At 42.3% G+C, this 63,981-nt stretch overlaps 17 protein-coding genes across 17 annotated transcripts; 11 read left to right on the top strand and 6 right to left on the bottom strand.

Annotated features, from left to right (window-relative positions):
• Nucleotides 1–2,414: 2,414 nt before the first annotated feature.
• LOC138412266 (histone H3) lies at nt 2,415–3,218 on the bottom strand. Its single transcript, XM_069535759.1, has one exon. It carries the CDS (start codon nt 3,057–3,059, stop codon nt 2,649–2,651), a length of 411 nt encoding a protein of 136 aa, XP_069391860.1. The 5' UTR covers nt 3,060–3,218; the 3' UTR covers nt 2,415–2,648.
• Nucleotides 3,219–3,308: 90 nt separating this feature from the next.
• LOC138412268 (histone H2A) lies at nt 3,309–3,841 on the top strand. Its single transcript, XM_069535761.1, has one exon. The coding sequence runs from the start codon at nt 3,407–3,409 to the stop codon at nt 3,791–3,793; it is 387 nt and encodes a 128-aa protein (XP_069391862.1). The 5' UTR covers nt 3,309–3,406; the 3' UTR covers nt 3,794–3,841.
• Nucleotides 3,842–5,129: 1,288 nt separating this feature from the next.
• LOC138412423 (histone H1-like) lies at nt 5,130–7,926 on the bottom strand. Its single transcript, XM_069536271.1, has one exon. The coding sequence runs from the start codon at nt 7,630–7,632 to the stop codon at nt 7,009–7,011; it is 624 nt and encodes a 207-aa protein (XP_069392372.1). The 5' UTR covers nt 7,633–7,926; the 3' UTR covers nt 5,130–7,008.
• Nucleotides 7,927–12,518: 4,592 nt separating this feature from the next.
• LOC138412460 (histone H2B) lies at nt 12,519–12,931 on the top strand. Its single transcript, XM_069536371.1, has one exon. It carries the CDS (start codon nt 12,541–12,543, stop codon nt 12,913–12,915), a length of 375 nt encoding a protein of 124 aa, XP_069392472.1. The 5' UTR covers nt 12,519–12,540; the 3' UTR covers nt 12,916–12,931.
• A 5,422-nt stretch (nt 12,932–18,353) lies between these two features.
• LOC138412304 (histone H3) lies at nt 18,354–19,081 on the bottom strand. Its single transcript, XM_069535944.1, has one exon. The coding sequence runs from the start codon at nt 19,062–19,064 to the stop codon at nt 18,654–18,656; it is 411 nt and encodes a 136-aa protein (XP_069392045.1). The 5' UTR covers nt 19,065–19,081; the 3' UTR covers nt 18,354–18,653.
• A 313-nt stretch (nt 19,082–19,394) lies between these two features.
• Nucleotides 19,395–19,827, top strand: LOC138412267 (histone H2A). Its single transcript, XM_069535760.1, has one exon. The coding sequence runs from the start codon at nt 19,413–19,415 to the stop codon at nt 19,797–19,799; it is 387 nt and encodes a 128-aa protein (XP_069391861.1). The 5' UTR covers nt 19,395–19,412; the 3' UTR covers nt 19,800–19,827.
• Nucleotides 19,828–21,990: 2,163 nt separating this feature from the next.
• On the bottom strand, nt 21,991–24,407 carry LOC138412428 (histone H1-like). The gene has a single exon (XM_069536276.1). The coding sequence runs from the start codon at nt 22,668–22,670 to the stop codon at nt 22,047–22,049; it is 624 nt and encodes a 207-aa protein (XP_069392377.1). The 5' UTR covers nt 22,671–24,407; the 3' UTR covers nt 21,991–22,046.
• A 4,880-nt stretch (nt 24,408–29,287) lies between these two features.
• Nucleotides 29,288–30,872, top strand: LOC138412262 (histone H2B). The gene has a single exon (XM_069535742.1). It carries the CDS (start codon nt 29,294–29,296, stop codon nt 29,666–29,668), a length of 375 nt encoding a protein of 124 aa, XP_069391843.1. The 5' UTR covers nt 29,288–29,293; the 3' UTR covers nt 29,669–30,872.
• A 2,501-nt stretch (nt 30,873–33,373) lies between these two features.
• LOC138412232 (histone H1-like) lies at nt 33,374–34,392 on the top strand. The gene has a single exon (XM_069535659.1). It carries the CDS (start codon nt 33,644–33,646, stop codon nt 34,265–34,267), a length of 624 nt encoding a protein of 207 aa, XP_069391760.1. The 5' UTR covers nt 33,374–33,643; the 3' UTR covers nt 34,268–34,392.
• Nucleotides 34,393–37,601: 3,209 nt separating this feature from the next.
• LOC138412440 (histone H2A) lies at nt 37,602–38,143 on the bottom strand. Its single transcript, XM_069536288.1, has one exon. It carries the CDS (start codon nt 38,006–38,008, stop codon nt 37,622–37,624), a length of 387 nt encoding a protein of 128 aa, XP_069392389.1. The 5' UTR covers nt 38,009–38,143; the 3' UTR covers nt 37,602–37,621.
• An 81-nt stretch (nt 38,144–38,224) lies between these two features.
• LOC138412442 (histone H3) lies at nt 38,225–39,206 on the top strand. The gene has a single exon (XM_069536290.1). The coding sequence runs from the start codon at nt 38,354–38,356 to the stop codon at nt 38,762–38,764; it is 411 nt and encodes a 136-aa protein (XP_069392391.1). The 5' UTR covers nt 38,225–38,353; the 3' UTR covers nt 38,765–39,206.
• A 4,132-nt stretch (nt 39,207–43,338) lies between these two features.
• On the top strand, nt 43,339–43,786 carry LOC138412452 (histone H2B). Its single transcript, XM_069536324.1, has one exon. The coding sequence runs from the start codon at nt 43,361–43,363 to the stop codon at nt 43,733–43,735; it is 375 nt and encodes a 124-aa protein (XP_069392425.1). The 5' UTR covers nt 43,339–43,360; the 3' UTR covers nt 43,736–43,786.
• Nucleotides 43,787–47,691: 3,905 nt separating this feature from the next.
• On the top strand, nt 47,692–48,744 carry LOC138412436 (histone H1-like). Its single transcript, XM_069536283.1, has one exon. The coding sequence runs from the start codon at nt 47,962–47,964 to the stop codon at nt 48,583–48,585; it is 624 nt and encodes a 207-aa protein (XP_069392384.1). The 5' UTR covers nt 47,692–47,961; the 3' UTR covers nt 48,586–48,744.
• Nucleotides 48,745–51,918: 3,174 nt separating this feature from the next.
• Nucleotides 51,919–52,461, bottom strand: LOC138412439 (histone H2A). Its single transcript, XM_069536287.1, has one exon. It carries the CDS (start codon nt 52,324–52,326, stop codon nt 51,940–51,942), a length of 387 nt encoding a protein of 128 aa, XP_069392388.1. The 5' UTR covers nt 52,327–52,461; the 3' UTR covers nt 51,919–51,939.
• An 81-nt stretch (nt 52,462–52,542) lies between these two features.
• LOC138412441 (histone H3) lies at nt 52,543–53,524 on the top strand. The gene has a single exon (XM_069536289.1). The coding sequence runs from the start codon at nt 52,672–52,674 to the stop codon at nt 53,080–53,082; it is 411 nt and encodes a 136-aa protein (XP_069392390.1). The 5' UTR covers nt 52,543–52,671; the 3' UTR covers nt 53,083–53,524.
• Nucleotides 53,525–57,656: 4,132 nt separating this feature from the next.
• On the top strand, nt 57,657–58,104 carry LOC138412453 (histone H2B). The gene has a single exon (XM_069536325.1). The coding sequence runs from the start codon at nt 57,679–57,681 to the stop codon at nt 58,051–58,053; it is 375 nt and encodes a 124-aa protein (XP_069392426.1). The 5' UTR covers nt 57,657–57,678; the 3' UTR covers nt 58,054–58,104.
• Nucleotides 58,105–62,009: 3,905 nt separating this feature from the next.
• On the top strand, nt 62,010–63,062 carry LOC138412435 (histone H1-like). The gene has a single exon (XM_069536280.1). The coding sequence runs from the start codon at nt 62,280–62,282 to the stop codon at nt 62,901–62,903; it is 624 nt and encodes a 207-aa protein (XP_069392381.1). The 5' UTR covers nt 62,010–62,279; the 3' UTR covers nt 62,904–63,062.
• Nucleotides 63,063–63,981: the final 919 nt, after the last annotated feature.

The raw sequence follows: 63,981 nt of genomic DNA, 5'->3' as shown, positions 1-63,981 counted from the left end.
GTATGAGTTTTTAAAGAAAGCCATGGTGTTCCAAACGTTAATGTTTGCAGGTACACAATGTTGACTGGTCACCTGTTCCTGAACAATGCAAGATACATGCAACTCCCCCAGAGCCTCAGATCAACACATTCAAGAGCGGCCACATCTGCCCCTGGACACAAGCAACAACCAGCTCCCAGAACAATCACAACCAGTCTGTGTCGAATGCAACAAGCATTATACTGCTACAGAATGATTACAGAGAGAACTAATAAAAGAGGATATGTGAATAACTAGACATTTACCCCCCCCCCTCGAGGTGCCCTTGAGCAAGGCACTGCACCCCGGGCGCTGGCAACAGCAGCCCACCGCTCCAGTATATGTCTGTACATGGCATCTGTCAATGTGTGTGTTTCTGTCAATGTGTGTGTTTCGACAGGAGCCAACTGGATGGGTTAAATGCGGAGAACAATTTCATGTATGCATGTAAAGTGTTAACGTGACTATAAAAGTAAATCTTCTTCTTCTTCTTCTTAAAAGTTCCAGGAAACATTTATAATACATTTTTTACTCAAGTATGTCATGTTTCAAGTATGTCATGTTGTTTGCTGACTAAAATAGCCCTTTATGTAAATCTCTGTCCAGGATCAGAGTTGCTAATAATTTTAAATTAAAAATGCTCAGACAGAAAAGGTTTTGGGGGAAATATTATTAGATGTTTAATGTCTAAGTCATATGTCAGAACAAGAGCAAGAGTGTGATTGAAACAGTGAGTTGGTTTAATTACATTTACAGTGAAATTGAATCTATTAATGAATTAAATGATGAAGACTGTTATTGAGATAAACATGAACATTGAACTCATTTATTATTAGGACTTGATGATTACTGTTGTCTGCAGACTTTGGAGAGACACAACGGCTCCAGTTAACTTTTACTGTCACCAAGTGTTTTCTTATTTCTGCTTGATACTTATACTTTATTTTCTTGTTTTGTGTGTGATTAAAACAAAACAGATAAGAGATATAAACTTGAAGGTGACACATTTTCCTACATTCATGTGATACACAAGTAAAGTCCAGTGATCTGAACACTGCTGGAAGTTTGTATCAAGCAAGAAAATGAGTGAGGCTTTGTGTGATGACTCTGTCAATGACCATGGATTTATTGGTTCAGTTGATCATTGATCATTTGTTAACAATAAGCTTAATCAGATGATTGATGATTAAATGAGCAACTAAACATTATTGATAATTTCTTAACAAACTGATACAATTGCACAATTTGACCACAATGGAGCAGTGCATGCAAATGATGAAGCATTATGACAGGCTATATCGAAAGTTAACACTTGACTAAACAAACAGGCACTAACATAAATGACAAGGTGTAGCATATGAGCTGGGGTACACACCTGCACATTCACTCAGCTCAGGACCTCCTGGGTGAAGCTAATAGCATGCTAATTATCACATGAGCTTCTAAACAAAGTAGAATATTGACAACCAGTGTCATAATGAAACACAACATCAGGTATAAGTGATGATAACTCACATTGTCACTGACACACACTGTTCAAACAAAGATGTTTTAAAACTTTGCTGAACAGACCTGCCAGAGGAGGAAGTGAACTACTCTCTAGGTAAGTTTGGTACGAAACACGAGCTGTGTGCACCGTGCTCCAGCAGGGAATCACTGCTACGCTGTTTACTTATTTACTGTTTTGAGACCCCCCCGGACAGAAGAGGACTAGTAGGAAATATTGTTTCATTTTTAATGTCATATGTCAGAAGATATAAATGTCGTCATCAGAACGGCTGTAATCATAGTTTTCATTCATGTTGTCCTCCTGCTCTGACACATCCTCCTTCAAATCACTATCTGCTTCCTCATCTTGGAAGATCAGATCAAGGGCGTCTTGCACAGTTTGTCTTGCTGTCGTAACCTCAGTCACTGAAATGGCAGCTCACTTACATTAATAATCTCATTATTAAGACCCCCAACCCCTCTTTTTAACTCAGTTAGTTCAGAAACATTTATTTCAGTCTATATATTTATTGGATTATTTTGTTCCATAGCTCATGCTTTCAGGTGCTGATCTCTTATCTGTGTCAATTCACCTTCTGAAATCTGTTCCTTACGTAAACAATATATATAATCACTCTTATGCTGTTTTACTCTTTTGCTGTTTCGAGACCCCCCCACCCTTCATTACAGTAATCATGTAATCATTGAATCAACAGTGTGAGTGAGCTTTTGATAACGTTCCTCTGTTGTACTGACACATGGCCGTGAATGAAATGTCAGAGGAGCTGATTGTTGACAGATGTTGACAGTGTCATCTGATCAACACATACAAAAATAGAATATATGTCCAGAATCAGTGTGGTCTGTAATTGTTAATTTAAAAAAAAAATGGTCTGACAGATCTAGAGTGTGATTGAAAGTGAAATTGTTTATTCACATTATTTGTCTTTTAATTGAATGAATTAAAAGCTTTGACTGTCATGAGCAACATCCCTTATATAGGTTGATTATTTGGTGATGAAAGCTTCTAGAGCTATGATCAGTCAGTAACTAGTGAGAGCAGCGGAGGAGTTTTGTCTTGAGTGCAGTGAAGTGGCTCTTAAAAGAGCCGTTGTTATCGTGAGTGGAGCAGCAGTAGCAGTTTAAGCTCTCTCTCCGCGGATGCGGCGGGCCAGCTGGATGTCCTTGGGCATGATGGTCACCCTCTTGGCGTGGATGGCGCACAGGTTGGTGTCCTCGAACAGGCCGACCAGGTAAGCCTCGCTGGCCTCCTGCAGAGCCATGACAGCGGAGCTCTGGAAGCGCAGGTCGGTCTTGAAATCCTGAGCGATTTCTCGGACCAGGCGCTGGAAGGGCAGCTTGCGGATCAGCAGCTCCGTAGATTTCTGGTAGCGACGGATCTCTCTCAGAGCCACGGTACCGGGCCTGTAACGGTGAGGCTTCTTCACGCCGCCGGTGGCCGGGGCGCTTTTGCGCGCAGCCTTGGTGGCCAGCTGCTTCCTGGGGGCTTTGCCTCCGGTGGATTTACGAGCGGTCTGCTTGGTTCTTGCCATTTTATGTTTTCTTTCTCTGATCGGGAGAAAAAGTGAAGTAGAGCAGCGACACTCTGCTTTTAAACGACGGAGCCAGTCGTGAAATGGTGACGCGGTTTCAGATCCCCGGGTCCTGATTGGTGAGAGGCTCCTCCTGAAGCTCAGCGCCGCCGAAAGGAGCGACCCACCGCCCGAGTCCCCGCTGCTTATTGGAGAAAAAAGTGGAGAACGACCCCCCCTGCTCCGCTGGAGTCTTCTTCTCTGGTTGGTCTGGCATGATCCGTCCCGCGCGATCCGCTGAGATATAAGCGAGGGTTCGAGCTGGTTACCGCAGTTTCTCTTGACGTGTTTCAGGAAACGAATTGAAAATGTCCGGAAGAGGCAAAACAGGCGGAAAGGCCAGAGCGAAGGCAAAGACCCGCTCGTCCCGCGCTGGGCTCCAGTTCCCCGTCGGTCGTGTCCACAGGCTGCTGCGTAAAGGCAACTATGCTCAGCGCGTCGGTGCCGGCGCCCCCGTCTACCTGGCGGCTGTGCTGGAGTACCTGACCGCTGAGATCCTGGAGCTGGCTGGAAACGCCGCCCGCGACAACAAGAAGACCCGTATCATCCCCCGCCACCTGCAGCTGGCCGTCCGCAACGACGAGGAGCTCAACAAACTCCTGGGCGGAGTGACCATCGCTCAGGGCGGCGTGCTGCCCAACATCCAGGCTGTGCTGTTGCCCAAGAAGACCGAGAAGGCCGCCAAGTCCAAGTAAAGCGAAGCTGCTGGAAACTTCCAACACAAAGGCTCTTTTAAGAGCCACACACTCACCTCTGATAAAGAGCAAGTCTCCTCATGTTCCCCACCAACTTGTACAATACACAATTACTCAACAAACACGGTACAGATGTTATACCTCAGGTTGTTGGGTACCCATAGCAAATAAAGACTGGTGATTATTATTGTTTCAGGACAGTGATCCATTATTTAAAAAAAAAAAAAAAAAAAAAAGTAATTTGACCAATTATTTCAAGTGATGGGTAAATTGAGTCCTCTATGGGTAAATGGTGCCACATTAATGACTGATACAAAATGTATTCCATCAATTTAACAAAGGCAAAAACGTTTTAAGTAAAACCATATGTTTGTTTACAGTCTTCAACATGTTACTCAAACATTTTAGTAAGGGTTAAATTCTGACCTTTTTTGTGTTAGATACAGAAATAATGTATGTATACATGTACTTTTGTGTAGTTACAACATGTTTGTGTGACTCGAACATGACATTAGCCAACAAGGTATCCATTAAATACACATTTTAACACATACATACACTTTTACAGTTTGTATATGTGTTAGAATTCAGTGAGCAATGACACACTTGCTCAATTTATCCCACATCCACCATTTTCACAAAACTGGTTCACACAGTAACTCAGATCAACAGTTATTTTGAGGTTATGAACATGATGAATTCACTTTGCATGACTGACTGATTCATCTTACTCTGTTCTCCCCTACGTGTGTATTTAAATGTGTAGCCTGTTTCCACAGAGACTTGAAGTGTAAAGCGGCTGCGCTCTGCTCCACAACATCCATTCAGAGAAACAAACTGTTGAAGTACAGCACCTAAACACAACTTACTGCTCTGTCCATGGTCCTGAAACAATGTGTCTAATTTAGTAGTTTAAAATTATATTCTGAAAGTTAGTAGCCTTCGTCAGACGTGGTTTTAACGTTAGCTCCAACTGTGTGAACACACCTACTGACTGTGTGTTTAGTGAATGAGCTCCACCAAGATAGATATTTAACGTTATGTAAAGTCGTTCAGCTCGCCAACCTATTTGGCTTGACTACGTTACTGTGAGTAACTTCAGTAATAATGTTTTATTATATTATTGGTTCAATAACGTTAGTGCAGCTGCTGCAGTGTGAAACTTGTTGAGCTGGACTTTATTTATGAATGAACACTTTACCTACCAGGTATAGATAGACCTGTTTTCATAACTTGCTAACAATTAAAGCAAATTATTGCACATGATGCATTACATTATATATCCAATACTTTTAATGTGAAAGAACTCCATACTGCACATTCATTGTCTTTGTAGTACACTGTTTAATCCCAAACCATATTCAAATACATTGTTGAATATCCACAGAATATAAGGACATAGACTTTGCTTGAAAGTTACACTTATCTCTGCAATAATGCCATACCTTTATGTTTCCTGTCATTTTATTAGGGACGGACGAACCTGAGGAACACAGCTGTGCTGACCGTGTTCTGTCTCTTATGGCAAAAAGGAAAAGACAACACTTTGTATCTAAAGTTTATCAAATCATATAGAAATTGACTCAATATTATTATCATGTTGACCAGAACTGTTTACAACAGTGGTGTGCGGAGATTATAATCACATCTGCACTGAGTCTAATTCACTGTGAATTCTATAACAGGCTAAAAAAAAGAGGTTGTAATAGTAATGGCGGTTATACAAGTCTGTATCACATGCAACTTACACATGCAGCTTATTAATATGAACTCATTAAAATTACAATTAAATGACAAAACACAAGCCTTTAATAAAAGTAGTTAACTTGCTTCAAACTGTTCATTAGACGTGTTAAATAAACGGTAAGTTACCACAATAACATCAAAAACCACTTGAGGCTTGTAAGTATATGTAGTGTGATAATGATAATAGATACATCAATAGGTTTTCTTGTTGTAAAGTTTCAGGGTAACTTACCTCTGCTCGGTTCGATGTTACGACTTCGACCATCCCAGCAACAACACCGCAGCGCCAGCCGGTTAGCAGTCGCGGGTAGCATTTAGCCTAGCTCCTTAGCCTGAGCTAACCAGGTAACGATAAGCTCTGTGGGAGTGGCTCAGTTGTGAGTCTTCACTCGGCCCACCCATCGTCCACTCGCGCGCCTCCTCTTTGCCCATTTATGGGTTAACCAGGAACTAGGAGGAGTCAGGCCCCGGCAAGATGGCGCTGGGTGAAACGCCCACTGCGAGCCTCATTTTCACTCTTCAGAAACCAACGGGTGACGTCACAGACACTACGTCCATCTTTATATACAGTCTATGGTTTTAACGTGAGCTCCAAGTGTGTGAACACACCTACACAGGGCTGTTGTCAAGGTGGAGAGAACAAGTCAGGATAGGGTTCGAGAGGTTTAGATACAAAGGTAAAGAGATTATGATTTGAAAGAAACTCTTTTAAATCTGAAAAACTAAATTGCTATTGAGCAATTACATGTGAGCACTGGGTGTAAATGACTATATGTGGACACACCCAAGCAGAGTCATAGTCAAGATTTGAAAAACAATCTTCAGGTGGGAGTTACTTAGATTTACTTCCACACAAGATCTGTTGATATTTACATGAAACAAATTAACTTAGTGTTTGAATCATGAGATGAGAATAAAACAGGAGCAGCTGACCTACTGGAAAACAAAGCTTCTGACAGGACATGTAGGAGACTTCATCATGGTAGTGGACGGTGTTCTGGTTCACATATTGTAGTGCAGCGCCATCTCTTGGATACCTGATGTTACTACATATTCTCATGTGGATATCGTCAATTCTAAGCAGCTCAAAGTCAATAACTGACTCATTCTTATGCGTTTACTAAGATAAATACACAGTAAGACAATTAATATGTTTCTACACAACCAAATATGACTAATGAATACTTGTTAAGAAGAAAATCTAAATTGTAGTAGCATGCTTCTCCTTCAGTGTCTAAAGATCTTTTAAATGTGTTTGTATTAGATGTATTTGACATTGTAACAAATAAATATTGAACATGTTTCTATCTAACTCGACTCTCTTTAGTTAAGAAGTCAGTCTCTACATCTGTGTTGCCAGTGAGTGACAGTGGTGATGTTTGATGAGGAAGCAGCTCTTTGTGGATCGACGTGTGTGGCTCTTAAAAGAGCCTTTTAGCAGGATGAACATGTTTCACAGTGAGGACAGCTCACTTCTTCTTGGCTGCTGTCTTCTTCACTTTGGGTTTGGCAGCCTTCTTCGCGGGGGCTTTCTTGGCTGCAGGAGCCTTTTTCGCCACCTTCTTGGGGCTCTTGACTGCCACCTTCTTAGGACTCTTCGCCACCTTCTTGGGGCTCTTGGCTGCTTTCTTGGCCGCTGCGGGTTTCGTCACCTTCTTCGGGGACTTTTTAGCGGCTGCTGGCTTCTTGGCTGCCGCTGCTTTGGCCTTTTTAGCCGCTAGGGGTTTCTTGGCGGCGGGCTTCTTCACTTTGAGAGCAGCCGTCTTAACCGGCTTCTTCACCTTGGGCTCCACCTTCTTGTTGATCTTGAATGAGCCGGAGGCCCCGGTTCCCTTGGTCTGGACCAGAGTCCCCTTGATGACCAGGCCCTTGATGGCGGTGTTGACGCGGGACTTGTTCTTCTCCACATCGTAGCCTCCGGCAGCCAGAGCCTTCTTGAGGGCGGCCGCTGACACGCCGCTCCGCTCCTTGGACGCGGACACGGCTTCGATGATGATCTCCCTGACGCTGGGGCCGACCTTCTTCGGTTTCACAACCTTCTTCTTGGCCGCTTTGGCCGGGGCGGGGGCTGGAGCTGGAGCGACTTCTGCCATCTTTGTCTCTGAGTTTAAATCAACGAGGAACTATCGGAGTGACTGACCGGACTGATGAAGAGTCCCGATCGGGAAGCGGTACTTGAACACACCATGAGAACCGTGGAGACTCAATCCAGCCGTGGCTCGTGTGTGCAGTATGAACGCCGAGACACTTGTGTTTTCTCTTCACTGATAAACGAGTGAAACATCAGTGGGTGAGCGGTGCTGGAGGCTGACAGTGAGGAAGCAGGTAGCGGACTTGTGTGTCTTCATATTGAAGTCATGAAGAGCTCTGATGCTCTCTGCATTTTGTCGGTGGAGCCTCCAAACCTCACCCGTTCACCGCGGTGAGCAGCGCTGCTCGGCGGCTTTTCCCACTCGTTTCTCTCCTAAAATGACTTGAAAAGCACCACAGCTCCACCAACATCCGTCTCCCAGCTGCTCCACATGTTTGTTCAGAGAGACCGAGTCAAAACAAGCACCTGCTGATGATCCTTTGGAAGAAAGTCAGGTTATTGTGCAGGCAGCAAACACACCGCTGATGGCCGAGGCTCATGGTGAAGTGGAGCCAGACTTTCTATCAGAGCCGTGAACGTTTCATGCTGAGGATGCTGGAGAGTCATTCTATCATTAGAGCTACATTTCATGTCCATGGGTTGGATCTGTCAATTTGACTAAATATTAATTTCAAACAATGATCTCATTAATATTGAGCCACATTTATCTTTCATTTAATACAAAAACTCAACAGGTTCCATCATTTATTAGAAAATGTGTATGATATACTGGAATTTGCATTTTTTTTTTCTGCTGTCCATTTAAATACTATGCTGCAAGTGTTTGTATAGTATGTTCATCATTATTTATGCAAAATAATCATTCAACAATGACAAAGGTTTATCAAAAACAATTTGTCTCATGCATTAAATTATTCCCTTTGTGTGTTTCAAGTAGTGTCATAATTGTATAGCCAGTAACATATTCATATTACAAATGAAGACCTCAGTCTCAACAGACACTCAAGTGTATCCAGAATATACACCCTCAGGGACAATCATGTTGGATGCTCTCACCATTCTTTTTTATTTTTTTTGTGAATTGATAGTCATCAACACTATCAGGAATTAGTTGAGGTCTTGTTTAGACATTTAGCTGCACCAGATTCATGGTCCTGATGTTGTGCATGCTGGATCACTGTCATGTTTACTGGAGCACTTTAATACAATGCAGGACTTTGTCAATGTTTTTATTAAAATCTGTGTGACTCTTTTGAAACATGTCTATAATCACACATGTGAACAGACACACACAGCACTGCACTTTTAAAACCTGATTTTAAAATCATAATGAAAAGTACCTTCAGAGCTATTGTATATGATTACAGTACTTCTACTTTTCTATTAATTAAGTGTATTTCTAACTTGTCATTACTCCTTCCACTGTATTTGTTTCATGACACTATTATCTTATAAATGTGACTCTTGTACTTTACTCTTCCATTAGCAGGAGCTGCAGATGTTAACATTTAAATCACGTGTAGTGTGCAGTCTGGGTTAAAGTCAAGTTTCGACCAAGGTGTTTACATCATAGTGAGCAACATCTCAAACCTATGACTAACTGGAAGACACAGGAATAGACTTATGTATCATTTTTGTTGTATATTATTTCCAACCTTGGCAATGGCCCTGCATCGATGTGTTCACACACTTGGAGATACAATCAAAACCACATTTCACAAAGGCTACACATGTTCAGAGTATGATTTTCAACTACTAAATTGAACACATTGTTTCAGGGACATAGACAAAGACAAACAGTTACATTGTCAATCGATCTTATTCATCATGAGATTTTTATATATTTGTTCTCATTTTAACCCTCCTATTGTCCTTGGGGTCATTTTGACAGTATTAAATGTTTAACATCTCTAATTTATAAAAAAAAAAAAAAAAAACTTCATTTTTTGGCTTCACATTTGATTCATGATTTATGTTCAATGACCTGGATGCATAGTGTACGCCCAGGACCCAGGCTGTTTTAGATGTGTAGAAAAAAACATATTTGAAGTATCAATGTTTTACACATATTTATATTGGTTGTTTAGATGATATCGAGGTCACCATAACATCTACTTTTCTAATCATTAAAACTCTTCCCTCTGCTTTGGAGCCTAATCTACCGACCATAACTGTAGTGTGAGAACCACTGATGGTTCATCAGACATGGGGAGACATGCACAGCAGCTTTCTGAACCATTTCCCTCGGTGCTCTATGTGCTTTGTGTTATACTTCTCTAATCAGTCCTAATGTAACTCTGATCTTTAACCAAGCTTGTTACAGACTCTATTCCTACTTGACGGGAACGTGCTAAAGTTCTACTGTTCCACAAAATTGGTCAAGTGTCAGACCTTAATATCTACAGTCCTACATCCAACCTCTGCTCCTGTGGGGGCGCTAGTGCACCATAGAGTTTATTATCAGCGGATCCACAGAGGGGGAATACGTCCACCTCTGTCTTCTAGCACGTCCTCATGCTAGCTATGAATAGCTGTGATTCCCGCGGATCACACTATTGACTAGATCTCATCTGACTGAAGAGAAATGTCTGGACGAGGAAAGGGAGGAAAAGGTCTCGGTAAAGGAGGCGCAAAGCGTCACCGCAAAGTTCTCCGTGATAACATCCAGGGAATCACCAAGCCCGCCATCCGCCGCCTGGCTCGCCGTGGCGGAGTGAAGCGTATCTCCGGTCTGATCTACGAGGAGACCCGCGGCGTGTTGAAGGTTTTCCTGGAGAATGTCATCCGCGATGCTGTCACCTACACCGAGCACGCCAAGAGGAAGACCGTGACCGCCATGGACGTGGTGTATGCTCTGAAGAGACAGGGCCGCACTCTGTACGGCTTCGGTGGATAAACTCACTTTCAACAGCTCAACAACACAACGGCTCTTTTAAGAGCCACACACTGAGTCAATGAGAGCTCACATCCTCTGCTCAACACTCATCACTAGTTCTTCCAGAGAACAACAATCAATCAGTGTCTGATCATTGATGGAAACAAAGGGAGAGTGTGTTTAATGTGGAGATTGGAATAATCAACAGTGTGTAAACAATGAATGTGTAATAACTAACTGTGTAAGCAAACCATTGCTCTCAACAAACAGACACATAAACAACAAAGCAGGACAAGGATCTCTTCTGTCAACATTTATCAAACAGGATAGACAGGATGTTGGATATATTGCAAAAGAAAACATATTTAGGTCGACTACATTCTTCTTTTATTTACATGTGCCAGAGCCAGATGTTTGGCATCTGTTCTAGACTGCCAGTTCATTAATGTTTGGAGTTAGATTCTTTGCTGTGGAAACCCTCAAGATGGGGTGAAGGTGTGCATCACGGAGACGACTCCTGTGTGGGTTTTATTTATCTTCATCACAGAGAAAAGTGTGTGGGGGAACTTGATGGGGCCCAGAGAGCAGCACACAGGCTCTGGCTGTGCACTCCGCCTGGCTCTCTGGCCAGAGTGAGATGGAGAGAGAAAGGCAGAAGGAAAAAGAGAGAGAGAGAGAGAGTTTCCTGAGAGACAACCTGAACTTGATTGGGCAGGCACTGGGATCTCTGCAACGCTGGAAAAACTAATATCATATCACCCAATACTCTGCGAGTGAGTGGAGAGGAGCACTCGCTCTGTGTGTGTCTAGCCTGACATTGTGCACCGACGGGCCAAAATAAGATAGACATATAATATGCTTGAGTTTGACATCTCTGGTGTAGAGGGGGAATAAAAGTGGGAAGAGCACACTGATGCTGATGGTCCAGGTGCTGGATGTGATGTTCACCAGCCTCACCTGCTGCCACCTGCGGCGCCATCTTAACAACATCTGAAGATGTACAGAAATATGATCTCAGTGTAACGTGAGTGTTCAATGTAGGATAGTTGAATCTCTTGATGTGAACGAACAACAGGATGTGTAAACATACACATGTAAACAACTAAACTAGAAATATTGATGTTAATTACCACAGACACATGAATGAGCCTGACTTACATTAGTTATCATTGGTATAAAAACCCAGCAACTGCATGCAACATATTTTTCCCTATTAATTTGGTTTGATTAGATTTTTTTCACCAATATGCACAAACATAACTTAATTTGTAAAGCATGCATCTAAACAAGGTTACAAAATTAAATTATAAAAAAAAAAACGTCAGGGCAAAAAAGAAACTAAAATAACATGTATTCTAATTTGTTCAAACTATTGAATAAAAAGATCAAGACTTTAACATTTAGATAGAAACTCAACAGATCCCACAATGAGTAGCACTTAGGTGAATGTAGAAAAACGACTCCCTCATTAACCTCTTGCAGGAAAATGGGGGAGAGAGGAGAGGTGGGGGGGAAAGAGAGAGCGATAGAGACAGTAGGGAGACCAGGAAGACTTGTGTAACCATCACATTTAAGCTCCGTCAGACTGGTTGTTATAATGAAGACAATAATTATATTCAGTTCAATCTAAATGAACAGATTAATAAACCTGAAGTTTAACTGACTTGGTGTTTTACTGTGACGATCAAGTGTTCCCTTAATATTTAGAGCAGTGTGTTTATCAGGTCGCTTTAGTTCAGATAGTTTGAAATGATACTAATGTGATACTAACATCAATAATAAGAACATATATAGTTTCAGACATCATGCATTTCTTAACCCCCCAAATGTTCCAGTTCATCTCTACAGTTCAACCTCTGTCAGCAGCAGAATAATGGACTCTGGACATGGAGACACGCCCACTGCTGTTACACTGACGATCGACATTCAGCCAATCACAGAGAGGGAACAGCACAGTAAGTTTTACATGTGTTGTGTTCAAATACAGCCTGTTCACTGACGACTTCATTCATTTGATCGAGTAATATCGTGACGATGCCTGAACCAGCGAAGTCCGCGCCCAAGAAGGGCTCCAAGAAAGCGGTGACGAAGGCCCCCGGTAAGGGCGGAAAGAAGAGGAGAAAGAGCAGGAAGGAGAGCTACGCCATCTACGTGTACAAGGTGCTGAAGCAGGTCCACCCCGACACTGGGATCTCCTCCAAGGCCATGGGCATCATGAACTCCTTCGTGAGCGACATCTTCGAGCGCATCGCCGGTGAGGCCTCTCGTCTGGCTCATTACAACAAGCGCTCCACCATCACCTCCAGGGAGATTCAGACCGCCGTCCGCCTGCTGCTGCCCGGTGAGCTGGCTAAACACGCCGTGTCTGAGGGCACCAAGGCCGTGACCAAGTACACCAGCTCCAAGTAAACCACTCTGGACACATGACATCAAACCAACGGCTCTTTTAAGAGCCACACACTTTCTCTATGGAGACAAACTGTCCTGACTCGAACAACATGTGCACCAACACTCAAATAGACACTTTACACTAAGACTGGAACTGTGGTGAATTCAATCATGGTGGAATTTAATACTTATGGTTCATATTAGTTTTATTGTCCAGTGTCCCAACGCTCTGAATCATTCACACAATGGATTCATTGGTTCCGTTGATCATGTATCATTTCTTAACAATCAGTGTGTCCACATGACTTGCAAACACATTGATGATTAAATTAACAATATGTCAAATGTTGTTGCTACAGATCATCTAAAGGACAAACCGGTCTGAGGCACGTCTCTATATTTACTGATTCTTCTTCTGGCTTTTTGGCTCTTAGCTATGAACAGTTACGTGCATTACCGCCACCAACTGGTCTGGAGTGTGGACACAAAGACTGAGTTTGTGTTTGTTTACTGAAGGACTGTGCCTGTAAAAACAGTAGAAGAAGAAGTGGGACCTGGGGGTTGTTATGAAAGGTCGGCAGAAAGTTTACCAACAGAAAATATGTTGAATGGAGGAAAATACTTATAAATTGACCTCTGACAAACCAAAGGAACGGCACAGACTTCAACTGAGAAGTGAAAGTTAATGTGAGATGTGAAACGGGACCTGAGACAGAACCGGGGACAAACACCATGTTGTCTCCAGGATGGAAAACTAATGAGAGACAAAGACTTTCTGACACTGAAGTCTCAGGTTATCTGTTGAACAGGTAATTTACAACATCAATACAAAGTCAATCTGTTGTTCAATAGATTATTATTTTTTGTATATTCAAACTGATGCTGTTATAGTAACATTTACATTGTTACAGATTCATATTGTGAATTACTCCAGACTAAGATCACTGTAGTACTTGTTGACTTATCCTAGATCTATTTATTTGGTTTAGTGAACTTCCCACCATCTCAGGATGTAAAATCATTTATTACAGGAGAAGACCACTGTGTCATGTATCACTTATTTTCTTACTGTTCTTTTACAGCTTTCTCACCCTGATACATCAAGTTCAATGACAAACCTGTTTCAGATCCAACTGTATTCAGCAACTGAGTTTGCACTGGAACACAGGCAAGTCAATGCATTGAACAGTTGTTAATTATCTAATGTTGTATTAACAACAAGTTTATTTCTTCCATTCTGTTATTTCATCTGCTTTCTTGCTGCCATTTTAGCATTGTAATATTAATTATTGTTTTTCACAGCTTGCATCTGCAATTGATCACTCACATGCACAGTCAATGTTTAAAGTTCTTTAAATGTATATCAGATATTGAATGATTTCAGCTAAAGAAGACTACAAATATTTGATTAAATTCAAAAAATGCATTTTTTATAAATATGCAAAAAGGATGCACTCTTTGTGTTTTGACATCATTCTTGTGGAATACAAACCCTGTAAGTCTTACTCATATCACCTTTGCTTTTGTAAAACTAGATACATTTGACAGGTGTGTGAATACGTGGTACTGTACAAAACCTTCAGAGGGACAAATACAGCAGCTGGGGATGACAAGATGGGTTCCCTGGCCTAAAGAGCCATGTTGATAATAAATAAAATGTTGATATGCTGCGGTAAAAGTGTTGTCATCCCCACGCTCTCTAATATGGTCTAACACCGTAACATCTTCCTGGTACTGCCTGTGAACATGTTAAACACTTCTGGGCAGTACTGGGAGAAGTGCGGTGGTAGACTCACAGTTTTCAGGATCTTGACCACAGCATTTCTTCTGACTGTCTGAAAGGTTAGTCTCTACAGTTCATAAGAACACCATGACACTCCAGCAGGAGGTGAGTCACCATGTCTGTAGCTGTCAGCTCCTGTGCTGCTCCACACTCATCTCCTCAATAAGTGTCTGAAAACATAAACAAAGGAGAAGCTCAGATAAGGCTTTATTATTAGCTCTATATTATGTTGGTTATATGATAAGGCCAGTTATTAGGGGTTATAGGCTGCAATGTTTCTTGTATCCCACATATGCAAAACAATAACAACATATTCCTGTAACATACAGTATTTCTATAATAATTGTTCAGTGGTGTCTCTGAGGTTTTACAGTCAGTGGCTGACGTGCACTGCACAGCTAATGTTACAGTAACATTATTCAGTAAGATGTGCACACAGAGCTGTGGTATGAAAACACTTGTGTTGTATTGTTCTTGTTGATATCAAGCAGACCATGTAGTCATATAATGAAAACACAAACCTGTAGCTTCAATCTGCTCCCAGTGGTCCAGTCTCTCCTCCTCCTCACGGCTGCAGCTCCAGGATCTCCTCCTCTTCTCTTGCTCACCTCAGTACAGAACTCAAGTGTTTCAGCACGTAAACAGAGAAGACAAGTGTCTCCTGCTAACGCCATCTCCCTGTTATACGAGCCTGTGTGCTAACATTAGCCAGCATCAATAGTGTTAGCCTGCATTAGCATTCAGCTAATTCAGCTACCTAATGTCAGTAATAAAGCACTACCACAGCATGTTAACACATTGTCTTCATGTAAACTATTAACTACAGTTTGCATATTAACTAACATAAACAACAAGGTGTAGCATATATATATTTGTAACCATTGTATTGCAAATTAATGATTGAACCCTTCTCTGTGGACCTGCTGTTTTAGATGCAGTGGGAAGAGAGTGAGTGTCATAGATTTGATATAATGATTCAATTGAAAGTGATAACTGTGCAGATTAAATTATATTATCAGTCCCATCTACAATTGAAAATATTTTTAAGCCCATTAGCAGGTTGAAATGTTGGACGTGTTTTGTCCCATGTCTCAAGAATCAGTGATGTGTGTTATTCATGGGGAGGAGGTGGTGGATGTTTTCCCTGGTGGTTATAATTGTATTTGTAAAGAAGCTCATGAAATTGTAGCTTCTCAGTGTTGTCAATAGTTGTACATTAATAATGGTCGCACAGAAGAGGACTAGTAGGAAATATTGTTTCATTTGTATTGTCATATGTCAGAAGATATAAATGTCGTCATCAGAACGGCTGTAATCGTAGTTTTCCTCCATGTTGTCCTCCTGCTCTGACACATCCTCCTTCAAATCGCTTCCTCATCTTGGAAGATCAGATCAAGGGCGTCTTGCACAGTTTGTCTTGCTGTCCTAACCTCAGTCACTGAAATGGCAGCTCACTTACATTAATAATCTCATTATAAAGACCAGTAATTTCAAATACATGGATTGCAATGTATATATTTATTGGATTATTTTGTTACATATTTCATGCTTTCAGGTGCAGGTCTGTTATCTGTGTCAAGTCACCTTCTGACCTCTGTTCCTTATGTGAACCATATATAATCACTCTTATGCTGTTTTACTCTTTTACTGTTTTGAGATCTGCGAGATCTGCCCCCACCCTTCATTACATTGATCATTGAATCAACAGTGTGAGTAAACTTTTGATAACGTTCCTCTATTGTACTGACACATGGCTGTGGATGAAATGTCAGGAGTTGATTGTTGAAAGATGTTTACAGTGTTATCTGATCTAGAGTTGTGACGTTCACGAACGAACCAAATCTTTTGTCTGGCTCATTAACATGAACGATGGGAACTGAGTCGCGTTTGGTTGGGAGCCGTTCTTTTTTTTCTCTCTCCTTGAGTTCACACCTATGGTTCACAGTTGCTCACACAACCAACCAACACACATCCCACTCATCATCAATGGCAGTGCAGTAGAGTCTGTGAAAAGCACAAAGTTCCTGGGAGTGCACATCACGAATGACCTCTCATGGACTACCAACACCACCGCACTGGTCAAGAAAGCGCAGACACGACTCCACTTCCTGAGAAGGATGAGAAGAGCTGATCTCCCCACTTCTGCCTCACCATCTTCTTCACAGGTGCTATTGAGAGCATCCTGACCAGCAACGTCTCTGTCTGGTACGGCAGCTGTCTAGCTGCAGACAAGAAGGCACTGCAGAGGGTGGTGAGGACAGCAGAAAAGATCATCAGGTCATCCCTACCAGCCATTCAGGAACTGTACACTTCACACTGTTCCAAGCGGGCAATGAACATCATCAAAGACACAACTCATCCAGCACACAGTCTGTTCTCCCTTCTACCATCAGGGAAGCGGTACCGCAACCTGCGGGCCCGCACAAGCAGACTGAGTAACAGCTTCTTTCCACAAGCCATCAGACTCAACACACTGAAGAAAACCACATGAACATTCCATAGTCACTTCACCATGCCACTGGCACTTTACTTTACTGTTGCACCTTGTGACCACTGTACTTCTGCTGCTATGTGTGTGTGTGTGTGTGTGTGTGTGTGTGTGTGTGTGTGTGTGTGTGTGTGTGTGTGTGTGTGAGTGTGTGAGTGTGTGAGAGAGTGAGAGTGTGTTTGAGAGAGAGATTATTGTCAATGTCTATTTAAATGTTTCAAACTTGCACATTGGAGACTGGTCAAACGCAATTTCAAACTTCTGTGCTAACCCTGTTACATTGATTTTTGACAATAAAGTACACTTGACTTGACTTGACTTGACAAGCTCCTCCACTGAGTGAGACGGAGAGAGCATGGGGAGGAGCACCTAAGCAACACGTTGTGCATGCTCCCTTCATGTGAGGGCCTCAGTGAAAAACAAAGGGAAAAAAAAGCGAGTGCATCTGAGTCGGCAGTGCAGTGAACAGCAGCCTGAAAGAGGGGGAGGACCGTCCGTCGTCGTTCTGCAAAATGAGCCCAAGGAAAAGGAGCAGCATTTAGATGCACTTTTCGCTTGAGGCAGACAGAAAGGCTAAGTGCTATATTTGCCAGAAGTTAATTTCATTGAAATCTGGCTCCACAAATAATTTGCACAGGCATTATAAAACTCAACACCCCATTGTTAAAATCTCAGTGAGGAGAGAGCATGACTCTGACGATGAAGTGGAGAGTGCCAGTACTTCTGCCTCCACATCAGGCAGACGTAGGTGTTGCATGAATAACACAAGTCAAAGTAGTTTTACACACATACACACACTTTATACAAAGGGTAAATAGTGATATTACTGTCAACTCAGAGGGATATAGCAGTGGAATATTTACAATTAATCCATATCAGACTTTAAAATCTTGTCCACACGCGTCAAATGAAGCCATAATCAATATTTCAGAATAATTCAAACTGAAATATTGGTGGGAAATCTGAGTTCAAAATTGGTCTGATCCAAATCTCAGCCCATCATTCCTCCCTGTGATGATTTCCAGAATAAAATGAATTAACCCAGGCTGGCTTCTTAAAAGTGAATTAATATAAAAATGAGCCAGTCTTTTAAATGGCTCTTTGAAATGACCAGATCCCAAATATTCAGCTCCCTCCAAAGATCCATAAATCCCATCTCTAATCTGATCAGCACAGACAATAATAGAATGTCTGTCCAGAATCAGTGTGGTCTGTTATTGTAAATTTAAAAAATGGTCTGACAGATCTAGAGTGTGATTGAAAGTGAATGGTTTATTCACATTATTTGTCTATTAATGAATTAAATGCTGAACTATGAACGTCATTAGCAACATCACTTATATTGGTTGATTATTTGGTGATGAAAGCTTCTAGATCTATGATCAGTCAGTAACTAGTGAGAGCAGCGGAGGAGTTTTGTCTTGAGTGCAGTGAAGTGGCTCTTAAAAGAGCCGTTGTTATCGTGAGTGGAGCAGCAGCAGTAGCAGTTTAAGCTCTCTCTCCGCGGATGCGGCGGGCCAGCTGGATGTCCTTGGGCATGATGGTCACCCTCTTGGCGTGGATGGCGCACAGGTTGGTGTCCTCGAACAGGCCGACCAGGTAAGCCTCGCTGGCCTCCTGCAGAGCCATGACAGCGGAGCTCTGGAAGCGCAGGTCGGTCTTGAAATCCTGAGCGATTTCTCTGACCAGGCGCTGGAAGGGCAGCTTGCGGATCAGCAGCTCCGTAGATTTCTGGTAGCGACGGATCTCTCTCAGAGCCACGGTACCGGGCCTGTAACGGTGAGGCTTCTTCACGCCGCCGGTGGCCGGGGCGCTCTTACGCGCAGCCTTGGTGGCCAGCTGCTTCCTGGGGGCTTTGCCTCCGGTGGATTTACGAGCGGTCTGCTTGGTTCTTGCCATTTTGTCTCTTCTTTCTCTGATCGGGAGAAAAAGTGAAGTCGAGCAGCGACACTCTGCTTTTAAACGACGGAGCCAGTCGTGAAATGGTGACGTGATTTCAGATCCCCGGGTCCTGATTGGTGAGAGGCTCCTCCTGAAGCTCAACGCCGCCGAAAGGAGCGACCCACCGCCCGAGTCCCCGCTGCTTATTGGAGAAAAAAAGTGTAGAGCGACCCCCCCTGCTCCGCTGGAGTCTTCTTCTCTGGTTGGTCTGGCATGATCCGTCCCGCGCGATCCGCTGATATATAAGCGAGGGTTCGAGCTGTTTGCCGCAGTTTCTCTTGACGTGTTTCAGGAAACGATTTGAAAATGTCTGGAAGAGGCAAAACCGGCGGAAAGGCCAGAGCGAAGGCAAAGACCCGCTCGTCCCGCGCTGGGCTCCAGTTCCCCGTCGGTCGTGTCCACAGGCTGCTGCGTAAAGGCAACTATGCTCAGCGCGTCGGTGCCGGCGCCCCCGTCTACCTGGCGGCTGTGCTGGAGTACCTGACCGCTGAGATCCTGGAGCTGGCTGGAAACGCTGCCCGCGACAACAAGAAGACCCGTATCATCCCCCGCCACCTGCAGCTGGCCGTCCGCAACGACGAGGAGCTCAACAAACTCCTGGGCGGAGTGACCATCGCTCAGGGCGGCGTGCTGCCCAACATCCAGGCTGTTCTGTTGCCCAAGAAGACCGAGAAGGCCGCCAAGTCCAAGTAAAGCGAAGCTGCTGGAAACCACCAACACAAAGGCTCTTTTAAGAGCCACACACTCACCTCTGGTAAAGAGCAAGTCTCCACATGTCCTAATCTAACTTGGAAAATACACAAGTACTGAACAAACAAGGAACAGAAGTTATACCTCAGGTTGTTGGGTACCCATAGCAGATAAAGCATGTGATTAGTATTGTTTCAGATTTACACTCTATGGGTAAATGGTGCCACATTAATAACTGGTACAACATATTCCATCAATTTAACAAAGGCAAAAACGTTTTAAGTAAAACCATATGGTTGTTTACTGTTGTTCAACATGTTACTCAAACATTTTAGTAAGGGTTAAATTCTGACCTTTTTGTGTTAGATACAGAAAGAATGTATGTATACATGGACTTTTGTGTAGTTAACATGTTTGTGTGACTCGAACATGACATTAGCCAACAAGGTATCCATTAAATACACATTTTAACACATACATAAACTTTTACAGTTTGTATATGTGTTATAATTCAGTGAGCAATGACTCAATTTATTCCACATGCACCATTTTCACAAAACTGGTTCACACAGTAACTCAGATCAACAGTTATTTTGAGGTTATGAACATGATTAATTCACTTTGCATGACTGACTGGTTCATCTTACTCTGTTCTCCCCACGTGTGTATTTAAATGTGTAGCCTGTTTCCACAGAGACTTGAAGTGTAAAGCGGCTGCGCTCTGCTCCACAACATCCATTCAGAGAAACAAACTGTTGAAGTACAGCACCTAAACACAACTAACTGCTCTGTCCATGGTCCTGAAACAATGTGTCTAATTTAGTAGTTTAAAATTTTATTCTGAAAGTTGTGAACACACCTACACAGGGCTGTTGTCAAGGTGGAGAGAACAAGTCAGGATAGGGTTCGAGAGGTTTAGATAAAAAGGTAAAGAGATTATGATTTGAAAGAAACTCTTTTAAATCTGAAAAACTAAATTGCTATTGAGCAATTACATGTGAGCACTGGGTGTAAATGACTATATGTGGACACACCCAAGCAGAGTCATAGTCAAGATTTGAAAAACAATCTTCAGGTGGGAGTTACTTAGATTTACTTCCACACAAGATCTGTTGATATTTACATGAAACAAATTAACTTAGTGTTTGAATCATTAGATGAGAATAAAACAGGAGCAGCTGACCTACTGGAAAACAAAGCTTCTGACAGGACATGTAGGAGACTTCATCATGGTAGTGGACGATGTTCTGGTTCACAGATTTGGAGGGCAGCGCCATCTCTTGGTTCCCTCGTGTAACTACATCTCATCACAGTGGCACCACTCGGAGAGCATGAGTGCTCAGTGTGAGTAAGATGCTGTGATCTCATTATCTCTCCCACATTTCTCTCGTGTCACCCCAACCAGTCGAGGCAGATGGCCACAGACACTGAGTCTGGTTCTAGAAGTGTATTTCTGTTAAAGGGGAGTTTGTTCTATTCTCTCCACAGTCGTCAGTGTTTCTCATTGTGAGAACCGTTGGGTTTCTCTATAATGTTGTACGGCCTCTGTAAAGTGCCCTGAGATGTTATTATTCTGTGCTATACAAATACAATAAAATATCAATAATGTATGTGAAGAGTCTGTCAGGATCACATATCACAATCAGAAAATCTAATTGTAGAAATATATGATGTAAAGAAGATATTGTCTAATTTCTAAACAGCTCACCCGCATCTAAGTAAGTCTTTCTCATGCTATATATATATATACACTCTTTAAGAAGAAGACAATCTCAAGTATAATTATATGATGTAAAGCTGAACATCATGTTGCACAGTGTGTGTGTGTGTGCGTGTGTGTGTCAGTAGTAGTCTGCTTCTCCTTCACAGTGTCTTTTAAGATGTTTAAAACGACTTGATAGTACTTTGATGTATTTGACATTAAATTACTTCTTAATCTTGACATTGTAACAAATAAATATTGAACATATTTTGTGTGTGTGTGAGAATAGTAGCCTGCTTCTACTTCAGTGTCTAAATATCGTTTAAATTAATTTGTATTTAATGTATTTAACATTAAATAACAAATAAATATTGAACATGTTTCTATCTAACTCGACTCTCTTTAGTTAAGAAGTCAGTCTCTACATATGTGTTGCCAGTGAGTGACAGTGGTGATGTTTGATGAGGAAGCAGCTCTTTGTGGATCGACGTGTGTGGCTCTTAAAAGAGCCTTTTAGCAGGATGAACATGTTTCACAGTGAGGACAGCTCACTTCTTCTTGGCTGCTGTCTTCTTCACTTTGGGTTTGGCAGCCTTCTTCGCGGGGGCTTTCTTGGCTGCAGGAGCCTTTTTCGCCACCTTCTTGGGGCTCTTGACTGCCACCTTCTTAGGGCTCTTCGCCACCTTCTTGGGGCTCTTGGCTGCTTTCTTGGCCGCTGCTGGTTTCGTCGCCTTCTTCGGGGACTTTTTAGCGGCTGCTGGCTTCTTGGCTGCCGCTGCTTTGGCCTTTTTGGCCGCTAGGGGTTTCTTGGCGGCGGGCTTCTTCACTTTGGGAGCAGCCGTCTTGACCGGCTTCTTCACCTTGGGCTCCACCTTCTTGTTGATCTTGAACGAGCCGGAGGCCCCGGTTCCCTTTGTCTGGACCAGAGTCCCCTTGATCACCAGGCCCTTGATGGCGGTGTTGACGCGGGACTTGTTCTTCTCCACATCGTAGCCTCCGGCAGCCAGAGCCTTCTTGAGGGCGGCCGCTGACACGCCGCTCCGCTCCTTGGACGCGGACACGGCTTCGATGATGATCTCCCTGACGCTGGGGCCGACCTTCTTCGGTTTCACAACCTTCTTCTTGGCCGCTTTGGCCGGGGCGGCGGCTGGAGCTGGAGGGACTTCTGCCATCTTTGTCTCTGAGTTTAAATCAACGAGGAACTATCGGAGTGAGTGACCGGACTGATGAAGAGTCCCGATCGGGAGGCGGTACTTGAACACACCATGAGAACCGTGGAGACTCAATCCAGCCGTGGCTCCTGTGTGCAGTGTGAACGCCGAGACACTTGTGTTTTCTCTTCACTGATAAACGAGTGAAACATCAGTGGGTGAGCGGTGCTGGAGGCTGACAGTGAGGAAGCAGGTAGCGGACTTGTGTGTCTTCATATTGAAGTCATGAAGAGCTCTGATGCTCTCTGCATTTTGTCGGTGGAGCCTCCAAACCTCACCCGTTCACCGCGGTGAGCAGCGCTGCTCGGTGGCTTTTCCCACTCGTTTCTCTCCTAAAATGACTTGAAAAGCACCACAGCTCCACCAACATCCGTCTCCCAGCTGCTCCACATGTTTGTTCAGAGAGACCGAGTCAAAACAAGCACCTGCTGATGATCCTTTGGAAGAAAGTCAGGTTATTGTGCAGGCAGCAAACACACCGCTGATGGCCGAGGCTCATGGTGAAGTGGAGCCAGACTTTCTATCAGAGCCGTGAACGTTTCATGCTGAGGATGCTGGAGAGTCATTCTATCATTAGAGCTACATTTCATGTCCATGGGTTGGATTAGTCAATTTGACTAAATATTCACTTCAAACTATGATCACATTAATATTGGGCCACATTTATCTTTCATTTAATACAAAAAGTCAACAGGTTCCATAATTTATTAGAAAATGTGTATGAAATACTGGAATATGCATTTTTTCTGCTGTCCATTTTAGTAAAAACCTAATCTTCATTTAAATACTATGCTGCAAGTGTTTGTATATTACGTTCATCATTATATATGCAAAATAATCATTAAACAATGACAAAGGTTTATCAAAAACTATTTGTCTCATGCATTAAATTATTCCCTTTGTGTGTTTCAAATAGTCTCAGAATTTTATAGCCAGTAACATATTCATATTACAAATGAAGACCTCAGTCTCAACAGACACTCAAGTGTATCCAGAATATACACCCTCAGGGACAATCATGTTGGATGCTCTCACCATTCTTTTTTATTTATTTTGTGAATTGATAGTCATCAACTATATCAGGAATTAGTTGAGGTCTTGTTTAGACATTTAGCTGCTCCAGATTCATGGTCCTGATGTTGTGCATGCTGGATCACTGTCATGTTTACTGGAGCACTTTAATACAATGCAGGACTTTGTCAATGTTTGTATGAAAATCTGTGTGACTCTTTTGAATCATGTCTATAATCACACATGTGACCGGACACACACAGCACTACACTTTTAAAACCTGATTATAAAAACATAATGAAAAGTACCTTCAGAGTTATTGTATATGACTACAGTACTTCTACTTTTCTATTCATTGTGTGTATTTCTAACTTGTCATTACTCCTTCCACTGTATTTGTTTCATGACACTATTATCTTATAAATGTGACTCTTGTACTTTACTCTTCCATTAGCAGGAGCTGCAGATGTTAGCATTTAAATCAAGTGTAGTGTGCAGTCTGGGTTAAAGTCAAGTTTTGACCAAGGTGTTTACATCATAGTGAGCAACATCTCAAACCTATGACTAACTGGAAGACACAGGAATAGACTTATGTATCATTTTTGTTGTATATTATTTCCAACCTTGGCAATGGCCCTGCATCGATGTGTTCACACACTTGGAGATACAATCAAAAGCACATTTCACAAAGGCTACACATTTTCACAGTATGATTTTCAACTACTAAATTGGACACATTGTTTCAGGGACATGGACAAAGACAAACAGTTACATTGTCAATCGGTCCTATTCATCATGAGATTTTTATATATTTGTTCTCATTTTAACCCTCCTATTGTCCTTGGGGTCATTTTGACAGTATTACATGTTTAACATCTCTAATTTATATAAATAAAAAAAAAGTTAACTTCATTTTTTGGCTTCACATATGATTCATGATTTATCTTCAATGACCTGGATGCATAGTGTACACCCAGGACCCAGGCTGTTTTAGATGTGTAGAAAAAACATATTTGAAGTATCAATGATTTACACATATTTATATTGGTTGTTTAGATGATATCGAGGTCACCATAACATCTACTTGTCTAATCATTAAAACTCTTCCCTCTGCTTTGGAGCCTAATCTACCGACCATAACTGTAGTGTGAGAACCACTGATGGTTCATCAGACATGGGGAGACATGCACAGCTGCTTTCTGAACCATTTCCCTCGGTGCTCTATGTGCTTTGTGTTATACTTCTCTAATCAGTCCTAATGTAACTCTTATCTTTAACCAAGCTTGTTACAGACTCTATTCCTACTTGACGGGAACATGAAGGTTTTCCTGGAGAATGTGATCCGAATGTGATGAGCAGGCACAGGATGAACATCCTCTACTGGGCCTTCTTGTGAAGGTGTCGATGTTGGAGGCCCACTTTAGCTTTTTGTCCTGGTAGATTGTGGATCACTGAAACCTGAAGGTCTCCACAGCAGACACAGTGCTGTTGAGGATGGTGAGGGGGCAGTGTTGGGGGGTTCCTCTTGAAGTCCAGAATCATCTCCTTGTTCTGACCACACCAGAGGACCAGCTGTTCAACCTTCCATCTGTACACAGACTCATCACTGTCCCTGATGAGGCTGATGACTCTTGTGTCATCAGGGTCAACATTTATTAAACAGTATAGACAGGATATTGGATAAATTGCAAAATAAAACATATTTAGGTCGACTACATTCTTCTTTTATTTACATGTGCCAGGGCCAGATGTTTGGCATCTGTTCTAGGCTGCCAGTTCATTAATGTTTGGAGTTAGATTATTTGCTGTGGAAACCCTCAAGATGTAGTGAGGGTGTGCATCACTGAAGCAACTTCTACAGCTGCATCATCGGGAGCATATTGACCAGCTGCATCACTGTGTGGTACGGCAGCACATCTACTATGGACCGCAAACGCCTGCAGAGAGTGGTGAGGACAGCAGAACAAAATCATCAAGACCTCACTGCCCTCTCTGCACCTCATTCACCTTGTTTCTGCCTTACTCTTAAACATGTTCATATCCTTTTTATATTTTATGTAAATATTGTATTCTCATGTAAATTTTGGTCGGCTGGTATTCCAGAAAGGAAAGCACAAGAATTTAAATTCACATCTTCATCACAGAGAAAAGCGTGTGGGGGAACTTGATGGGGCCCAGAGAGCAGCACACAGGCTCTGGCTGTGCACTCCACCTGGCTCTCTGGCCAGAGTGAGATGGAGAGAGAAAGACAGAAGGAAAGAGAGAGAGAGAGAGAGAGAGAGTTTCCTGAAAGACACGCTGAAATTGATTGGGCAGGCACTGGGATCTCTGCAACGCTGGAAAAATAATATCATATCACCCAATACTCTGCGAGTGAGTGGAGAGGAGCACTCGCTCTGTGTGCGTCTAGCCTGACATTGTGCACCGACGGGCCAAGATAAGATAGACATATAAAATGCTTGAGTTTGACATCTCTGGTGTAGAGGGGGACTAAAAGTGGGAAGAGCACACTGATGCTGATGGTCCAGGTGCTGGATGTGATGTTCACCAGCCTCACCTGCTGCCACCTGCGGCGCCATCTTAACAACATCTGAAAATGTACAGAAATATGATCTCAGTGTAACGTGAGTGTTCAATGTAGGATAGTTGAATCTCTTGATGTGAAGGAACAACAGGATGTGTAAACATACACATGTAAACAACTAAACTAGAAATATTGATGTTAATTACCACAAACACATGAATGAGCCTGACTTACATTAGTAATCAACTGCTTAGTAACCTGCTAGCTGGACCCCATCCCTACTCAGCTCTTTAAAGAGGTTTTCTTAGAAGTCGACAGCACTGTATTGAATCTTATCAATAGCTCTTTATTAACTGGCTATGTACCACTGGCTTTTAAACTAGCAGTAATGAAGCCTCTGCTAAAGAAGCCTAGTTTAGATGCAGGTATCTTAGCATATTACAGACCTACATCAAACCTCCCCTTTACTTCTAAACTTTTAGAAAGAGCCGTTGTAAATCAGCTGCTCGATCACCTTAAGGGAAATGACCTGCAGGAGGCCTATCAGTCTGGATTTAGAATGCGCCATAGTACAGAGTCAGCACTTTTAAAAGTCTCAAATGATATTCTCCTAGCCTCTGACCAGGGACTTGTCTCCATGCTGGTCATGTTAGATCTCAGTGCTGCATTTGACACCATTGACCATAACATTCTCCTTCAAAGATTAGAGCAAGAGGTTGGGATTGGAGGGACAGCATTAAGCTGGTTTAGATCTTATTTATCAAATATATTCCACTTTGTTAGTGTTAATAATGAATACTCATCATACACTAAAGTTAATCATGGAGTTACACAAGGTTCGGTTCTTGGTCCAATACTCTTTAATTTATACATGTTACCATTAGGCAATATTATTAGAAAACATAACATTATTTTTCACTGCTTTGCAAATGACACCCAATTATATTTATCTATGAAGCCAGACGAACTGAACCATTTCATTTGATTTCAAAACTGTCTTAAGGACATCAAGGATCAGAATTTCTTATTGTTACTACAAAACTGAGGTCATAATCCTGGGTCCTGGGCATCTCAGAGAAACTCTGTCTAACCAGTCGGTGAACCTAGATGACATCCACCTGATTCCAGAATCCACTGTGAACAACCTAGGATTTCTGTTTGATGAAGATCTGTCATTTAACAAACAAATTAGTCAAACTTCCAGAACAGCTTTCTTTCATCTGCGTAATATATAGAGAATCACACACATCCTGTCAAAACAGGATTCTGAAAAATGCCTTTATTATGTCTAGGCTAGACTACTGCAACTCACTTTTATCAGGATGTCCCAGAAGATCCTTTACAACCCTTCAGCTCGTACATAACGCAGCTGCACGAGTACTGACAGGAACCAGAAGACGGGTTCACATTACTCCTGTCTTAGCTTCCCTTCACTGGCTCCCTGTTCAACAGAGGATTTATTTCAAAATCCTCCTACTTACCTGCAAGGCCCTCAACAACCAGGCCCCATCCTACATTAAAGAGCTCATAACCCCTTACTCCCCCCACACAGACCACTTTGCTCCCTAAACTCTGGTCTCCTTGTAGTGCCTCGAGTTACTAACAGTGGAATGGGTGGGTGAACTTTTAGTCACCAAGCTCATCTCCTGTGGAATTAGCTCCCACTCTCAGTGAGGGAGGCAGACACAGTCTCTACATTGAAGGCTAGACTTAAAACCTTCTTATTTGATAAAGCTTTTAGCTCAACCCTGAGCCATAGTCATCAAAAGTTATACTGCTATAGGCCTAGACTGCTGGGGATCACCCATCAGGCACCAGAAACCAGCATCTACTCTCTTCTTCTCTCTCTGCCTTGGGTCTTCTCCTCCCCTCCATAGTTCATGCTGTTTGGCTCTCTGGAGCCCGTCCTGGCTCGGGTCCTGATGAGGGATGGACCTAGTGGAGGTCGCCGGTCAGTAGCAGGGCTGACATGAGGGTCACGCAACCACCAGCATTCTCACCTGAGGACCTTTAACCTTTGGATCCATGGGTCCACCTGCTGCGCATGTTGGATCATGAGGGAGGCAGGAGCGCCCAGGGGGACCGACACGCCCTTGGAAGACCATGCCAACATCCACGTGGAGATTCCCGGGCTGGATTCAAGCCCATGACCTGAGACTGTGACTCCGACCCCCCCTCTTTCCTTTTTTTACCCTATTTCTTTTTTCTACACTCACCCCAACCGGTCCTGACAGAGGCCGTCCAGACCGAGCCCGGTTCTGCTCGCAAAAATGAATTGTTATACTATCCAACCGCAACTTCCTCTTTTTGCAGTATTTTGTATAGTTTTAACATGTTTTTCCTGTAAACATGTTCATTTTTATTGTTATATTTATTCATTTTTTTACTAAATGCTCCTTTCAGTGGTAGCTGCTGTAATTTTGCAATGCTTCATTGTGTGATGGCATTAAAGGCATTCTATTCAATTCTGTTCTATCAACAGAACCAATAAATCCATCGTCATTAGCAGACTCATCACACAAAGCCTCTTGATACAAACTTCCAGCAGTGTTCAGATCACTGGACTTTACTTGTGTATCACAGGAATGTGGGAAAATGTGTCGCCTTCAAGTTTATGTCCATTCACACAGAGTGTATTATGCAGAAATACTAAATGATCAGTCATTTGTTAGGAATGACTGCAACAAGAACACATTTCTATTAGTCTTCTTTGAGATAATAGACATGATGTCTTTATCAGGTCGCTTTAGTTCAGATAGTTTGAAATGATACTAATGTGATACTAACATCAATAATAAGAACATATATAGTTTCAGACATCATGCATTTCTTAACCCCCCAAATGTTCCAGTTCATCTCTACAGTTCAACCTCTGTCAGCAGCAGAATAATGGACTCTGGACATGGAGACACGCCCACTGCTGTTACACTGACGATCAACATTCAGCCAATCACAGAGAGGGAACAGCACAGCAGCTTTACATGTGTTGTGTTCAAATACAGCCTGTTCACTGAGGACTTCATTCATTTGATCGACTAATATCGTGACGATGCCTGAACCAGCGAAGTCCGCGCCCAAGAAGGGCTCCAAGAAAGCGGTGACGAAGGCCCCCGGTAAGGGCGGAAAGAAGAGGAGAAAGAGCAGGAAGGAGAGCTACGCCATCTACGTGTACAAGGTTCTGAAGCAGGTCCACCCCGACACTGGGATCTCCTCCAAGGCCATGGGCATCATGAACTCCTTCGTGAGCGACATCTTCGAGCGCATCGCCGGTGAGGCCTCTCGTCTGGCTCATTACAACAAGCGCTCCACCATCACCTCCAGGGAGATTCAGACCGCCGTCCGCCTGCTGCTGCCCGGTGAGCTGGCTAAACACGCCGTGTCTGAGGGCACCAAGGCCGTGACCAAGTACACCAGCTCCAAGTAAACCACTCTGGAGACATGACATCAAACCAACGGCTCTTTTAAGAGCCACACACTTTCTCTATGGAGACAAACTGTCCTGACTCGAACAACATGTGCACCAACACTCAAATAGCCACTTTACAGGAATGTTTTCTTGTTGCAGTATTTTTTCACAAATCACATCACAAGGAGTGAATTCAGTTATTAACTCAGTGTTAATGGACATGACAATAAATATATGATTAGAGACATGAACTTGAAATTGATATATTTTTCCACTGCTGGAAGTTTGTGTCAAGACATATTTTGTGATGAGTCTGCTAATGATAATGGATTTATTGGTTCTGTTGATCAGATCATTTGTTAACTTATTTAGATGGTTCAATCATTTAAAACTTAAAATGAGAAAAGAAAAACATTAGATATTTCAAACATTGAAAGTCAGGGCATCGATATCTCCAGTATTGTGAGCACAGAGTGTTCTTATAGAAAAGTTAATGCTGGGGAGAAGCCATGAAAAGTCAAGGAGGATTACAGGTGTAAAATAAAACATATTTTCTATTCAGAAAAACAAACATATTTTCTTTCACGTAGTACAGCAGGATCTGTGGGTTTTAACAAATGAACCAAGTTCCACTCCACCACCCATCGTATGACTGTAGTCCAGTCTGCATCCTCTTTCTGGACAGTCACATATGAACATGATACTTTACCAATCTGAGATAGTGAAGGTTCAATATCCATATTAGAGTTAAGATGTAAATGTGGATATGAATGTTGTGTTTTTATACATGTTGGGTGAAGACTCACTACAGAGAGAAACTGAATCTAATTGCTTTCATTCTTGTGCTAACCTGGTTTATATATGGTTGATTATTCATGGTTGATCATGTTTTCATCAATGATCAGACCCTGATTGATTGTTGTTCTCTGGAAGAACTAGTGATGAGTGTTGAGCAGAGGATGTGAGCTCTCATTGACTCAGTGTGTGGCTCTTAAAAGAGCCGTTGTGTTGTTGAGCTGTTGAAAGTGAGTTTATCCACCGAAGCCGTACAGAGTGCGGCCCTGTCTCTTCAGAGCATACACCACGTCCATGGCGGTCACGGTCTTCCTCTTGGCGTGCTCGGTGTAGGTGACAGCATCGCGGATGACATTCTCCAGGAAAACCTTCAACACGCCGCGGGTCTCCTCGTAGATCAGACCGGAGATACGCTTCACTCCGCCACGGCGAGCCAGGCGGCGGATGGCGGGCTTGGTGATTCCCTGGATGTTATCACGGAGAACTTTGCGGTGACGCTTTGCGCCTCCTTTACCGAGACCTTTTCCTCCCTTTCCTCGTCCAGACATTTCTCTTCAGTCAGATGAGATCTAGTCAATAGTGTGATCCACGGGTATCACAGCTATTCATAGGCTGCATGAGGACGTGGTAGAAGACAGAGGTGGACGTATTCCTCCTCTGTGGATCCGCTGATAATAAAGTCTATGGTGCGGAAGCGCCCCCACAGGAGCAGAGGTTGGATGTAGGACGGTAGATATTAAGGTCTGACACTTGACCAGTTTTGTGGAACAGTAGAACTGTAGCACGTTCCCGTCAAGTAGGAATAGAGTCTGTAACAAGCTTGGTTAAAGATAAGAGTTACATTAGGACTGATTAGAGAAGTATAACACAAAGCACATAGAGCACCGAGGGAAATGGTTCAGAAAGCTGCTGTGCATGTCTCCCCATGTCTGATGAACCATCAGTGGTTCTCACACGACAGTTATGGTCGGTAGATTAGGCTCCAAAGCAGAGGGAAGAGTTTTAATGATTAGAAAAGTAGATGTTATGGTGACCTCGATATCATCTAAACAACCAATATAAATATGTGTAAAACATTGATACTTCAAATATGTTTTTTTCTACACCTCTAAAACAGCCTGGGTCCTGGGTGTACACTATGCATCCAGGTCATTGAAAATAAATCATGAATCAAATGTGAAGCCAAAAAGTGAAGTTAACTATTTTGTTTTTATAATTTAGAGACATTAAACATTTAATGGTGTCAAAATGACCCCAAGGACAATAGGAGGGATAAAATGATAACAAATACATAACAATCTCACAATGAATAGGACCAATTGACAATGTAACTGTTTGTCTTTGTCCATGTCCCTGAAACAATGTGTTCAATTTAGTAGTTTAAAATCAGACTCTGGAAATGTGTAGAATTTGTGAGATGTGGTTTTGATTGTATCTCCAAGTGTGTGAACACATCGATGCAGGGCCATTGCCAAGGTTGGAAATAATATTCAACAAAATTTATACATTAGTCTATTCCTGTGTCTTCCAGTTAGTCATAGGTTTGAGTTGTTGCTCACTATGATGTAAACACCTTGGTCAAAACTTGACTTTAACCCAGACTGCACACTACACTTGATTTAAATGTTAACATCTGCAGCTCCTGCTAATGGCAGAGTAAAGTACAAGAGTCACATTTATAAGATAATAGTGTCATGAACCAAATACAGTGGAAGGAGTAGTGACAAGTTAGAAATACACACAATGAGTAGAAAAGTAGAAGTCATCTACTAATAAAGCTTGGAAATAATGTTTGGTCTTGACCACACAGCAGGCAGATTTATTGTTATCTTTTCAACTGTGTCTTTGCTTTCCTACTTTTGTGTCATGAGTTTAAAACTGAGATGAATAAAACACTGTTGTTGTTGTTTTGCTATGAGCTTGGATGGGGTGAGAGGAGGGATGAGGGATATTGATCTTGTTTTATTGTAGATATCATGGAAAACACTTTGTTTTATATTGTTTGTTTATAAAGTACTAGGTAAATGAAGTATGTTTAAATGGATAAAAATCCATGTTTACAGGCTAATTTACCCACAGCAATCTACACAAACTCAGACTGCACACGTGTGTATATTCTGGATACACAGAGTGTTTGTTGAGACTGAGGTCTTCATTTGTAATATGAATATGTTACTGGCTATAAAAGTCTGAGACTATTTGTTCTATAGATCAATAGCTATCAAACTGACAGCTTGACAGAAATGTATTTGAAACACACAAAGGGAATAATTTAATATATGAGACAAATAGTTTTTGATAAACCTTTGTCATTGTTTAATGATTATTTTGCATAAATAATGATGAACATACTATACAAACACTTGTATCTTTAAAATGAAGAACAAAAGTTTTTACGAAATCGAACAATAGCAAAAAAATGCAAATTCCAGTATATCATACACATTTTCTAATAAATGATGGAACCTGTTGAGTTTTTGTATTAAATGAAAGAGAAATGTGGCCCAATATTAATGTGATCATAGTTTGAAATTAATATTTAGTAAACTTGACTAATCCAACCCATGGACATGAAATGTAGCTCTAATGATAGAATGACTCTCCAGCATCCTCAGCATGAAACGTTCACGGCTCTGATAGAAAGTCTGGCTCCACTTCACCATGAGCCTCGGCCATCAGCGGTGTGTTTGCTGCCTGCACAATAACCTGACTTTCTTCCAAAGGATCATCAGCAGGTGCTTGTTTTGACTCGGTCTCTCTGAACAAACATGTGGAGCAGCTGGGAGACGGATGTTGGTGGAGCTGTGGTGCTTTTCAAGTCATTTTAGGAGAGAAACGAGTGGGAAAAGCCGCCGAGCAGCGCTGCTCACCGCGGTGAACGGGTGAGGTTTGGAGGCTCCACCGACAAAATGCAGAGAGCATCAGAGCTCTTCATGACTTCAATATGAAGACACACAAGTCCGCTACCTGCTTCCTCACTGTCAGCCTCCAGCACCGCTCACCCACTGATGTTTCACTCGTTTATCAGTGAAGAGAAAACACAAGTGTCTCGGCGTTCACACTGCACACAGGAGCCACGGCTGGATTGAGTCTACACGGTTCTCATGGTGTGTTCAAGTACCGCCTCCCGATCGGCACTCTTCATTAGTCCGTCAGTCACTCCGATAGTTCCTCGTTGATCTAAACTCAGAGACAAAGATGGCAGAAGTCCCTCCAGCTCCAGCCCCCGCCCCGGCCAAAGCGGCCAAGAAGAAGGTTGTGAAACCGAAGAAGGTCGGCCCCAGCGTCAGGGAGATCATCATCGAAGCCGTGTCCGCGTCCAAGGAGCGGAGCGGCGTGTCAGCGGCCGCCCTCAAGAAGGCTCTGGCTGCCGGAGGCTACGATGTGGAGAAGAACAAGTCCCGCGTCAACACCGCCATCAAGGGCCTGGTGATCAAGGGGACTCTGGTCCAGACCAAGGGAACCGGGGCCTCCGGCTCGTTCAAGATCAACAAGAAGGTGGAGCCCAAGGTGAAGAAGCCGGTCAAGACGGCTGCCCTCAAAGTGAAGAAGCCCGCCGCCAAGAAACCCCTAGCGGCTAAAAAGGCCAAAGCAGCGGCAGCCAAGAAGCCAGCAGCCGCTAAAAAGTCCCCGAAGAAGGTGACGAAACCCGCAGCGGCCAAGAAAGCAGCCAAGAGCCCCAAGAAGGTGGCCAAGAGCCCTAAGAAGGTGGCAGTCAAGAGCCCCAAGAAGGTGGCGAAAAAGGCTCCTGCAGCCAAGAAAGCCCCCGCGAAGAAGGCTGCCAAACCCAAAGTGAAGAAGACAGCAGCCAAGAAGAAGTGAGCTGTCCTCACTGTGAAACATGTTCATCCTGCTAAAAGGCTCTTTTAAGAGCCACACACGTCGATCCACAAAGAGCTGCTTCCTCATCAAACATCACCACTGTCACTCACTGGCAACACATATGTAGAGACTGACTTCTTAACTGAAGAGAGTCGAGTTAGATAGAAACATGTTCAATATTTATTTGTTACAATGACAAGTTATTTAATGTCAAATGCATCAAATACATTTAAAATATCTTTAGACACTGAAGGAGAAGCAGACTACTACTGACACACACACACACACCCACACACACACTGTGCAACATCATGTACATTGATTTCAGCTTTAGATCATATATTTATACTTTAGATTTTCTTCTTAAGAAGTATTCATTTGTCATATTTGGTTGTGTAGAAACATATTTATTGTCTTACTGTATATTTATATTTGTAAACGCATAAGAATGAGTCAGTTATTGACTTTGAGCTGCTTAGAATTGTCGATGTCCACTTTGCATGAGAATATGTAGTAACATCCGGATTCCAAGAGATGGCGCTGCACTACAATATGTGAACCAGAACACCGTCCACTACCATGATGAAGTCTCCTACATGTCCTGTCAGAAGCTTTGTTTTCCACTAGGTCAGCTGCTCCTGTTTTATTCTCATCTCATGATTCAAACACTACGTTAATTTGTTTCATGTAAATATCAACAGATCTTGTGTGGAAGTAAATCTAAGTAACTCCCACCTGAAGATTGTTTTTCACATCTTGACTATGACTCTGCTCGGGTGTGTCCACATATAGTCATTTACACCCAGTGCTCACATGTAATTGCTCAATAGCAATTTAGTTTTTCAGATTTAAAAGAGTTTCTTTCAAATCATAATCTCTTTACCTTTGTATCTAAACCTCTCGAACCCTATCCTGACTTGTTCTCTCCACCTTGACAACAGCCCTGTGTAGGTGTGTTCACACACTTGGAGCTCACGTTAAAACCTGAGACTGTATATAAAGATGGACGTAGTGTCCGTGACGTCACCCGTTGGTTTCTGAAGAGCGAAAATGAGGCTCGCAGTGGGCGTTTCACCCAGCGCCATCTTGCCGGTGTCTGACTCCTCCTAGTTCCTGGCTAACCCATAAATGGGCAAAGAGGAGGCGCGCGAGTGGACGCTAGGTGGGCCGAGTGAAGACTCACAACTGAGCCACTCCCACAGAGCTTATCGTTACCTGGTTAGCTCAGGCTAAGGAGCTAGGCTAAATGCTACCCGCGACTGCTAACCGGCTAGCGCTGCGGTGTTGTTGCTGGGATGGTCGAAGTCGTAACATCGAACCGAGCAGAGGTAAGTTACCCTGAAACTTTACAACCACAAAACCTATTGATGTATCTATTATCATTATCACACTACATATACTTACAAGCCTCAAGTGGTTTTTGATGTTATTGTGGTAACTTCCCGTTTATTTAACACGTCTAATGAACAGTTTGAAGCAAGTTAACTACTTTTATTAAAGGCTTGTGTTTTGTCATTTAATTGTAATTTTAATGAGTTCATATTAATAAGCTGCATGTGTAAGTTGCATGTGATACAGACTTGTATAACCGCCATTACTATTACAACCTCTTTTTTTTAGCCTGTTATAGAATTCACAGTGAATTAGACTCAGTGCAGATGTGATTATAATCTCCGCACACCACTGTTGTAAACAGTTCTGGTCCACATGATAATAATATTGAGTCCATTTCTATATGATTTGATAAACTTTAGATACAAAGTGTTGTCTTTTCTTTTTTGCCATAAGAGACAGAACACGGTCAGCACAGCTGTGTTCCTCAGGTTCGTCCGTCCCTAATAAAATGACAGGAAACATAAAGTGATGGCATTATTGCAGAGATAAGTGTTACTTTCAAACAAAGTCTGTGTCCTTATATTCTGTGGATATTCAACAATGTATTTGAATATGGTTTGGGATTAAACAGTGTACTACAAAGACAATGAGTGTGCAGTATGGAGTTCTTTCACATTAAAAGTATTGGATATATAATGTAATGCATCATGTGCAATAATTTGCTTTAATTGTTAGCAAGTTATGAAAACAGGTCTATACCTGGTAGGTAAAGTGTTCATTCATAAATAAAGTCCAGCTCAACAAGTTTCACACTGCAGCATCTGCACTAACGTTATTTCTGAACCAATAATATAATAAAACATTATTACTGAAGTTACTCACAGTAACGTAGTCAAGCCAAATAGTTCGCGAGCTGAACAACTTTACATGACGTTAGATATCTAACTTGGTGGAGCTCATTCACAAACCTCTCGAACCCTATCCTGACTTGTTTTCTCCACCTTGACAACAGCCCTGTGTAGGCTTGTTTACACAGTTGGAGCTAACGTTAAAACCACGTCTGACGAAGGCTACTAACTTTCAGAATATAAGTTTAAACTACTAAATTAGACACATTGTTTCAGGACCATGGACAGAGCAGTAAGTTGTGTTTAGGTGCTGTACTTCAACAGTTTGTTTCTCTGAATGGATGTTGTGGAGCAGAGCGCAGCCGCTTTACACTTCAAGTCTATGTGGAAACAGGCTACACATTTAAATACACACGTAGGGGAGAACAGAGTAAGATGAATCAGTCAGTCACGCAAAGTGAATTCATCATGTTCATAAACTCAAAATAACTGTTGATCTGAGTTACTGTGTGAACCAGTTTTGTGAAAATGGTGGATGTGGGATAAATTGAGCAATTGAGTCATTGCTCACAGATTTCTTACACACATACAAACTGTAAAAGTATATGTATGTGTTAAAATGTGTATTTAATGGATACCTTGTTGGCTGATGTCATGTTCGAGTCACACAAACATTTTTTAACTACACAAAAGTACATGTATACATACATTCTTTCTGTTTCTAACACAAAGAGGTCATAATTTAACCCTTACTAAAATGTTTGAGAAACATGTTGAACAACAGTAAACAAACATGGTTTTACTTAAAACGTTTTTGCCTTTGTTAAATTGATGGAATATATGTTGTATCAGTTATTAATGTGGCACCATTTACCCATAGAGGACTCAATTTACCCATCACTATGATCATTTAACCCACAACTTGAAATAATTTGTCAAATGACTTTTTTGTTTTGTTTTGAATGGATCATTGTCCTGAAACAATAATAATCACGAGTCTTTATTTTCTATGGGTACCCAACAACCTGAGGTATAACATCTGTACCGTGTTTGTTCGGTAATTGTGTATTTTCCAAGTTGGTGGGGGACATGAGGAGACTTGCTCTTTACCAGAGGTGAGTGTGTGGCTCTTAAAAGAGCCTTTGTGTTGGTGGTTTCCAGCAGCTTCGCTTTACTTGGACTTGGCGGCCTTCTCGGTCTTCTTGGGCAACAGAACAGCCTGGATGTTGGGCAGCACGCCGCCCTGAGCGATGGTCACTCCGCCCAGGAGTTTGTTGAGCTCCTCGTCGTTGCGGACGGCCAGCTGCAGGTGGCGGGGGATGATACGGGTCTTCTTGTTGTCGCGGGCGGCGTTTCCAGCCAGCTCCAGGATCTCAGCGGTCAGGTACTCCAGCACAGCCGCCAGGTAGACGGGGGCGCCGGCACCGACGCGCTGAGCATAGTTGCCTTTACGCAGCAGCCTGTGAACACGACCGACGGGGAACTGGAGCCCAGCGCGGGACGAGCGGGTCTTTGCCTTCGCTCTGGCCTTTCCGCCTGTTTTGCCTCTGCCAGACATTTTCAATTTGTTTCCGGAAACACGTCAAGAGAAACTGCGATAAACAGCTCGAACCCTCGCTTATATATCAGCGGATCACGCGGGACGGTTCATGCCGGACCAACCAGAGAAGAAGACTCCAGCGGATCACGGGAGGTCGTTCTGCACTTTTCTCCAATAAGCAGAGGGGACTCGGGCGGTGGGTCGCTCCTTTCGGCGGCGCTGAGCTTCAGGAGGAGCCTCTCACCAATCAGGACCCGGGGATCTGATACCGCGTCACCATTTCGCAACAAGCTCCGTCGTTTAAAGTCAGAGTGTCGCTGCTCTACTTCACTTTTTCTCCCGATCAGAGAGAGAACACATACAATGGCAAGAACCAAGCAGACCGCTCGTAAATCCACCGGAGGCAAAGCCCCCAGGAAGCAGCTGGCCACCAAGGCTGCGCGTAAAAGCGCCCCGGCCACCGGCGGCGTGAAGAAGCCTCACCGTTACAGGCCCGGTACCGTGGCTCTGAGAGAGATCCGTCGCTACCAGAAATCTACGGAGCTGCTGATCCGCAAGCTGCCCTTCCAGCGCCTGGTCAGAGAAATCGCTCAGGATTTCAAGACCGACCTGCGCTTCCAGAGCTCCGCTGTCATGGCTCTGCAGGAGGCCAGCGAGGCTTACCTGGTCGGCCTGTTCGAGGACACCAACCTGTGCGCCATCCACGCCAAGAGGGTGACCATCATGCCCAAGGACATCCAGCTGGCCCGCCGCATCCGCGGAGAGAGAGCTTAAACTGCTGCTACTGCTGCTGCTCCACTGACGATAACAACGGCTCTTTTAAGAGCCACTTCACTGCACTCAAGACAAAACTCCTCCGCTGCTCTCACTAGTTACTGACTGATCATAGATCTAGAAGCTTTCATCACCAAATAATCAACCAATATAAGTGATGTTGCTTATGACAGTCATAGCATTTAATTCATTAAATTAAAATAGTGTGAGTAAATTTGAATAAACCATTTCACTTTCAACCACACTCTAGATCTGTCAGACCATTTTTTTAAATTTACAATTACAGACCACGCTGATTCTGGACATACATTCTATTTTTGTCTGTGTTGATCAGATGACACTGTCAACATATGTCAATAATCAACTCCTCTGACATTTTATTCACAGCCATGTGTCAGTACAACAGAGGAACGTTATCACAAGCTCACTCACACTGTTGATTCAATGATTACTGTAATGAAGGGTGGGGGGATCTCGAAACAGCGAAAGAGTAAAACAGCATAAGAGTGATTATATATTGTTTACATAAGGAACAGAGGTCAGAGGGTGACTTGACACAGATAAGAGATCTGCACCTGAAAGCATGAGCTGTGGAACAAAATAATCCAATAAATATATAAATTAAAATACATGTTTCTGAACTAACAGAGTTAAAAAGAGGGGTTGGGGGTCTTAATAATGACATTATTAATGTAAGTGAGCTGCCATTTCAGTGACTGAGGTTACGACAGCAAGACAAACTGTGCAAGACGCCCTTGATCTGATCTTCCAAGATGAGGAAGCAGATATTGATTTGAAAGAGGATGTGTCAGAGCAGGAAGACAACATAGAGGAAAACTACGATTACAGCCGTTCTGATGACGACATTTATATCTTCTGACATATGACATTAAAAATGAAACAATATTACTTACCAGTCCTCTTCTGTCTGACCATTATAATTAAAATAATCTGTTGACAACACTGATCCTGGATACAGCTCGTGTTTAGTAGCAAACTTACCTAGATAGTAGTTCACTTCCTCCTCTGGCAGGTCTGTTCAGCAAAGTTGTAAAACATCCTTGTTTGAACAGTGTGTGTCAGTGACAATGTGAGTTATCATCACTTATACCTGATGTTGTGTTTCATTATGACACTGGTTGTCAATATTCTACTTTGTTTAGAAGCTCATGTGATAATTAGCATGCTATTAGCTTCACCCAGGAGGTCCTGAGCTGAGTGAATGTGCAGGTGTGTACCCAGCTCATATGCTACACCTTGTCATTTATGTTAGTGCCTGTTTGTTTAGTCAAGTGTTAACTTTCGATATAGCCTGTCATAATGCTGTATCATTTGCATGCACCGCTCCATTGTGGTCAAATTGTGCAATTGTATCAGTTTGTTAAGAAATGATCAATAATGTTTAGTTGCTCATTTAATCATCAATCATCTGAATAAGCTTATTGTTAACAAATGATCAATGATCAACTGAACCAATAAATCCATGGTCAGAATTGAATTTGTATCTGTGCTGGTTCTTAGGACTGATAAAGTCCTAATAATAAATGATTTCAATGTTCATGTTTATCTCAATAACAGTCTTCATCATATAATTAATTAATATATTCAATTTCACTGTAAATGTAATTAAACCAACTCACTGTTTCAATCACACTCTTGCTCTTGTTCTGACATATGACATAGACATTAAACATCTAATTATATTTCCCCCAAATCTTTTTTCTGTCTGACCATTTTTAATTTACAATTATCAGCAACTCTGATCCTGGACAGAGATTTACCTAAAGGGCTATTTTAGTAGTCAGCAACAAACATGACATACTTGAAACATACACTTGTATAAACATTGTATTATAAAAGTTTCCTGGAGGTTTTAAATTGCTGTGATTAAAATGACTCAAAGGATGAGATGAGTGAGTAAACTTTGTGCATTACATGGGAGCATTGCACTTCATACATTATTGGGGGGGGTAAACAATTTGATTTCTAGTTATTCATATATTCCGTTTTATTAGTTCTCTCTGTAATCATTCTGTAGCAGTATAATGCTTGTTGCATTCGACACAGACTGGTTGTGATTGTTCTGGGAGCTGGTTGTTGCTTGTGACCAGGGGCAGATGTGGCTGCTCTTGAATGTGTTGATCTGAGGCTCTGGGGGAGTTGCATGTTGTATTGTTACTGTGTGTGTGTGTGTGTGTGTGTGTGTGTGTGTGTGTGTGTGTGCGTGTAGGTGTGTTTGTGTGTGCTTGTGGTGGTGGTGGTGGATTTGTGGTTGTGTACTCTCTGATGAATGAACACAATCTAGGGTCACCCATTCATTTCCTATGGCGGTCATTTTTGACCGGGAACACCACAGGTGTTACAAAGTTGACTAAACAACTCAAAATTCAATGAAAGTAGTGATCAGCAATTGTAAATGTTCAAATGCCTAGTGTGGAGGATATCATAAGCCCTTGAGACAATAAAATGTAAAACACAATATTTATGATTGATCGAAATGGAAATCGGTCAGATTTGACCCGAACACGACACAAAGGTTAAATGAAACCTCATTATCTACCGTCCTACATCCAAAGTCCTGTGGGGGCGCTAGCGCACCAAAGACTTTATTATCAGCGGATCCACAGAGGAGGAATACGTCCACCTATGTCTTCTAGCACGTCCTCATGCAGCCTATGAATAGCTGGGGTTCCCGCGGATCACACTATTGACTCGATCTCATCTGACTGAAGAGAAATGTCTGGACGAGGAAAGGGAGGAAAAGGTCTCGGTAAAGGAGGCGCAAAGCGTCACCGCAAAGTTCTCCGTGATAACATCCAGGGAATCACCAAGCCCGCCATCCGCCGCCTGGCTCGCCGTGGCGGAGTGAAGCGTATCTCCGGTCTGATCTACGAGGAGACCCGCGGCGTGTTGAAGGTTTTCCTGGAGAATGTCATCCGCGATGCTGTCACCTACACCGAGCACGCCAAGAGGAAGACCGTGACCGCCATGGACGTGGTGTATGCTCTGAAGAGACAGGGCCGCACTCTGTACGGCTTCGGTGGATAAACTCACTTTCAACAGCTCAACAACACAACGGCTCTTTTAAGAGCCACACACTGAGTCAATGAGAGCTCACATCCTCTGCTCAACACTCATCACTAGTTCTTCCTGAGAGCAACAATCAATCAGGGTCTGAAGATAGATAGATTCTTTATTGATCCCTAAGGAGATTCAAGCTTCCAGTGGCAGTAACATACATTGAACATACATTAGACTTATGCATTAGGGCTAACTCATAACACAGTAATCGTACACAAAATGCCTGAGATTAATGTACATTTAAATGTGTACAGAGGAATTAAAGAAACTAAATTAAACAATTGAAGCACAATCAAACTTTGACAGAGAAATTAAAACATTTGCATAGGACTTATATAAATACAGAGGAATTCAAAATGTGTAGGGATATTAAATATTTGCAGAAAATATGCATATAAAATAAATATTAAACTGTTAGGTTAACCCATGCTAATCATCTATATAAAAACTAGAAGGTAACTATAGAAATAAAAATGTTTTATGCAACCTTAAACTACATTCAAAATATGAAGTGACCATAGAAGATTGACATAAATGGGGATAAAGGACTGTGTGCAGTTAAATTAGGCTGTAAACAGATGAATGAAATGAATGAATGAATGAATGAATGAAAGTCCCAGTCACAGCATGTAGCAGAGGTTGATAGAATCATGATCTTAGTGTAACGTGAGTGTTCAATGTGGAGAGTTGAATCTCTTGATGTGATGAAACTGGAGACAGACTTGTGAAGCTGTACTTTACTGATCTCCTCACTGATCATCATCAACCACACATACTTCCTGCTTCTCACTCCTGTGACTGAACTAACCAAGAGGAAGCCAGAAAGGCCACAGACTGAGGTGAAAGAAGTGCAGATGCAGGTTCAACACTTTGTTACTAATGAAGCTAAATAGTTTCATGTAGAAACACACACATGTAAATAACTCAACAGTCAACATTGTAAACATTTATGTAAATTACCAAAAACACATGAATCAACTTAACTAAGGTGTTGGGGACACAAAGAGAGAGAGACAGTAGGGAGACCAGGAATACTTATGTAACCATCACATTTAAGCTCCGTCAGACTGGTTGTTATAATGAAGACAATAATTATATTCAGTTCAATCTAAATGAACAGATTAATAAACCTGAAGTTTAACTGACTTGGTGTTTTACTGTGACAATCAAGTGTTCCCTTAATATTTAGAGCAGTGTGTTTATCAGGTCGCTTTAGTTCAGATAGTTTGAAATGATACTAATGTGATACTAACATCAATAATAAGAACATATATAGTTTCAGACATCATGCATTTCTTAACCCCCCAAATGTTCCAGTTCATCTCTACAGTTCAACCTCTGTCAGCAGCAGAATAATGGACTCTGGACATGGAGACACGCCCACTGCTGTTACACTGACGATTAACATTCAGCCAATCACAGAGAGGGAACAGCACAGCAACTTTACATGTGTTGTGTTCAAATACAGCCTGTTCACTGACGACACCATTCATTTGATCGAGTAATATCGTGACGATGCCTGAACCAGCGAAGTCCGCGCCCAAGAAGGGCTCCAAGAAAGCGGTGACGAAGGCCCCCGGTAAGGGCGGAAAGAAGAGGAGAAAGAGCAGGAAGGAGAGCTACGCCATCTACGTGTACAAGGTGCTGAAGCAGGTCCACCCCGACACTGGGATCTCCTCCAAGGCCATGGGCATCATGAACTCCTTCGTGAGCGACATCTTCGAGCGCATCGCCGGTGAGGCCTCTCGTCTGGCTCATTACAACAAGCGCTCCACCATCACCTCCAGGGAGATTCAGACCGCCGTCCGCCTGCTGCTGCCCGGTGAGCTGGCTAAACACGCCGTGTCTGAGGGCACCAAGGCCGTGACCAAGTACACCAGCTCCAAGTAAACCACTCTGGAGACATGACATCAAACCAACGGCTCTTTTAAGAGCCACACACTTTCTCTATGGAGACAAACTGTCCTGACTCCAACAACATGTGCACCAACACTCAAATAGCCACTTTACACTAATACTGGAACTGTGGTGAATTCAATCATGGTGGAATTTAATACTAATAGTTCATATACAACTGTTTGTGTTGTCCAGTGTCCACAGCTCTGAGTGGTTTAAGTGACAATATGTTACTCACATGATAAATGAGGAAATAAACATCAATCATTTCTTAACAAACTGATGTTATAGCACAAGTTGACCACAAGGCAGCAGTGCATGCAAATGATACAGTATTATGACAGGCTATACAGAAAATTAACATTTGACTAAGTGAATTCAGTGATTAAACCAGTGTTAATGGACATGACAATAAATATATGATTAGAGACATGAACTTGAAATTGATATATTTTCCCACTGCTGGAAGTTTGTGTCAAGAAAACATTTTGTGATGAGTCTGCTAATGATAATGGATTTATTGGTTCTGTTGATCAGATCATTCGTTAACTTATTTAGATGATTCAATCATTTAAAACGTAAAATGAATGAAGAAAAACATTAGTTATTTCAAACATTGAAAGTCAGGACATTGATACCTCCAGTATTGTTACTTCAACAGCGTCTGGGTTAGAAAGACATGCTAAGACTGTTGGGGAGGAACAACACAGCCCTCTGAGTGCAGAGTGTTCTTATAGAAAAGTTAATGCTGGGAAGGAGCCATGAAGTCAAGGAGGATTACAGGTGAAAACATATTTTCAATTCAGAAAAAGGAAACATTTTCTTTCACGTAGTACAGCAGGATCTGTGGGTTTTAAGAAATGAATCAAGTTCCACTCCACCACCCATCATATGACTGTGGTCCAGTCTGCATCCTCTTTCTGGACAGTCACATAAGAACATGATATTTTACCAATCTGAGATAGTGAAGGTTAAAAATCCATATTAGAGTTAAGGTGTAAATGTAGATATGAATGTTGTGTTTTTATACATGTTGGGTTGAAACTAACTACAGAGAGAAACTGAATCTAATTGCTTTCATTCTTGTGCTAACATGGTTTATATATGGTTGATAATGTTTTCATCAATGATCAGACCCTGATTGATTGTTGATCTCTGGAAGAACTAGTGATGAGTGTTGAGCAGAGGATGTGAGCTCTCATTGACTCAGTGTGTGGCTCTTAAAAGAGCCGTTGTGTTGTTGAGCTGTTGAAAGTGAGTTTATCCACCGAAGCCGTACAGAGTGCGGCCCTGTCTCTTCAGAGCATACACCACGTCCATGGCGGTCACGGTCTTCCTCTTGGCGTGCTCGGTGTAGGTGACAGCATCGCGGATGACATTCTCCAGGAAAACCTTCAACACGCCGCGGGTCTCCTCATAGATCAGACCGGAGATACGCTTCACTCCGCCACGGCGAGCCAGGCGGCGGATGGCGGGCTTGGTGATTCCCTGGATGTTATCACGGAGAACTTTGCGGTGACGCTTTGCGCCTCCTTTACCGAGACCTTTTCCTCCCTTTCCTCGTCCAGACATTTCTCTTCAGTCAGATGAGAGCTAGTCAATAGTGTGATCCGCGGGAATCACAGCTATTCATAGCCTGCATGAGGACGTGGTAGAAGACAGAGGTGGACGTATTCCTCCTCTGTGGATCCGCTGATAATAAAGTCTATGGTGCACTAGCGCCCCCACAGGAGCAGAGGTTGGATGTAGGACTGTAGATATTAAGGTCTGACACTTGACCAGTTTTGTGGAACAGTAGAACTGTAGCACGCTCCCGTCAAGTAGGAATAGAGTCTGTAACAAGCTTGGTTAAAGATAAAAGTTACATTAGGACTGATTAGAGAAGTATAACACAAAGCACATAGAGCACCGAGGGAAATGGTTCAGAAAGCTGCTGTGCATGTCTCCCCATGTCTGATGAACCATCAGTGGTTCTCACACGACAGTTATGGTCGGTAGATTAGGCTCCAAAGCAGAGGGAAGAGTTTTAATGATTAGAAAAGTAGATGTTATGGTGACCTCGATATCATCTAAACAACCAATATAAATATGTGTAAAACATTGATACTTCAAATATTTTGTTCTACACATCTAAAACAGCCTGGGTCCTGGGTGTACACTATGCATCCAGGTCATTGACAATAAATCATGAATCAAATGTGAAGCCAAAAAATGAAGTTAACTATTTTGTTTTTATAAATTAGAGATGTTAAACATTTAATGGTGTCAAAATGACCCCAAGGACAATAGGAGGGTTAAAATGAGAACAAATATATAAAAATCTCATAATGAATAGGACCGATTGACAATGTAACTGTTTGTCTTTGTCCATGTCCCTGAAACAATGTGTCCAATTTAGTAGTTTGCAATCATACTCTGAAAATGTGTAGCCTTTGTGAAATGTGGTTTTGATTGTATCTCCAAGTGTGTGAACACATCGATGCAGGGCCATTGCCAAGGTTGGAAATAATATTCAACAAAATTTATACATTAGTCTATTCCTGTGTCTTCCAGTTAGTCATAGGTTTGAGTTGTTGCTCACTATGATGTAAACACCTTGGTCAAAACTTGACTTTAACCCAGACTGCACACTACACTTGATTTAAATGTTAACATCTGCAGCTCCTGCTAATGGCAGAGTAAAGTACAAGAGTCACATTTATAAGATAATAGTGTCATGAACCAAATACAGTGGAAGGAGTAGTGACAAGTTAGAAATACACACAATGAGTAGAAAAGTAGAAGTCATCTACTAATAAAGCTTGGAAATAATGTTTGGTCTTGACCACACAGCAGGCAGATTTATTGTTATCTTTTCAACTGTGTCTTTGCTTTCCTACTTTTGTGTCATGAGTTTAAAACTGAGATGAATAAAACACTGTTGTTGTTGTTTTGCTATGAGCTTGGATGGGGTGAGAGGAGGGATGAGGGATATTGATCTTGTTTTATTGTAGATATCATGGAAAACACTTTGTTTTATATTGTTTGTTTATAAAGTACTAGGTAAATGAAGTATGTTTAAATGGATAAAAATCCATGTTTACAGGCTAATTTACCCACAGCAATCTACACAAACTCAGACTGCACACGTGTGTATATTCTGGATACACAGAGTGTTTGTTGAGACTGAGGTCTTCATTTGTAATATGAATATGTTACTGGCTATAAAAGTCTGAGACTATTTGTTCTATAGATTAATAGCTATCAAACTGACAGCTTGACAGAAATGTATTTGAAACACACAAAGGGAATAATTTAATATATGAGACAAATAGTTTTTGATAAACCTTTGTCATTGTTTAATGATTATTTTGCATAAATAATGATGAACATACTATACAAACACTTGTATCTTTAAAATGAAGAACAAAAGTTTTTACGAAATCGAACAATAGCAAAAAAATGCAAATTCCAGTATATCATACACATTTTCTAATAAATGATGGAACCTGTTGAGTTTTTGTATTAAATGAAAGAGAAATGTGGCCCAATATTAATGTGATCATAGTTTGAAATTAATATTTAGTAAACTTGACTAATCCAACCCATGGACATGAAATGTAGCTCTAATGATAGAATGACTCTCCAGCATCCTCAGCATGAAACGTTCACGGCTCTGATAGAAAGTCTGGCTCCACTTCACCATGAGCCTCGGCCATCAGCGGTGTGTTTGCTGCCTGCACAATAACCTGACTTTCTTCCAAAGGATCATCAGCAGGTGCTTGTTTTGACTCGGTCTCTCTGAACAAACATGTGGAGCAGCTGGGAGACGGATGTTGGTGGAGCTGTGGTGCTTTTCAAGTCATTTTAGGAGAGAAACGAGTGGGAAAAGCCGCCGAGCAGCGCTGCTCACCGCGGTGAACGGGTGAGGTTTGGAGGCTCCACCGACAAAATGCAGAGAGCATCAGAGCTCTTCATGACTTCAATATGAAGACACACAAGTCCGCTACCTGCTTCCTCACTGTCAGCCTCCAGCACCGCTCACCCACTGATGTTTCACTCGTTTATCAGTGAAGAGAAAACACAAGTGTCTCGGCGTTCACACTGCACACAGGAGCCACGGCTGGATTGAGTCTACACGGTTCTCATGGTGTGTTCAAGTACCGCCTCCCGATCGGCACTCTTCATTAGTCCGTCAGTCACTCCGATAGTTCCTCGTTGATCTAAACTCAGAGACAAAGATGGCAGAAGTCCCTCCAGCTCCAGCCCCCGCCCCGGCCAAAGCGGCCAAGAAGAAGGTTGTGAAACCGAAGAAGGTCGGCCCCAGCGTCAGGGAGATCATCATCGAAGCCGTGTCCGCGTCCAAGGAGCGGAGCGGCGTGTCAGCGGCCGCCCTCAAGAAGGCTCTGGCTGCCGGAGGCTACGATGTGGAGAAGAACAAGTCCCGCGTCAACACCGCCATCAAGGGCCTGGTGATCAAGGGGACTCTGGTCCAGACCAAGGGAACCGGGGCCTCCGGCTCGTTCAAGATCAACAAGAAGGTGGAGCCCAAGGTGAAGAAGCCGGTCAAGACGGCTGCCCTCAAAGTGAAGAAGCCCGCCGCCAAGAAACCCCTAGCGGCTAAAAAGGCCAAAGCAGCGGCAGCCAAGAAGCCAGCAGCCGCTAAAAAGTCCCCGAAGAAGGTGACGAAACCCGCAGCGGCCAAGAAAGCAGCCAAGAGCCCCAAGAAGGTGGCCAAGAGCCCTAAGAAGGTGGCAGTCAAGAGCCCCAAGAAGGTGGCGAAAAAGGCTCCTGCAGCCAAGAAAGCCCCCGCGAAGAAGGCTGCCAAACCCAAAGTGAAGAAGACAGCAGCCAAGAAGAAGTGAGCTGTCCTCACTGTGAAACATGTTCATCCTGCTAAAAGGCTCTTTTAAGAGCCACACACGTCGATCCACAAAGAGCTGCTTCCTCATCAAACATCACCACTGTCACTCACTGGCAACACATATGTAGAGACTGACTTCTTAACTAAAGAGAGTCGAGTTAGATAGAAACATGTTCAATATTTATTTGTTACAATGACAAGTTATTTAATGTCAAATGCATCAAATACATTTAAAATATCTTTAGACACTGAAGGAGAAGCAGACTACTACTGACACACACACACACACCCACACACACACTGTGCAACATCATGTACATTGATTTCAGCTTTAGATCATATATTTATACTTTAGATTTTCTTCTTAAGAAGTATTCATTTGTCATATTTGGTTGTGTAGAAACATATTTATTGTCTTACTGTATATTTATATTTGTAAACGCATAAGAATGAGTCAGTTATTGACTTTGAGCTGCTTAGAATTGTCGATGTCCACTTTGCATGAGAATATGTAGTAACATCCGGATTCCAAGAGATGGCGCTGCACTACAATATGTGAACCAGAACACCGTCCACTACCATGATGAAGTCTCCTACATGTCCTGTCAGAAGCTTTGTTTTCCACTAGGTCAGCTGCTCCTGTTTTATTCTCATCTCATGATTCAAACACTAAGTTAATTTGTTTCATGTAAATATCAACAGATCTTGTGTGGAAGTAAATCTAAGTAACTCCCACCTGAAGATTGTTTTTCACATCTTGACTATGACTCTGCTCGGGTGTGTCCACATATAGTCATTTACACCCAGTGCTCACATGTAATTGCTCAATAGCAATTTAGTTTTTCAGATTTAAAAGAGTTTCTTTCAAATCATAATCTCTTTACCTTTGTATCTAAACCTCTCGAACCCTATCCTGACTTGTTCTCTCCACCTTGACAACAGCCCTGTGTAGGTGTGTTCACACACTTGGAGCTCACGTTAAAACCTGAGACTGTATATAAAGATGGACGTAGTGTCCGTGACGTCACCCGTTGGTTTCTGAAGAGCGAAAATGAGGCTCGCAGTGGGCGTTTCACCCAGCGCCATCTTGCCGGTGTCTGACTCCTCCTAGTTCCTGGCTAACCCATAAATGGGCAAAGAGGAGGCGCGCGAGTGGACGCTAGGTGGGCCGAGTGAAGACTCACAACTGAGCCACTCCCACAGAGCTTATCGTTACCTGGTTAGCTCAGGCTAAGGAGCTAGGCTAAATGCTACCCGCGACTGCTAACCGGCTAGCGCTGCGGTGTTGTTGCTGGGATGGTCGAAGTCGTAACATCGAACCGAGCAGAGGTAAGTTACCCTGAAACTTTACAACCACAAAACCTATTGATGTATCTATTATCATTATCACACTACATATACTTACAAGCCTCAAGTGGTTTTTGATGTTATTGTGGTAACTTCCCGTTTATTTAACACGTCTAATGAACAGTTTGAAGCAAGTTAACTACTTTTATTAAAGGCTTGTGTTTTGTCATTTAATTGTAATTTTAATGAGTTCATATTAATAAGCTGCATGTGTAAGTTGCATGTGATACAGACTTGTATAACCGCCATTACTATTACAACCTCTTTTTTTTAGCCTGTTATAGAATTCACAGTGAATTAGACTCAGTGCAGATGTGATTATAATCTCCGCACACCACTGTTGTAAACAGTTCTGGTCCACATGATAATAATATTGAGTCCATTTCTATATGATTTGATAAACTTTAGATACAAAGTGTTGTCTTTTCTTTTTTGCCATAAGAGACAGAACACGGTCAGCACAGCTGTGTTCCTCAGGTTCGTCCGTCCCTAATAAAATGACAGGAAACATAAAGTGATGGCATTATTGCAGAGATAAGTGTTACTTTCAAACAAAGTCTGTGTCCTTATATTCTGTGGATATTCAACAATGTATTTGAATATGGTTTGGGATTAAACAGTGTACTACAAAGACAATGAGTGTGCAGTATGGAGTTCTTTCACATTAAAAGTATTGGATATATAATGTAATGCATCATGTGCAATAATTTGCTTTAATTGTTAGCAAGTTATGAAAACAGGTCTATACCTGGTAGGTAAAGTGTTCATTCATAAATAAAGTCCAGCTCAACAAGTTTCACACTGCAGCATCTGCACTAACGTTATTTCTGAACCAATAATATAATAAAACATTATTACTGAAGTTACTCACAGTAACGTAGTCAAGCCAAATAGTTCGCGAGCTGAACAACTTTACATGACGTTAGATATCTAACTTGGTGGAGCTCATTCACAAACCTCTCGAACCCTATCCTGACTTGTTTTCTCCACCTTGACAACAGCCCTGTGTAGGCTTGTTTACACAGTTGGAGCTAACGTTAAAACCACGTCTGACGAAGGCTACTAACTTTCAGAATATAAGTTTAAACTACTAAATTAGACACATTGTTTCAGGACCATGGACAGAGCAGTAAGTTGTGTTTAGGTGCTGTACTTCAACAGTTTGTTTCTCTGAATGGATGTTGTGGAGCAGAGCGCAGCCGCTTTACACTTCAAGTCTATGTGGAAACAGGCTACACATTTAAATACACACGTAGGGGAGAACAGAGTAAGATGAATCAGTCAGTCACGCAAAGTGAATTCATCATGTTCATAAACTCAAAATAACTGTTGATCTGAGTTACTGTGTGAACCAGTTTTGTGAAAATGGTGGATGTGGGATAAATTGAGCAATTGAGTCATTGCTCACAGATTTCTTACACACATACAAACTGTAAAAGTATATGTATGTGTTAAAATGTGTATTTAATGGATACCTTGTTGGCTGATGTCATGTTCGAGTCACACAAACATTTTTTAACTACACAAAAGTACATGTATACATACATTCTTTCTGTTTCTAACACAAAGAGGTCATAATTTAACCCTTACTAAAATGTTTGAGAAACATGTTGAACAACAGTAAACAAACATGGTTTTACTTAAAACGTTTTTGCCTTTGTTAAATTGATGGAATATATGTTGTATCAGTTATTAATGTGGCACCATTTACCCATAGAGGACTCAATTTACCCATCACTATGATCATTTAACCCACAACTTGAAATAATTTGTCAAATGACTTTTTTGTTTTGTTTTGAATGGATCATTGTCCTGAAACAATAATAATCACGAGTCTTTATTTTCTATGGGTACCCAACAACCTGAGGTATAACATCTGTACCGTGTTTGTTCGGTAATTGTGTATTTTCCAAGTTGGTGGGGGACATGAGGAGACTTGCTCTTTACCAGAGGTGAGTGTGTGGCTCTTAAAAGAGCCTTTGTGTTGGTGGTTTCCAGCAGCTTCGCTTTACTTGGACTTGGCGGCCTTCTCGGTCTTCTTGGGCAACAGAACAGCCTGGATGTTGGGCAGCACGCCGCCCTGAGCGATGGTCACTCCGCCCAGGAGTTTGTTGAGCTCCTCGTCGTTGCGGACGGCCAGCTGCAGGTGGCGGGGGATGATACGGGTCTTCTTGTTGTCGCGGGCGGCGTTTCCAGCCAGCTCCAGGATCTCAGCGGTCAGGTACTCCAGCACAGCCGCCAGGTAGACGGGGGCGCCGGCACCGACGCGCTGAGCATAGTTGCCTTTACGCAGCAGCCTGTGAACACGACCGACGGGGAACTGGAGCCCAGCGCGGGACGAGCGGGTCTTTGCCTTCGCTCTGGCCTTTCCGCCTGTTTTGCCTCTGCCAGACATTTTCAATTTGTTTCCGGAAACACGTCAAGAGAAACTGCGATAAACAGCTCGAACCCTCGCTTATATATCAGCGGATCACGCGGGACGGTTCATGCCGGACCAACCAGAGAAGAAGACTCCAGCGGATCACGGGAGGTCGTTCTGCACTTTTCTCCAATAAGCAGAGGGGACTCGGGCGGTGGGTCGCTCCTTTCGGCGGCGCTGAGCTTCAGGAGGAGCCTCTCACCAATCAGGACCCGGGGATCTGATACCGCGTCACCATTTCGCAACAAGCTCCGTCGTTTAAAGTCAGAGTGTCGCTGCTCTACTTCACTTTTTCTCCCGATCAGAGAGAGAACACATACAATGGCAAGAACCAAGCAGACCGCTCGTAAATCCACCGGAGGCAAAGCCCCCAGGAAGCAGCTGGCCACCAAGGCTGCGCGTAAAAGCGCCCCGGCCACCGGCGGCGTGAAGAAGCCTCACCGTTACAGGCCCGGTACCGTGGCTCTGAGAGAGATCCGTCGCTACCAGAAATCTACGGAGCTGCTGATCCGCAAGCTGCCCTTCCAGCGCCTGGTCAGAGAAATCGCTCAGGATTTCAAGACCGACCTGCGCTTCCAGAGCTCCGCTGTCATGGCTCTGCAGGAGGCCAGCGAGGCTTACCTGGTCGGCCTGTTCGAGGACACCAACCTGTGCGCCATCCACGCCAAGAGGGTGACCATCATGCCCAAGGACATCCAGCTGGCCCGCCGCATCCGCGGAGAGAGAGCTTAAACTGCTGCTACTGCTGCTGCTCCACTGACGATAACAACGGCTCTTTTAAGAGCCACTTCACTGCACTCAAGACAAAACTCCTCCGCTGCTCTCACTAGTTACTGACTGATCATAGATCTAGAAGCTTTCATCACCAAATAATCAACCAATATAAGTGATGTTGCTTATGACAGTCATAGCATTTAATTCATTAAATTAAAATAGTGTGAGTAAATTTGAATAAACCATTTCACTTTCAACCACACTCTAGATCTGTCAGACCATTTTTTTAAATTTACAATTACAGACCACGCTGATTCTGGACATACATTCTATTTTTGTCTGTGTTGATCAGATGACACTGTCAACATATGTCAATAATCAACTCCTCTGACATTTTATTCACAGCCATGTGTCAGTACAACAGAGGAACGTTATCACAAGCTCACTCACACTGTTGATTCAATGATTACTGTAATGAAGGGTGGGGGGATCTCGAAACAGCGAAAGAGTAAAACAGCATAAGAGTGATTATATATTGTTTACATAAGGAACAGAGGTCAGAGGGTGACTTGACACAGATAAGAGATCTGCACCTGAAAGCATGAGCTGTGGAACAAAATAATCCAATAAATATATAAATTAAAATACATGTTTCTGAACTAACAGAGTTAAAAAGAGGGGTTGGGGGTCTTAATAATGACATTATTAATGTAAGTGAGCTGCCATTTCAGTGACTGAGGTTACGACAGCAAGACAAACTGTGCAAGACGCCCTTGATCTGATCTTCCAAGATGAGGAAGCAGATATTGATTTGAAAGAGGATGTGTCAGAGCAGGAAGACAACATAGAGGAAAACTACGATTACAGCCGTTCTGATGACGACATTTATATCTTCTGACATATGACATTAAAAATGAAACAATATTACTTACCAGTCCTCTTCTGTCTGACCATTATAATTAAAATAATCTGTTGACAACACTGATCCTGGATACAGCTCGTGTTTAGTAGCAAACTTACCTAGATAGTAGTTCACTTCCTCCTCTGGCAGGTCTGTTCAGCAAAGTTGTAAAACATCCTTGTTTGAACAGTGTGTGTCAGTGACAATGTGAGTTATCATCACTTATACCTGATGTTGTGTTTCATTATGACACTGGTTGTCAATATTCTACTTTGTTTAGAAGCTCATGTGATAATTAGCATGCTATTAGCTTCACCCAGGAGGTCCTGAGCTGAGTGAATGTGCAGGTGTGTACCCAGCTCATATGCTACACCTTGTCATTTATGTTAGTGCCTGTTTGTTTAGTCAAGTGTTAACTTTCGATATAGCCTGTCATAATGCTGTATCATTTGCATGCACCGCTCCATTGTGGTCAAATTGTGCAATTGTATCAGTTTGTTAAGAAATGATCAATAATGTTTAGTTGCTCATTTAATCATCAATCATCTGAATAAGCTTATTGTTAACAAATGATCAATGATCAACTGAACCAATAAATCCATGGTCAGAATTGAATTTGTATCTGTGCTGGTTCTTAGGACTGATAAAGTCCTAATAATAAATGATTTCAATGTTCATGTTTATCTCAATAACAGTCTTCATCATATAATTAATTAATATATTCAATTTCACTGTAAATGTAATTAAACCAACTCACTGTTTCAATCACACTCTTGCTCTTGTTCTGACATATGACATAGACATTAAACATCTAATTATATTTCCCCCAAATCTTTTTTCTGTCTGACCATTTTTAATTTACAATTATCAGCAACTCTGATCCTGGACAGAGATTTACCTAAAGGGCTATTTTAGTAGTCAGCAACAAACATGACATACTTGAAACATACACTTGTATAAACATTGTATTATAAAAGTTTCCTGGAGGTTTTAAATTGCTGTGATTAAAATGACTCAAAGGATGAGATGAGTGAGTAAACTTTGTGCATTACATGGGAGCATTGCACTTCATACATTATTGGGGGGGGTAAACAATTTGATTTCTAGTTATTCATATATTCCGTTTTATTAGTTCTCTCTGTAATCATTCTGTAGCAGTATAATGCTTGTTGCATTCGACACAGACTGGTTGTGATTGTTCTGGGAGCTGGTTGTTGCTTGTGACCAGGGGCAGATGTGGCTGCTCTTGAATGTGTTGATCTGAGGCTCTGGGGGAGTTGCATGTTGTATTGTTACTGTGTGTGTGTGTGTGTGTGTGTGTGTGTGTGTGTGTGTGTGTGCGTGTAGGTGTGTTTGTGTGTGCTTGTGGTGGTGGTGGTGGATTTGTGGTTGTGTACTCTCTGATGAATGAACACAATCTAGGGTCACCCATTCATTTCCTATGGCGGTCATTTTTGACCGGGAACACCACAGGTGTTACAAAGTTGACTAAACAACTCAAAATTCAATGAAAGTAGTGATCAGCAATTGTAAATGTTCAAATGCCTAGTGTGGAGGATATCATAAGCCCTTGAGACAATAAAATGTAAAACACAATATTTATGATTGATCGAAATGGAAATCGGTCAGATTTGACCCGAACACGACACAAAGGTTAAATGAAACCTCATTATCTACCGTCCTACATCCAAAGTCCTGTGGGGGCGCTAGCGCACCAAAGACTTTATTATCAGCGGATCCACAGAGGAGGAATACGTCCACCTATGTCTTCTAGCACGTCCTCATGCAGCCTATGAATAGCTGGGGTTCCCGCGGATCACACTATTGACTCGATCTCATCTGACTGAAGAGAAATGTCTGGACGAGGAAAGGGAGGAAAAGGTCTCGGTAAAGGAGGCGCAAAGCGTCACCGCAAAGTTCTCCGTGATAACATCCAGGGAATCACCAAGCCCGCCATCCGCCGCCTGGCTCGCCGTGGCGGAGTGAAGCGTATCTCCGGTCTGATCTACGAGGAGACCCGCGGCGTGTTGAAGGTTTTCCTGGAGAATGTCATCCGCGATGCTGTCACCTACACCGAGCACGCCAAGAGGAAGACCGTGACCGCCATGGACGTGGTGTATGCTCTGAAGAGACAGGGCCGCACTCTGTACGGCTTCGGTGGATAAACTCACTTTCAACAGCTCAACAACACAACGGCTCTTTTAAGAGCCACACACTGAGTCAATGAGAGCTCACATCCTCTGCTCAACACTCATCACTAGTTCTTCCTGAGAGCAACAATCAATCAGGGTCTGAAGATAGATAGATTCTTTATTGATCCCTAAGGAGATTCAAGCTTCCAGTGGCAGTAACATACATTGAACATACATTAGACTTATGCATTAGGGCTAACTCATAACACAGTAATCGTACACAAAATGCCTGAGATTAATGTACATTTAAATGTGTACAGAGGAATTAAAGAAACTAAATTAAACAATTGAAGCACAATCAAACTTTGACAGAGAAATTAAAACATTTGCATAGGACTTATATAAATACAGAGGAATTCAAAATGTGTAGGGATATTAAATATTTGCAGAAAATATGCATATAAAATAAATATTAAACTGTTAGGTTAACCCATGCTAATCATCTATATAAAAACTAGAAGGTAACTATAGAAATAAAAATGTTTTATGCAACCTTAAACTACATTCAAAATATGAAGTGACCATAGAAGATTGACATAAATGGGGATAAAGGACTGTGTGCAGTTAAATTAGGCTGTAAACAGATGAATGAAATGAATGAATGAATGAATGAATGAAAGTCCCAGTCACAGCATGTAGCAGAGGTTGATAGAATCATGATCTTAGTGTAACGTGAGTGTTCAATGTGGAGAGTTGAATCTCTTGATGTGATGAAACTGGAGACAGACTTGTGAAGCTGTACTTTACTGATCTCCTCACTGATCATCATCAACCACACATACTTCCTGCTTCTCACTCCTGTGACTGAACTAACCAAGAGGAAGCCAGAAAGGCCACAGACTGAGGTGAAAGAAGTGCAGATGCAGGTTCAACACTTTGTTACTAATGAAGCTAAATAGTTTCATGTAGAAACACACACATGTAAATAACTCAACAGTCAACATTGTAAACATTTATGTAAATTACCAAAAACACATGAATCAACTTAACTAAGGTGTTGGGGACACAAAGAGAGAGAGACAGTAGGGAGACCAGGAATACTTATGTAACCATCACATTTAAGCTCCGTCAGACTGGTTGTTATAATGAAGACAATAATTATATTCAGTTCAATCTAAATGAACAGATTAATAAACCTGAAGTTTAACTGACTTGGTGTTTTACTGTGACAATCAAGTGTTCCCTTAATATTTAGAGCAGTGTGTTTATCAGGTCGCTTTAGTTCAGATAGTTTGAAATGATACTAATGTGATACTAACATCAATAATAAGAACATATATAGTTTCAGACATCATGCATTTCTTAACCCCCCAAATGTTCCAGTTCATCTCTACAGTTCAACCTCTGTCAGCAGCAGAATAATGGACTCTGGACATGGAGACACGCCCACTGCTGTTACACTGACGATTAACATTCAGCCAATCACAGAGAGGGAACAGCACAGCAACTTTACATGTGTTGTGTTCAAATACAGCCTGTTCACTGACGACACCATTCATTTGATCGAGTAATATCGTGACGATGCCTGAACCAGCGAAGTCCGCGCCCAAGAAGGGCTCCAAGAAAGCGGTGACGAAGGCCCCCGGTAAGGGCGGAAAGAAGAGGAGAAAGAGCAGGAAGGAGAGCTACGCCATCTACGTGTACAAGGTGCTGAAGCAGGTCCACCCCGACACTGGGATCTCCTCCAAGGCCATGGGCATCATGAACTCCTTCGTGAGCGACATCTTCGAGCGCATCGCCGGTGAGGCCTCTCGTCTGGCTCATTACAACAAGCGCTCCACCATCACCTCCAGGGAGATTCAGACCGCCGTCCGCCTGCTGCTGCCCGGTGAGCTGGCTAAACACGCCGTGTCTGAGGGCACCAAGGCCGTGACCAAGTACACCAGCTCCAAGTAAACCACTCTGGAGACATGACATCAAACCAACGGCTCTTTTAAGAGCCACACACTTTCTCTATGGAGACAAACTGTCCTGACTCCAACAACATGTGCACCAACACTCAAATAGCCACTTTACACTAATACTGGAACTGTGGTGAATTCAATCATGGTGGAATTTAATACTAATAGTTCATATACAACTGTTTGTGTTGTCCAGTGTCCACAGCTCTGAGTGGTTTAAGTGACAATATGTTACTCACATGATAAATGAGGAAATAAACATCAATCATTTCTTAACAAACTGATGTTATAGCACAAGTTGACCACAAGGCAGCAGTGCATGCAAATGATACAGTATTATGACAGGCTATACAGAAAATTAACATTTGACTAAGTGAATTCAGTGATTAAACCAGTGTTAATGGACATGACAATAAATATATGATTAGAGACATGAACTTGAAATTGATATATTTTCCCACTGCTGGAAGTTTGTGTCAAGAAAACATTTTGTGATGAGTCTGCTAATGATAATGGATTTATTGGTTCTGTTGATCAGATCATTCGTTAACTTATTTAGATGATTCAATCATTTAAAACGTAAAATGAATGAAGAAAAACATTAGTTATTTCAAACATTGAAAGTCAGGACATTGATACCTCCAGTATTGTTACTTCAACAGCGTCTGGGTTAGAAAGACATGCTAAGACTGTTGGGGAGGAACAACACAGCCCTCTGAGTGCAGAGTGTTCTTATAGAAAAGTTAATGCTGGGAAGGAGCCATGAAGTCAAGGAGGATTACAGGTGAAAACATATTTTCAATTCAGAAAAAGGAAACATTTTCTTTCACGTAGTACAGCAGGATCTGTGGGTTTTAAGAAATGAATCAAGTTCCACTCCACCACCCATCATATGACTGTGGTCCAGTCTGCATCCTCTTTCTGGACAGTCACATAAGAACATGATATTTTACCAATCTGAGATAGTGAAGGTTAAAAATCCATATTAGAGTTAAGGTGTAAATGTAGATATGAATGTTGTGTTTTTATACATGTTGGGTTGAAACTAACTACAGAGAGAAACTGAATCTAATTGCTTTCATTCTTGTGCTAACATGGTTTATATATGGTTGATAATGTTTTCATCAATGATCAGACCCTGATTGATTGTTGATCTCTGGAAGAACTAGTGATGAGTGTTGAGCAGAGGATGTGAGCTCTCATTGACTCAGTGTGTGGCTCTTAAAAGAGCCGTTGTGTTGTTGAGCTGTTGAAAGTGAGTTTATCCACCGAAGCCGTACAGAGTGCGGCCCTGTCTCTTCAGAGCATACACCACGTCCATGGCGGTCACGGTCTTCCTCTTGGCGTGCTCGGTGTAGGTGACAGCATCGCGGATGACATTCTCCAGGAAAACCTTCAACACGCCGCGGGTCTCCTCATAGATCAGACCGGAGATACGCTTCACTCCGCCACGGCGAGCCAGGCGGCGGATGGCGGGCTTGGTGATTCCCTGGATGTTATCACGGAGAACTTTGCGGTGACGCTTTGCGCCTCCTTTACCGAGACCTTTTCCTCCCTTTCCTCGTCCAGACATTTCTCTTCAGTCAGATGAGAGCTAGTCAATAGTGTGATCCGCGGGAATCACAGCTATTCATAGCCTGCATGAGGACGTGGTAGAAGACAGAGGTGGACGTATTCCTCCTCTGTGGATCCGCTGATAATAAAGTCTATGGTGCACTAGCGCCCCCACAGGAGCAGAGGTTGGATGTAGGACTGTAGATATTAAGGTCTGACACTTGACCAGTTTTGTGGAACAGTAGAACTGTAGCACGCTCCCGTCAAGTAGGAATAGAGTCTGTAACAAGCTTGGTTAAAGATAAAAGTTACATTAGGACTGATTAGAGAAGTATAACACAAAGCACATAGAGCACCGAGGGAAATGGTTCAGAAAGCTGCTGTGCATGTCTCCCCATGTCTGATGAACCATCAGTGGTTCTCACACGACAGTTATGGTCGGTAGATTAGGCTCCAAAGCAGAGGGAAGAGTTTTAATGATTAGAAAAGTAGATGTTATGGTGACCTCGATATCATCTAAACAACCAATATAAATATGTGTAAAACATTGATACTTCAAATATTTTGTTCTACACATCTAAAACAGCCTGGGTCCTGGGTGTACACTATGCATCCAGGTCATTGACAATAAATCATGAATCAAATGTGAAGCCAAAAAATGAAGTTAACTATTTTGTTTTTATAAATTAGAGATGTTAAACATTTAATGGTGTCAAAATGACCCCAAGGACAATAGGAGGGTTAAAATGAGAACAAATATATAAAAATCTCATAATGAATAGGACCGATTGACAATGTAACTGTTTGTCTTTGTCCATGTCCCTGAAACAATGTGTCCAATTTAGTAGTTTGCAATCATACTCTGAAAATGTGTAGCCTTTGTGAAATGTGGTTTTGATTGTATCTCCAAGTGTGTGAACACATCGATGCAGGGCCATTGCCAAGGTTGGAAATAATATTCAACAAAATTTATACATTAGTCTATTCCTGTGTCTTCCAGTTAGTCATAGGTTTGAGTTGTTGCTCACTATGATGTAAACACCTTGGTCAAAACTTGACTTTAACCCAGACTGCACACTACACTTGATTTAAATGTTAACATCTGCAGCTCCTGCTAATGGCAGAGTAAAGTACAAGAGTCACATTTATAAGATAATAGTGTCATGAACCAAATACAGTGGAAGGAGTAGTGACAAGTTAGAAATACACACAATGAGTAGAAAAGTAGAAGTCATCTACTAATAAAGCTTGGAAATAATGTTTGGTCTTGACCACACAGCAGGCAGATTTATTGTTATCTTTTCAACTGTGTCTTTGCTTTCCTACTTTTGTGTCATGAGTTTAAAACTGAGATGAATAAAACACTGTTGTTGTTGTTTTGCTATGAGCTTGGATGGGGTGAGAGGAGGGATGAGGGATATTGATCTTGTTTTATTGTAGATATCATGGAAAACACTTTGTTTTATATTGTTTGTTTATAAAGTACTAGGTAAATGAAGTATGTTTAAATGGATAAAAATCCATGTTTACAGGCTAATTTACCCACAGCAATCTACACAAACTCAGACTGCACACGTGTGTATATTCTGGATACACAGAGTGTTTGTTGAGACTGAGGTCTTCATTTGTAATATGAATATGTTACTGGCTATAAAAGTCTGAGACTATTTGTTCTATAGATTAATAGCTATCAAACTGACAGCTTGACAGAAATGTATTTGAAACACACAAAGGGAATAATTTAATATATGAGACAAATAGTTTTTGATAAACCTTTGTCATTGTTTAATGATTATTTTGCATAAATAATGATGAACATACTATACAAACACTTGTATCTTTAAAATGAAGAACAAAAGTTTTTACGAAATCGAACAATAGCAAAAAAATGCAAATTCCAGTATATCATACACATTTTCTAATAAATGATGGAACCTGTTGAGTTTTTGTATTAAATGAAAGAGAAATGTGGCCCAATATTAATGTGATCATAGTTTGAAATTAATATTTAGTAAACTTGACTAATCCAACCCATGGACATGAAATGTAGCTCTAATGATAGAATGACTCTCCAGCATCCTCAGCATGAAACGTTCACGGCTCTGATAGAAAGTCTGGCTCCACTTCACCATGAGCCTCGGCCATCAGCGGTGTGTTTGCTGCCTGCACAATAACCTGACTTTCTTCCAAAGGATCATCAGCAGGTGCTTGTTTTGACTCGGTCTCTCTGAACAAACATGTGGAGCAGCTGGGAGACGGATGTTGGTGGAGCTGTGGTGCTTTTCAAGTCATTTTAGGAGAGAAACGAGTGGGAAAAGCCGCCGAGCAGCGCTGCTCACCGCGGTGAACGGGTGAGGTTTGGAGGCTCCACCGACAAAATGCAGAGAGCATCAGAGCTCTTCATGACTTCAATATGAAGACACACAAGTCCGCTACCTGCTTCCTCACTGTCAGCCTCCAGCACCGCTCACCCACTGATGTTTCACTCGTTTATCAGTGAAGAGAAAACACAAGTGTCTCGGCGTTCACACTGCACACAGGAGCCACGGCTGGATTGAGTCTACACGGTTCTCATGGTGTGTTCAAGTACCGCCTCCCGATCGGCACTCTTCATTAGTCCGTCAGTCACTCCGATAGTTCCTCGTTGATCTAAACTCAGAGACAAAGATGGCAGAAGTCCCTCCAGCTCCAGCCCCCGCCCCGGCCAAAGCGGCCAAGAAGAAGGTTGTGAAACCGAAGAAGGTCGGCCCCAGCGTCAGGGAGATCATCATCGAAGCCGTGTCCGCGTCCAAGGAGCGGAGCGGCGTGTCAGCGGCCGCCCTCAAGAAGGCTCTGGCTGCCGGAGGCTACGATGTGGAGAAGAACAAGTCCCGCGTCAACACCGCCATCAAGGGCCTGGTGATCAAGGGGACTCTGGTCCAGACCAAGGGAACCGGGGCCTCCGGCTCGTTCAAGATCAACAAGAAGGTGGAGCCCAAGGTGAAGAAGCCGGTCAAGACGGCTGCCCTCAAAGTGAAGAAGCCCGCCGCCAAGAAACCCCTAGCGGCTAAAAAGGCCAAAGCAGCGGCAGCCAAGAAGCCAGCAGCCGCTAAAAAGTCCCCGAAGAAGGTGACGAAACCCGCAGCGGCCAAGAAAGCAGCCAAGAGCCCCAAGAAGGTGGCCAAGAGCCCTAAGAAGGTGGCAGTCAAGAGCCCCAAGAAGGTGGCGAAAAAGGCTCCTGCAGCCAAGAAAGCCCCCGCGAAGAAGGCTGCCAAACCCAAAGTGAAGAAGACAGCAGCCAAGAAGAAGTGAGCTGTCCTCACTGTGAAACATGTTCATCCTGCTAAAAGGCTCTTTTAAGAGCCACACACGTCGATCCACAAAGAGCTGCTTCCTCATCAAACATCACCACTGTCACTCACTGGCAACACATATGTAGAGACTGACTTCTTAACTAAAGAGAGTCGAGTTAGATAGAAACATGTTCAATATTTATTTGTTACAATGACAAGTTATTTAATGTCAAATGCATCAAATACATTTAAAATATCTTTAGACACTGAAGGAGAAGCAGACTACTACTGACACACACACACACACCCACACACACACTGTGCAACATCATGTACATTGATTTCAGCTTTAGATCATATATTTATACTTTAGATTTTCTTCTTAAGAAGTATTCATTTGTCATATTTGGTTGTGTAGAAACATATTTATTGTCTTACTGTATATTTATATTTGTAAACGCATAAGAATGAGTCAGTTATTGACTTTGAGCTGCTTAGAATTGTCGATGTCCACTTTGCATGAGAATATGTAGTAACATCCGGATTCCAAGAGATGGCGCTGCACTACAATATGTGAACCAGAACACCGTCCACTACCATGATGAAGTCTCCTACATGTCCTGTCAGAAGCTTTGTTTTCCACTAGGTCAGCTGCTCCTGTTTTATTCTCATCTCATGATTCAAACACTAAGTTAATTTGTTTCATGTAAATATCAACAGATCTTGTGTGGAAGTAAATCTAAGTAACTCCCACCTGAAGATTGTTTTTCACATCTTGACTATGACTCTGCTCGGGTGTGTCCACATATAGTCATTTACACCCAGTGCTCACATGTAATTGCTCAATAGCAATTTAGTTTTTCAGATTTAAAAGAGTTTCTTTCAAATCATAATCTCTTTACCTTTGTATCTAAACCTCTCGAACCCTATCCTGACTTGTTCTCTCCACCTTGACAACAGCCCTGTGTAGGTGTGTTCACACACTTGGAGCTCACGTTAAAACCTGAGACTGTATATAAAGATGGACGTAGTGTCCGTGACGTCACCCGTTGGTTTCTGAAGAGCGAAAATGAGGCTCGCAGTGGGCGTTTCACCCA

The sequence above is a fragment of the Paralichthys olivaceus genome, chromosome 12 (assembly GCF_024713975.1).
Source record: "Paralichthys olivaceus isolate ysfri-2021 chromosome 12, ASM2471397v2, whole genome shotgun sequence".
Classification (NCBI taxonomy): domain Eukaryota; kingdom Metazoa; phylum Chordata; class Actinopteri; order Pleuronectiformes; family Paralichthyidae; genus Paralichthys; species Paralichthys olivaceus.
This window is presented reverse-complemented; position numbering and strand designations above follow the sequence as displayed.

Bases quoted from the DNA above. Each gene is read 5' to 3' on its own strand.
- LOC138412439 (XM_069536287.1), bottom strand. From the start codon at position 52,326: ATGTCTGGCAGAGGCAAAACAGGCGGAAAGGCCAGAGCGAAGGCAAAG.
- LOC138412266 (XM_069535759.1), bottom strand. From the start codon at position 3,059: ATGGCAAGAACCAAGCAGACCGCTCGTAAATCCACCGGAGGCAAAGCC.
- LOC138412441 (XM_069536289.1), top strand. From the start codon at position 52,672: ATGGCAAGAACCAAGCAGACCGCTCGTAAATCCACCGGAGGCAAAGCC.
- LOC138412435 (XM_069536280.1), top strand. From the start codon at position 62,280: ATGGCAGAAGTCCCTCCAGCTCCAGCCCCCGCCCCGGCCAAAGCGGCC.
- LOC138412428 (XM_069536276.1), bottom strand. From the start codon at position 22,670: ATGGCAGAAGTCCCTCCAGCTCCAGCCGCCGCCCCGGCCAAAGCGGCC.
- LOC138412436 (XM_069536283.1), top strand. From the start codon at position 47,962: ATGGCAGAAGTCCCTCCAGCTCCAGCCCCCGCCCCGGCCAAAGCGGCC.
- LOC138412452 (XM_069536324.1), top strand. From the start codon at position 43,361: ATGCCTGAACCAGCGAAGTCCGCGCCCAAGAAGGGCTCCAAGAAAGCG.
- LOC138412262 (XM_069535742.1), top strand. From the start codon at position 29,294: ATGCCTGAACCAGCGAAGTCCGCGCCCAAGAAGGGCTCCAAGAAAGCG.
- LOC138412442 (XM_069536290.1), top strand. From the start codon at position 38,354: ATGGCAAGAACCAAGCAGACCGCTCGTAAATCCACCGGAGGCAAAGCC.
- LOC138412268 (XM_069535761.1), top strand. From the start codon at position 3,407: ATGTCCGGAAGAGGCAAAACAGGCGGAAAGGCCAGAGCGAAGGCAAAG.
- LOC138412453 (XM_069536325.1), top strand. From the start codon at position 57,679: ATGCCTGAACCAGCGAAGTCCGCGCCCAAGAAGGGCTCCAAGAAAGCG.
- LOC138412460 (XM_069536371.1), top strand. From the start codon at position 12,541: ATGCCTGAACCAGCGAAGTCCGCGCCCAAGAAGGGCTCCAAGAAAGCG.
- LOC138412267 (XM_069535760.1), top strand. From the start codon at position 19,413: ATGTCTGGAAGAGGCAAAACCGGCGGAAAGGCCAGAGCGAAGGCAAAG.
- LOC138412232 (XM_069535659.1), top strand. From the start codon at position 33,644: ATGGCAGAAGTCCCTCCAGCTCCAGCCCCCGCCCCGGCCAAAGCGGCC.
- LOC138412440 (XM_069536288.1), bottom strand. From the start codon at position 38,008: ATGTCTGGCAGAGGCAAAACAGGCGGAAAGGCCAGAGCGAAGGCAAAG.
- LOC138412423 (XM_069536271.1), bottom strand. From the start codon at position 7,632: ATGGCAGAAGTCGCTCCAGCTCCAGCCCCCGCCCCGGCCAAAGCGGCC.
- LOC138412304 (XM_069535944.1), bottom strand. From the start codon at position 19,064: ATGGCAAGAACCAAGCAGACCGCTCGTAAATCCACCGGAGGCAAAGCC.